Source organism: Ranitomeya imitator, chromosome 1 (assembly GCF_032444005.1).
Source record: "Ranitomeya imitator isolate aRanImi1 chromosome 1, aRanImi1.pri, whole genome shotgun sequence".
Taxonomy (NCBI): domain Eukaryota; kingdom Metazoa; phylum Chordata; class Amphibia; order Anura; family Dendrobatidae; genus Ranitomeya; species Ranitomeya imitator.
In genome coordinates this window covers 693,532,374-693,604,462 of record NC_091282.1, presented here as the reverse complement: position 1 = coordinate 693,604,462, position 72,089 = coordinate 693,532,374, and the positions used below count along the sequence as shown (strand labels likewise).

Below are 72,089 nucleotides of genomic sequence, written 5' to 3'. Positions count from 1 at the left end.
CAGCCACGTAGTATATTGCCCAGCCACATAGTATATTGCCCAACCACGTAGTATATTGCCCAGCCACGTAGTATATTGCCCAACCACGTAGTATATTGCCCAGCGACGTAGTATATTGCCCAGCCACATAGTATATTGCCCAGCCACGTAGTATATTGCCCAGTCACGTAGTATATTGCCCAACCACGTAGTATATTGCCCAGCCACGTAGTATATTGCCCAGCCACGTAGTATATTGCCCAACCACGTAGTATATTGCCCAGTGACGTAGTATATTGCTCAGCCACGTAGTATATTGCCCAGTGACGTAGTATATTGCTCAGCCATGTAGTATATTACCCTGTCACGTAGTATATTGCCCAACCACGTAGTATATTGCCCAGTGATGTAGTATATTGCCCAGCCACGTAGTATATTACCCAGTGACGTAGTATATTGCCCAGCGACGTAGTATATTGCCCAGCCACATAGTATATTGCCCAGCCACGTAGTATATTGCCCAGCCACATAGTATATTGCCCAGCCACGTAGTATATTGCCCAGTGATGTAGTATATTGCCCAGCCACGTAGTATATTGCCCATCCACGTATTATATTGCCCAGCCACGTAGTATATTGCCAGCCACGCAGTATATTGCCCAGCCACGTAGTATATTGCCCAACCGCATAGTATATTGCCCAGTGACGTAGTATATTGCTCAGCCACGTAGTATATTGACCAGTGACGTAGTATATTGCCCAACAACGTAGTATATTGCCCAGCCACGTAGTATATTGCCCAGTCACGTAGTATATTGCCCAGCCACGTAGTATATTGCCCAGTCACGTAGTATATTGCCCAGTCACGTAGTATATTGCCCAACCACGTAGTATATTGCCCAATCACGTAGTATATTGCCCAGCCATGTAGTATATTGCCCACTGACGTAGTATATTGCCTAGTGACGTAGTATACAACACAGAGCCACGTAGTATATTGCACAGTGACGTAGTATACAGCACAGAGCCACGTAGTATATTGGCCAGTCACGTAGTATATTGCCCAGTTACGTAGTATATTGCCCAGTGATGTAGTATACAGCACAGAGCCACGTAGTATATTGCACAGCGAAGTAGTATACAGCACAGAGCCATGTAGTATATTGCCCAGTGACGTAGTATATTGCCCACTGACGTAGTATATTGGCCAGTTACATAGTATATTGCCCAGTTATGTAGTATATTGCCCAGTGACATAGTATGCAGCACAGACCACGTAGTATATTGCACAGCGAAGTAGTATACAACACAGAGCCACGTAGTATATTGGCCAGTCACATAGTATATTGCCCAGCTACGTAGTATATTGCCCAGCCAGGTTTGGCACAGTTTAAAAAATAAAAAATAAACATATACTCACCTTTCCGAGGGCCCCTTGTAGTCCACGGCAGCTTCCGGTCCCAGGGTTGGTATGATCGCAGGACCTGTGATGTCATGGCAGGTCTTTCTAGCGCAGGCGCACAGGGCCTGTGATGACGTCGCGGTCACATGACCGTGACGTCATGGCAAGTCCTTCTCCCATACAATCTTTGCCACCGGAACCTGCAACGGAAAATGGCAGCCGGCGCGAGCGACTACGGAGGGTGAGTATAGCAGGTTTTTTTTTATTATTATTTTTAACATTAAATTTTTTACTATTGATGCCGCATAGGCAGCATCAATAGTAAAAAGTTGGGGACACACAGGGTTAATAGCGGCGGTAACGGAGTGCGTTACCCGCGGCATAACCCTGTGTTAGAGGTGACCGGAGGGGAGTATGCGTTCGACAGGCACTGACTGCGGGGAGTAAGGAACCGCCATTTTTTTCCGGACTGTGCCCGTCGCTGATTGGTCGCGGCAGCCATGACAAGCAGCTGGCGAGACCAATCAGCGAATGAATAACCGTGACAGAAGGACAGAAAGACAGACGGAAGTGACCCGTAGACAATTATATAGTAGATATATACAGCCCTGCTGCTTATACCATGATACTATATGAGGACAGATTGGTCTACTAGTGTTCTGTCCCCATCATTCTTCCTCAGATGGTGTAAAGAGGCCGAGAAACAAGAGCCAAATGACTTCAATATTGTCGATCACACGCATTGAACGGTCTGAACTCAACGCATGTAAATGCAACCAAAATGTTTGAGCGTCATGGTGCAATATGTGAGCATTGGGGGCCTCATTTTAAACTTTTGCCTAGAGCCCCACTTTGTCTAAAATCGGCCCCGGGGAGAATATTAGCCAAGGGAATGAGGATGTCGAGACCATATGGGTCGAAATACATGGAGGGAAAAATAGTAACAAAATTCTTATTGGGGTCTGTTACAATCCCCCAAACAATGGAAAGTCTACTACTAAGGCAGATAGATGAAGCTGCAACCCATAATGAGGTCCTTATTATGGGGGACTTTAACTACCCGGCTATTAACTGGGAAACAGAGACCTGTGAAACCCATAAAGGCAACAGGTTTCTGCTAATAACCAAGAAAAATTATCTTTCACAATTGGTGCAGAATCCAACCAGAGGAGCAGCACTTTTAGACCTAATACTATCTAATAGACCTGACAGAATAACAAATCTGCAGGTGGTCGGGCATCTAGGAAATAGCGACCACAATATTGTGCAGTTTCACCTGTATTTCACTAGGGGGACTTGTCAGGGAGTCACAAAAAACACTGAACTTTAGGAAGGCAAAGTTTGACCAGCTTAGAGATGCCCTTAATCTGGTTGACTGGGACAATGTCCTCAGAAATAAGAATAATAATAATAATCTTTATTTTTATATAGAGCTAACATATTATAAAGCTCTTTTAAGAATCTACTATATAATCGTCTAATTCTGTCTGTTTGTCTGTAATGGAAATCCCGCATTGCTGATCTGTCGCGCCAGCCGCCCGCGACCAATCATCGACAGGCACAGTTCTGTCAGTCACAGTGCCACACACAAATATACGTATTATAGTGTCGATGTACTTATTTTGTCCGATGATTTATTTAAATACAGTTAGATATTCATGTAATGGTTTATATATTTTGATGATCTGTTTAATAATTTCATTCAGTTGTATTAAGTTCTATGAGCAGTAAAATTTAATGATAATGTATATATTTTACCCGGAAAATCCTGTGTATTCATGCATTATTCTTAAATTTTCATAACTAAACTACAGACATATTCTAAAATACCCGATGCGTTAGAATCGGGCCACCATCTAGCACAGATAGTAAATGAGAAATGTTTAAGAACATCCTAAATAGGCAGTGTAAGCGGTTTATACCTTGTGTGAATTAAAGGACATGAATTAGGGTAAACCCAATGTGGCTAAACAAAGAAGCAAGACAGGCAATTAACAGTAAAAAAGAAAGCACTTAAATGATGGCACCGTTGAATCTCTAAAAAACTATAGGGAGAAAAATACTTTATCTAAAAAACTAATTAAAGCTGTCAAAAATGAAACAGAAGCACATTGCTTAGGAAAGTAAAACTAATCCCAAACTGTTCTTCAACTATATCAATAGTAAAAGAATCATAAGTGAAAGTGTAGGCCCCTTAAAAATTGTGGGGAAAGAATGGTTGTAGACGACGAGGAAAAAGCTAATATATTAAACACCTTCTTCTCCACGGTATTCATGGTGGAAAATGAAATGCTCGGTGAAATGCCGAGAGACAAAGAAAATTATTAAGAACATTAACCCCTTCATGACCCAGCCTATTTTGACCTTAAAGGGAACCTGTCACCTGAATTTGGCGGGACTGGTTTTGGGTCATATGGGCGGAGTTTTCAGGTGTTTGATTCACCCTTTCCTTACCCGCTGGCTGCATGCTGGCTGCAATATTGAATTGAAGTTCATTCTCTGTCCTCCATAGTACACGCCTGCACAAGGCAAGATTGCTTTGCGCAGGCGTGTACTATGGAGGACAGGAATGAACTTCAATCCAATATTGCAGCCGGCATGCAGCCAGCGGGTAAGGAAAGGGTGAATCAAACACCCGAAAACTCCGCCCATATGACCCAAAACCAGTCCCGCCAAATTCAGGTGACAGAGTCCCTTTAATGACCTGGCCGTTTTTTGCAATTCTGACCAGTGTCACTTTATGAGTTATTAACTCAGGAACGCTTCAACGGATCCTAGCGGTTCTGAGATTGTTTTTTCGTGACATATTAAGCTTCATGTTAGGTGTAAATTTAGGTCAATAAATTCTGCGTTTATTTGTGATAAAAACGGAAATTTGGCGAAAATTTTGAAAATTTCGCAATTTTCACATTTTGAATTTTTATTCTGTTAAACCAGAGAGTTATGTGACACAAAATAGTTAATAAATAACATTTCCCACACGTCTTCTTTACATCAGCACAATTTTTGAAACAAAATTTTTTTTGTTAGGAAGTTATAAGGGTTAAAATTTGACCAGCGATTTCTCATTTTTACAACGAAATTTACAAAACCAGATTTTTTAGGGACCACCTCACATTTGAAGTCAGTTTGAGGGTTCTATATGGCTGAAAATACCCAAAAGTGACACCATTCTAAAAACTGCACCCCTCAAGGTGCACAAAATCACATTCAAGAAGTTTATTAACCCTTCAGGTGCTTCACAGCAGCAGAAGCAACATGGAAGGAAAAAATGAACATTTAACTTTTTAGTCACAAAAATGATGTTTTAGCAACAATTTTTTTATTTTCCCAATGGTAAAAGGAGAAACTGAACCATGAAAGTTGTTGTCCAATTTGTCCTGAGTACACTGATACCTCATATGTGGGGGTAAACCACTGTTTGAGCGCACGGCAGGGCTTGGAAGGGAAGGAGCGCGATTTGACTTTTTGAATGAAAAATTGGCTCCACTCTTTAGCGGACACCATGTCACGTTTGGAGAGCCCCCGTGTGCCTAAAAATTGGAGCTCCCCCTCAAGTGACCCCATTTTGGAAACTAGACGCCCCAAGGAACTTATCTAGATGCATAGTGAGCGCTTTAACCCCCCAGGTGCTTCACAAATTGATCCATAAAAATTAAAAAGTACTTTTTTTTCATAAAAAAATTATTTTAGCCTCAATTTTTTCATTTTCACATGGGCAACAGGATAAACTGGATCCTAAAATTTGTTGGGCAATTTCTCCTGAGTACAACAATACCTCACATGTGGGGGTAAACCACTGTTTGGGCACATGGTAAGGCTCGGAAGGGAAGGAGCGCCATTTGACTTTTTGAATGAAAAATTATCTCCACGAAAGTTGTTGTCCAATTTGTCCTGAGTACGCTGATACCTCATATGTGGGGGTAAACCACTGTTTGGGCGCACGGCAGGGCTTGGAAGGGAAGGAGCGCCATTTGACTTTTTAATGAAAAATTGGCTCCACTCTTTAGCGGACAACATGTCGCGTTTGGAGAGACCCTGTGTGCCTAAACATTGGAGCTCCCCCACAAGTGACCCCATTTTGGAAACTGGACCCCCAAGGAACTTATCTAGATGCCTAGTGAGCACTTTAAACCCTCAGGTGCTTCACAAATTGATCCGTAAAAATGAAAAAGTACTTTTTTTTCACAAAAACATTCTTTTCGCCTCAATTTTTTCATTTTCACATGGGCAATAGGATAAAATGGATCTTAAAATTTGTTGGGCAATTTCTCCCGAGTACGCCGATACCTCATATGTGGGGGTAAACCACTGTTTGGGCACACGGCAGGGCTCGGAAGAGAAGGCGCGCCATTTGACTTTTTGAATGGAAAATTAGCTCCAATTGTTAGCGGACACCATGTCGCATTTGGAGAGCCCCTGTGTGCCTAAACATTGGAGCTCCCCCACAAGTGACCCCATTTTGGAAACTAGACCCCCCAAGGAACTTATCTAGATGCATATTGAGCACTTTAAACCCCAGTTGCTTCACAGAAGTTTATAACGCAGAGCCATGAAAATAAAAAATAATTTTTCTTTCCTCAAAAATGATTTTTTTGCCTAGAATTTCCTATTTTGCCAAGGGTAATAGGAGAAATTGGACCACAAATGTTGTTGTCCAGTTTGTCCTGAGTATGCAGATACCCCATATGTGGGGGTAAACCACTGTTTGGGCGCACGGCAGGGCTCGGAAAGGAAGGCACGCCATTTGGCTTTTTAAATGGAAAATTAGCTCCAATCATTAGCGGACACCATGTCGCGTTTGGAGAGCCCCTGTGTGCCTAAACATTGGAGATACCCCACAAATGACCCCATTTTGGAAGCTAGACCCCCAAAGGAACTAATCTAGATGTGTGGTGAGCACTTTGAACCCCCAAGTGTTTCACAGAAGTTTATAACGCAGAGCCATGAAAATAAAAGAAAAATTTTCTTTTCTCAAAAATGATTTTTTAGCCCGCAATTTTTATTTTCCCAAGGGTAACAGAAGAAATTTGACCCCAAAAGTTGTTGTCCAGTTTCTCCTGAGTACGCTGATACCCCATATGTGGGGGTATACCACTGTTTGGGCACATGCCGGGGCTCGGAAGTGAAGTAGTGAGGTTTTGAAATGCAGACTTTGATGGAATGCTCTGCGAGCGTCACGTTGCGTTTGCAGAGCCCCTGATGTGGCTAAACAGTAGAAACCCCCCACAATTGACCCCATTTTGGAAACTAGACCCCGAAAAGAACTTATCTAGATATGTGGTGTGCACTTTGAACCCCCAAGTGCTTCACAGATGTTTACAACGCAGAGCCATGAAATAAAAAATCATTTTTCTTTCCTCAAAAATGATGTTTTAGCAAGCAATTTTTTATTTTCACAAGGGTAACAGGAGAAATTAGACCCCAATAATTGCTGCCCAGTTTGTCCTGAGTATGCTGGTACCCCATATGTGGGGGTAAACCACTGTTTGGGAACACGTGAGGGAGCACCAGTTGACTTTTTGAATACAAGATTGGCTGGAATCAATGGTGGCGCCATGTTGCGTTTGGAGACCCCCTGATGTGCCTAAACAGTGGAAACCCCTCAATTCTACCTCCAACACTAACCCCAACACACCCCTAACCCTAATCCCAACTGTAGCCATAACCCTAATCACAGCCCTAACCCCAACACACCCGTAACCCTAATCACACCCCTAACCACAACCCTAATTCCAACCCTAACCCTAAGGCTATGTGCCCACGTTGCGGATTCGTGTGAGATTTTTCAGCACCATTTTTGAAAAATCCGCGGGTAAAAGGCACTGCGTTTTACCTGCAGATTTACCGCGGATTTCCAGTGTTTTTTGTGCGGATTTCACCTGCGGATTCCTATTGAGGAACAGGTGTAAAACGCTGCACAGCACAAAAAATTGACATGCTGCGGAAAATACAACGCAGCGTTTCCACGCGGTATTTTCCGCACCATGGGCACAGCGGATTTGGTTTTCCATAGGTTTACATGGTACTGTAAACCTGATGGAACACTTCTGCGAATCCGCAGCGGCCAATCCACTGCGGATCCGTAGCTAAATCCGCACCGTGTGCACATACCTTTAGAATTAGGCTATGTGCACACGCTGCGGAAAACGCTGCGGATCCGCAGCAGTTTACCATGAGTTTACAGTTCAATGTAAACCTATGGGAAACAAAAATCGCTGTACACATGCTGCAGAAAAACTGCACGGAAACGCAGTGGTTTACATTCTGCAGCATGTCACTTCTTTTTGCGGATTCCGCAGCGGTTTTACAACTGCTCCAATAGAAAATCGCAGTTGTAAAACCGCAGTGAAATGCACAAAAAAAACGCGGTAAATTTGCGATAAATCCGCAGCGGTTTAGCACTGCGGATTTATCAAATCCACTGCGGAAAAATCGGCAGAGGACCAGAATATGTGTGCACATACCGAAACCCTAACATTAAACCCTAACCCTAGTTCTTACCCCAACCTTAGTGGAAAAAAAAAATTCTTTATTTTATTATCGTCCCTACCTATGGGGATGACAAAGGGGGGGGGGGGGTCATTTACTATTTTTTTTATTTTGATCACTGTGATAGGTTTTATCACAGTGATCAAAATGCACATTGAAACGAATCTGCCGGCCGACAGATTCGGCGGGCGCCCTGCGCATGCGCCCGCCATTTTGGAAGATGGCGGCGCCCATGGAGAAGACGGACGGACCGCGGGAGGCTCGGTAAGTATGATGGGGTGGGGGGGAGCACGGGGGGGGTGGATCGGAGCATGGGGGGGTGGATCGGAGCATGGGGGGTGGATCGGAGCACGGGGTGGATCGGAGCATGGGGGGTGGATCGGAGTGCAGGGGGTTGGATTGGAGCACGGGGGTGGGATTGGAGCACGGGGGGAGCGGACAGGAGCACGGGGAGGAGCGGACAGGAGGACGGAGGGGAGCGGAGCTGTGTGCAGGACTGATCGGAGGACTGGGGGGGCGATCGGTGGGGTGGGGTGGGGGCACATCAGTGTTTCCAGCCATGGCCGATGATATTGCAGCATCGGCCATGGCTGGATTGTAATATTTCACCAGTTTTAATAGGTGAAATATTACAAATCGTTCTGATTGGCAGTTTCACTTTCAACAGCCAATCAGAGCGATCGTAGCCCCCCCTGGGCTGTACTACCACTCCCCCTGTCCCTGCAGATCGGGTGTAATTGGAGTTAACCCTTTCACCGGATCTGCAGGGACGCGATCATTCTGTGACACAGCATATGCGTCACAGGTCGGATTGGCACCGACTTTCATGACGCATACGCTGTGTCACAGGTCGGAAAGGGGTTAAGGGTCACCAATCTAACCCAAGAAGAGGTGCAAAAACGGCTAAATAAGATTAAAATAGATAAATCTCCGGGTCCGGATGGCATATACCCACGAGTACTAAGAGAACTAAGTAATGTAATAAACAAATCATTATTTCCTATGTTTAGGGACTTTATAGCGACAGGGTCTGTTCCACAGGACTGGCGCATAGCAAATGTAATACCAATATTCAAAAAGGGCTCTAAAAGTGAACATGGAAATTATAGGCCAGTAAGTCTAACCTCTATTGTTGGTAAAATATTTGAAGTGTTTCTGAGGGACGTTATTCTGGATTATCTCAATGAGAATAACTGTTTAACTCCATATCAGCATGGGTTTATGAGGAATCGCTCCTGTCAAACCAGTCTAATCAGCATTTATGAAGAGGTAAGCTATAGACTGGGCCAAGGTGAGTCATTGGACGTGGTATACCTTGATTTTTCCAAAGCGTTTGATACCTTGCCACACAAGAGGTTGGTACACAAAATTAGACCTGACCTGTAGAAGCGCTTGGATCAGCGCGAAACAGCTGTCGTCGTTCACCTGCTCACCTCCCGTCCACCTGCACTCCCTCGGATCGCAAGGCTGTACTTTTTCATGTTTTGAATAAAGAATTGGACCACAGATGGGTGAGTGCTGCCGCATTTTCTGTTCTGATCTACATGTTTGCATCTATCTTCCATGCGAGCACCCCCTATACTGAAGTCAGTCTGTCACCACTCACTGCTGCTGATCTGCCAGAAGAAGGAAGGCTGTGCAGCTCACTTTTTCCTTTGTTTTTGGACAAAATTAGAATGCTGGGTCTGGGGAAAACGTGTGTATATAGGTAAGTAACTGGCTTAGTGATAGAAAGCAGAGGGTGGTTATAAATGGTATTTTCTCTAACTGGGTCGCTGTGACCAGTGGAGTACCGCAGGGGTCGGTATTGGGACCTGTTCTCTTCAACATATTCATTAATGATCTGGTAGAAGGTTTACACAGTAAAATATCGATATTTGCAGATGATACAAAACTATGTAATGCAGTCAATACAAAAGAAGATAGTACTCAGCTGCAGATGGATCTGGATAAGTAAGAAACTTGGGCCAAAAGGTGGCAGATGCGGTTTAACAATGATAAAGGTTATACACATGGGAAGAAGGAATCAATAACACTATTACACACTGAACGGGAAACCACTGGGTAAATCTGACATGGAGAACTACTTGGAGATCCTAGTTAGTGATAAACTTACCTGGAGCAGCCAGTGCCAGGCAGAGACAGCCAAGGCAAATAGGATCATGGGGTGCATTAAAAGGGGTCTGGATACACATGATGAGAGTATCATACTGCCTCTGTACAAATTCCTGGCTAGACCTCACATGGAGTACTGTGTACAGTTTTGGGCCCCAGTACTCAAGAAGGATATAATGGAACTAGAGCGAGTACAAAGGGGGCAACAAAGTTATTAAACGGGATGGGGGAACTACAATACCCAGAGAGATTAGCAAAATTGGGATTATTTAGTCTAGAAAAAAGACGACTGAGGATCTAATAACCATGTATAAGTATATATATAGACCCTGCTGGCATCACTGCATGGCCTCCTATCCCCCACCTGCATTACACTCAAACTCACTTACTTCTCTGGGCCTTGCTGTGACTTCTCTCTGCTGCCAGCTCCATGCTATGTGCCTCATGTCTGCTGTTTGCTCTGTGCATGCTCTGTCTGTGTGCATAAGGGGGCGACACCGGCAACTCCTGTGTCTTATTGAGTCTGTGTGCACCTTGCTAAGGTGTCCCCGGCCAATTGCCATGAGGCTTCCTGTATTTAAGAGACCCCACCCATTGGCGGAGGCCTGTGCAATTTACTCCCTCAGTCAGTTCTTAGCTGCTGAGGTGCCAGGTCCTGACTTTGTGACTCTTGTGTCCGCCACCCAGGGGGGCGATGTACCCTGGCCTATGTCTGCCACCAAGAGGGGTGTCATACCCTGGCTTGTGTCCATATCTCTGTGCCTTGTCCTGTTCCTGACTTTGTCTTAGCCTAGTCCTGTTCCTGTGTCTGTTTATATCCCTGCCTTGGTTTCCTTTCCCTGCTGTGCGTACTCTGTCTTGCTTTGCTCTGCTTTTGACTCTGCTCTCTGCAACCTTGCTTTGCTCCTTGCTCTGCATTCTGTGACCATGCTCTGCTCTCTGTGGTTTTGCTCTGGGCTCTGCACTCTGTGTCTTGCTCTGCACTCTGACTTTGCTCTGCTCTCAGCTCTGCAGTCTGTGGCTTTGCTCTCAGCTCTGCACTCTGACTTTGTTCTGCTCTCAGCTCAGCACTCTGTGACTTTGCTCTCAGCTCTGCTCTCTGTAACTTTGCTCTGCACTCTGACCTTGCTCTGCACTCTGTGGCTTTGCTCTGCAGCTCCGCTCCTTGCGGTTCTACGTCTCCTGCTCTTGGCTCTGCCTCCTGCGTTTCTGCATTTGGCTCTGCCTCCTGCTCTTGACTCTGCCTCCTGCGTTTCTGCATGTGGCTCCGCCTCCTGCTCTTGGCTCCGCCTCCTGCATTTCTGCACTTGGCTCTGCCTCCTGCTCTTGGCTCCGCCTCCTGCATTTCTGCACTTGGCTCCTCCTCCTGGCTCCGCCTCCTGCGTCTCTGTTCTTGGCTCTAGCTCCTGTGCTTTCGCTCTGCATCCGCTCTTGCGGTCTTTCTCTACCTATTCTTAAGTCCTCCTGTCTGAACAGGTTCTTACCTGTTTTACATACCTGCCTGCAGACCGGTCCCTACCGGTTCTTCCAGTGTACCAGCCTAGTCCGCCTGTCCTGCCAGAGAGCCACCCGTACCAGCCTGCCAACCAGAGAGCCAGCCGTGCTCGCCTGCCAGTGTCTCTGTAGTACCCGTACCTTCCTGCCAGAGAGCCTGCCTGTGTCCCAGCCGTGCCCACCTGTCTGCCAGAGTGCCAGCCGTGCCCGCTTGCCTGTCTATGTTCCATTCCCCGGTGGGATCAGCAGCCACAGCCAGACACCACCCTGGAGTGGTACCTGGTAGCTTCCTGCCGCACAAGTCTGACCTCACCATCAGAGGCTCCAGCAAAGACCAAGGAAGCTACTTAGTTACGCCCCTTCCAGGGTAGTCTGGTCTGTGGTCCAGTTGTGCCACATCCCCGTACTCCCACGCCTAACAGTCTGGGCGCGAGCGTGACAGTATACAGTATAAGGGGACAATACAAATATCTCTCCGAGCATCTGTTTATACCAAAGAAGGTGATGGCCACAAGGGGGCATTCTCTGCATCTGGAGGAGAGAAGGTTTTTCCACCAACATAGAAGAGGGCAGTGAGACTCTGGAATTCCTTGCCTGAGGAGGTGGTGATGGCAAACTCAGTCGAGGGGTTCAAGAGAGGCCTGGATGTCTTCCTGGAGCGCAACAATATTGTATCATACAATTATTAGGATCTTTAGAAGGACGTAGATCTGGGGATTTATTCTGGCAGAATATAGGCTGAACTGGATGGACAAATGACTTTTTTCGGCCTTACTAACCAACTATAAATTTCTTTTGGTGGGTGAGGAACCATTTTGCTTTTCCAGAGCCTTTGTTCTACCAGTAACGTGGAAGCCCCCTATATTTCCGTTAACAGATGATAGACCTGAGTGGGGACTTTTTTTGTGGATGGAGTTGAAGTTTTAATTGGGAACATTTTACATAACGTTTGGGATCACATTTACTTGGTGCTCTATGCTGACCACTTACTTTGGGGTTTCCATCTAAATCTCTGAGTGACGTGACAGATGAGGGATCCTTTCACTATAATGAGGCAGCAGATTTACTCTGGACTCTGTCTGGCCTTTGTTCAGAAGTGCACAAAACTGTGCAATCCTAAAAAGACGGACACCGCCAATCACGGTTCATATGGTGTCCACAGTGACTCCATCTGCCTCATTATAGGGAATCTTCCGCCGGGGGTTCTGTCTGAATCACGTATTTCAGAGATTTACACGGAAACACCTGTACAAGCGCTCAGCGCAGAGCATAAGATAAATGTGCGCCAAACCTTACTGCGATCTTTGGGAGGCAGAATGAAAAAAATCAACAGCATGTGATGAATTGGTTTTATTTTTTACGCCATTCCTCGTGCAGTATAAGTGATTAGGCAACTTTATTCTTCTGGTCAGTGCAATTACAGCGATGCCAGATTTATATCGGGTTTTTATGTTTGGCTGCTGTCACACACTAAAAGACGCTTTTGATTCCGAAAACTAATTTTTGCATCACCATATTTTGAGAGCTATAATATTTTTATATTTTGGCCGACAGAGTCATATTAGATCTTGTTTTTTGCGGGACAAGCTGACGTTTTTATTGTTACCATTTTTGGGCACATGACATTTTTTGATCACTTTCTATTCCAATTTTCGGGGGACAGAATGAAGAAAAACCAGCAATTCAGGAATTGCTTTTGTTTTTTTATTTTTTTTTAATACCGTTCCGCGTGTGGTAAAATTAGTAAGGCAGCTCTATTCTTCAGGTCAGTACGATTACAGCGATACCTCATTTATATCATTTTTTTTTACGTTTTAGCGCTTTTAGACAATAAAAACTATTTTAGAGAAAAAATTATTTTTGCATTGCTTTATTCTGAGAGCTATAACTTTTTTATGTTTTTGGTCATGGATCTGTATGGCAGCTTGTTTTTGGGGGGACAAGATGACGTTTTCAACAGTACCATTTTTATTTACATCTGTCTTTTTTATCGTGTTTTATTGGACTTTTTTGTATGATGATAAAGCATTGCTTTTTGCCTAATTTTTTTATTCATTTTTCTACGGTGTTCACTGAAGGGGTTAACTAGTGTGACAGTTTTATAGAGCGGGTCGTTATGGGCATGGCGATATCAAATATGTGTGCTTTTTATTTTAATTTACACAAATAAATATATTCATTGGGAAAATATTTATTTTTTATTTATTTAGGAATTAAAAAAATATATTTTTACACTTGCTAATATTTTTTTAAACATTTTCACAATGTCCCAGTGTGAGACATCACTATATAGAGTCAGATTGCTGATCTGACACTTTGCACTGCACTGTATCAGATCAGTGATCTGACAGGCAAGTGAAGGCGGCTTCTCAGGTCCTGCTCTTAGCAGAAGTAGGAGAAATCAGTTGCTGCGCTCTTCTGGCTCCTTTGTCACGGTAAACTCATGACAAATTATGGGCGAAATTAACCCCTTTCTGCCATTAGACGTACTATTCCGTCCATGTGGGGTGGGCTTTACTTCCCAAGGACGGAATAGTACGTCATAGGCGATCGGCCACGCTCACGGGTGGAGCGCGGCCGATCGTGGCCGGGTGTCAGCTGCTTATCGCAGCTGACATCCGGCACTATATGCCAGGAGCGGTCACGGACCGCCCCCGGCACATTAACCCCCAGCACACCGCGATTAAACATGATCGCGATGTGCCGGCGGTGCAGGGAAGCATCGCGCAGGGAGCGAACTCCCTGCGGGCTTCCCTGAGACACCCGCAGCAACGCGATGTGATCGCGTTGCTCCGGGGGTCTCTTACCTCCTCCCTGCAGCAAGTCCCGGATCCAAGATGGCCGCGGATCCGGGTCCTGCAGGGAGGGAGGTGCCTTACCAAGTGCCTGCTCAGAGCAGGCACTTGGTAACGCTGCAGCGCTGTTTGACAGATCGGTGATCTGTCAGAGTGCTGTGCAAACTGGCAGATCACCGATCTGTATTGTCCCCCCCCTGGGACAAAGTAAAAAAAAATTTTTACAAATGTGTAAAAAAAAAAAAACCTAAATAATGAAAAAAATATATATATATTATTCCCATAAATACATTTCTTTATCTAAATAAAAAAAAACAAAACAATAAAAGTACACATATTTAGTATCACCGCGTCCGTAACGACCCGACCTATAAAACTGGCCCACTAGTTAACCCCTTCAGTAAACACCGTAAGAAAAAAAAAAAAAACGAGGCAAAAAACAACGCTTTATTATCATACCGCCGAACAAAAAGTGGAATAACGCGATCAAAAAAACAGATATAAATAACCATGGTACCGCTGAAAGCGTCATCTTGTCCCGCAAAAAACGAGCCGCCATACAGCAACATCAGCAAAAAAATAAAAAAGTTATAGTTCTCAGAATAAAGCGATGCAAAAATAATTATTTTTTCTATAAAATAGTTTTTATCGTATAAAAGCGCCAAAACATAAAAAAATGATATAAATGAGGTATCTCTGTAATCATACTGACCCGAAGAATAAAACTGCTTTATCAATTTTACCAAACGCGGAACGGTATAAACGCCTCCCCCAAAAGAAATTCATAAATAGCTGGTTTTTGCTAATTCTGCCTCACAAAAATCGGAATAAAAAGCGATCAAAAAATGTCACGTGCCCGAAAGTGTTACCAATAAAAACGTCAACTCGTCCCGCAAAAACAAGACCTCACATGACTCTGTGGATTCAAATATGGAAAAATTATAACTCTCAAAATGTGGTAACACAAAAAATATTTTTTGCAATAAAAAGCGTCTTTCAGTGAGTGACGGCTGCCAATCATAAAAATCCGCTAAAAAAAACCGCTATAAAAGTAAATCAAACCCCCCTTCATTACCACCTTAGTTAGGGAAAAATAAAAAAAATTTAAAAAATGTATTTATTTCCATTTTCCCATTAGGGTTAGGGTTAGGGCTAGGGCTAGGGCTAGGGTTAGGGTTAGGGCTAGGGTTAGGGCTAGGGTTAGGGCTAGGGTTAGGGCTAGGGTTAGGACTAGGGCTAGGGTTAGGGCTAGGGTTAGGGCTAGGGTTATGGTTAGGGCTAGGGTTAAGGCTACAGTTAGGGTAAAGGCTACAGTTAGGGTTAAGGCTACAGTTAGGGATGGAGCTAAAGTTAGGGTTAGGGTTTGGATTACATTTGCGGTTGGGAATAGGGTTGGGATTAGGGTTAGGGGTGTGTCAGGGTTAGAGGTGTGGTTAGGGTTACTGTTGGGATTAGGGTTAGGGGTGTGTTTGGATTAGGGTTTCAGTTATAATTGGGGGGTTTCCACTGTTTAGACACATTAGGGGCTCTCCAAACGCGACATGGCGTCCGATCTCAATTCCAGCCAATTCTGCGTTGCAAAAGTAAAACAGTGCTCCTTCCCTTCCGAGCTCTCCCGTGTGCCCAAACAGGAGTTTACCCCAACATATGGGGTATCAGCATACTCAGGACAAATTGGACAACAACTTTTGGGGTCCAATTTCTCCTGTTACCATTGGGAAAATACAAAACTGGGGGCTAAAAAATAAGTTTTGTGGGGAAAAAAAAGATTTTTTAATTTTCACGGCTCTGCGTTATAAACTGTAGTGAAACACTTGGGGGCTCAAAGTTCTCACAACACATCTAGATAAGTTCATGGGGGGGTCTAGTTTCCAATATGGGGTCACTTGTGGGGGGTTTCTACTGTTTAGGTACATTAGGGGCTCTGCAAACGCAATGTGACGCCTGCAGACCATTCCATCTAAGTCTGCATTCCAAATGGCGCTCCTTCCCTTCCGAGCCCTCCCATGCGACCAAACGGTGGTTCCTCCCCACATATGGGGCATCAGCGCACTCAGAACAAATTGGACAACAAATTTTAGGGTCCAATTTCTCCTGTTACCCTCGAGAAAATACAAAACTGGGGGCTAAAAAATAATTTTGGGGGGAATTTTTTTTTTCAGGGCTCTGCGTTAGAAACTGTAGTGAAACACTTGGGGGCTCAAAGTTCTCACAACACATCTAGATAAGTTCCTTTGGGGGTCTAGTTTCCAATATGGGGTCACTTGTGGGGGGTTTCTACTGTTTAGGTACATTAGGGGCTCTGCAAACGCAATGTGACGCCTGCAGACCATTCCATCTAAGTCTGTATTTCAAATGGTGCTCCTTCCCTTCCGAACCCTCCCATGCGCCCAAACGGTGGTTCCCCCCCACAAATGGGGTATCAGCGCACTCAGTACAAATTGCACAACAAATTTTGGGGTCCAATTTCTCCTGTTACCCTTGGTAAAATACAAAACTGGGGGCTAAAAAATAATATTTGTGGGAAAAAAATTTTGTTTTATTTTTACGGTTCTGCATTATAAACTTCTGTGAAGCACTTGGTGGGTCAAAGTGCTCACCATACCTCTAGATAAGTTCCTTAGGGGGTCTACTTTCCAAAATGGTGTCACTTGTGGGGGGTTTCAATGTTTAGGCACATCAGTGGCTCTTCAAACGCAACATGGCGTCCCATCTCAATTCCTATCAATTTTGCATTGAAAGGTCAAACGGCGCTCCTTCCCTTCCGAGGTCTCCCATGCGCCCAAACAGTGATTTCCCCTGACATATGGGGTATCAGAGTACTAAGGACAAATTGTGCGACAACTTTTTGGTTCCAATTTCTTCTCTTACCATTGGGAAAATAAAAAATTGGGGGCGAAAAGATAATTTTTGTGAAAAAAAAATATTTTTTATTTTTACGGTTCTGCATTATAAACTTCTGTGAAGCACTTGGTGGGTCAAAGTGCTCACCACACCTCGAGATAAGTTCCTTAGGGGGTCTACTTTCCAAAATGGTGTCACTTATGGGGGGTTTCAATGTTTAGGCACATCAGTGGCTCTCCAAACGCAACATGGCGTCCCATCTCAATTCCAGTCAATTTTGCATTAAAAAGTCAAATGGCGCTCCTTCGCTTCCAAGCTCTGTCATGCGCCCAAACAGTGGTTTACCTCCACTTATGGGGTATCGGCGTACTCAGGACAAATTGTACAACAAGGTTTGGGGTCCATTTTCTCCTGTAACTCTTGGCAAAATAAAACAAATTGGAGCTGAAGTAAATTTTTTGTGAAAAAAAGTTAAATGTTCATTTTTATTTAAACATTCCAAAAATTCCTGTGAAACACCTGAAGGGTTAATAAACTTCTTGAATGTGGGTTTGAGAACCTTGAGGGGTGCAGCTTTTAGAATGGTGTCACACTTGGGTATTTTCTATCATATAGACCCCTCAAAATGACTTCAAATGAGATGTGGTCCCTAAAATAAAATGGTGTTGTAAAAATGAGAAATTGCTGGTCAACTTTTAACCCTTATAACTCCCTAACAAAAAAAATTTTGGTTCCAAAATTGTGCTGATATAAAGTAGACATGTGGGAAATATTACTTATTAAGTATTTTGTGTGACATATCTCTGTGATTTAATTGCATAAAAATTCAAAGTTGGAAAATTGCGAAATTTTCAAAATTTTCGCCATGTTTCCGTTTTTTTCACAAATAAACGCAGGTAATATCAAAGAAATTTTACCACTATCATGAAGTACAATATGTCACGAGAAAACAGTGTCAGAATCACCGGGATCCGTTGAAGCGTTCCAGAGTTATAACCTCATAAAGGGACAGTGGTCAGAATTGTAAAAATTGGCCCGGTCCATAACGTGCAAACCACCCTTGGGGGTAAAGGGGTTAAAGGTGCAAAAAGTTCTGAATTCATTCTTTCTATTTTTGACAAAAACCTGACATTATGATAAAGGTGTGTACACATTTTTCAAAAATAAAAGTAATTGATAGTTTATTCTTATGAATAAACAAAAGAAATCTAAATAAAATCAGTATCTGTTGTGACAGCACTTTGCATTCAAAACATTATCAAAGCATCAGTTCTTCTATGTACTTGTACTTGCATACAGTTTTTGAAGGAACCCAACAGGGAAGATCTGCTGCTGGCAGCTCCCTTTGCCAACCAAGAACTTCTCAGATGTGCTCAATGGAGACAAGTCCGGAGACTCTGCAGACTATGGTAGCAGATTTGGCCACGCAGGCTGCTCACAGTAACACAAGCAACGTGTGGCTCCATGTTGTTGTGTTGTAAAACGGCTGTTGAGACACTTTGGAGAAATGGCCGTACCACGACCAGATATGTAATGAGCCGTTAACGGTCCAGTGTACCATAATCCCAGGAGTAAGATGAGTGATGTTCCCTCATGAAGGCCCCTTCATAGCGTCACCCACATGATCTTGAGGGCTATCATAGCGTCCAAGACAAAAACAAGACTTGTCACTAAAGAGGGCCAATTACATCCTTCATTACCATCTGAGAGCGGTGACATGAGGTCAGTGAACAGTCCGTCACAAGGGAATGTCACTCATCCTGTTCCTTTCTATGTAGCAAAGTTAGCCTAAAGGAGCGACCCCAACAGAGGAACCCCTTCTCCAAATGAAATCACAGCAGCCATTATCTGATTCTGTAGATACATTTTCTGAAACAGTTTCCTACTAATTTCAAGGGCATGCATCTTTTCATGGTATTCAGTAAAATCAATAGGCATGCAGAATTTATTTGATTGGGAACAAAAAAGAAACAAAACTGCCTGACACAACTACGGTAATACATGGGAACTCAGTCCAACCGAGTTTCTTGTATGTAGTGGTTACTGATATCCCTTCGCCTGCTTTGCATCTTATCATTGTGACCTTTAGCAGATGGGAAATGTACCCTTCCTCATACACATGGAATCTTTATTACTTTATTGCAGTTCATATATTTAACCCCTTGGAGCCAACATAGGACCAATATCTAAGTTTCGATTATACATTTTTGACGGCCAAACAAACTGACTCTCCTATAAACATCATCTGTCATTGTTGGTCTGAAACAAACCTGCACAGTGCAGCAGGGTAGCAGGGTAAAATTAGTTATAGTGGTTTAAAGGGAACCTGTCAGCAGGATTGTGCACAGTAACCTACAGGCAGTGTCAGGTCGGTGCCGTTTTACTGATTACAATGATACCTTGGTTGATTAAATCAGTCTTGTGGTTGTTGTTTAATCTTTATTTTCAGTAAATGAGACTCATGATATTTTTTGCTCCAACAGAATGGCAGCGGCAGTGGCGCTTGCACAGTAGCATCTATTGCTTGCTGATACACTGTACTATACACTGTGTACTATATACAGAGCTCCTGTGTAGAATGTCACCAGTGATCACTGTATTATCTGTACACTATACACTATATACTGTACATAGGTACTGTGTATAATGTCACTGGGGATCACTGGATTACCTGTACGCTGACACTATACTGTATACAGAGCTACTGTGTATAATGTCACTGGTGAACACTGTATTAACCGAAACACGGACACTATATACAGAGGTATTGTGTATAATGTCACTGGTGATCACTGTATTATCTGTACACTATACACTATATACAGAGGTCCTGTGTATAATGTCACTGTGATCACTGTATTACATGTACCTGCGGAGCTGGGGTGGAGCCTGGGCGGAGTCGCAAGGGGGCCCGAAAAGTCATTCATTCCCCCTAAGGGAATGAATGAGGCCTAACACAGTGTTTCTGTAAGTGATCTGTTACACGGCAGATGTGGAAAAACTGCTGGATCTGCCGTGAATGGCAAAAATCGCTGATGTGGAAGTAGCCTAAGTCACTGCTGACAGTGCCTGCATTAGTCATACTCACCGATGGGGGAGGCAGCACGAAAAGTGCCTAGGGCAGCATAGTCCTCAGAGTTGGGGAACATTGCCTGAGCAGAAGGAATCAACTGTTTTTCCAGGATACATTCATACGTCCTTCGCAAAGATTAACCATGCCCAATTCCAGCCTTGCTGAAGCATCCCCAGATTATCACCAATCCTCCACCAAATTTCACAGTGGGTGCAAAACACTGTGGTTCGTACGCCTCTCCAGGCCTCCATCTAACCATTAGACGACCAGGTGTTGAGAAAAATCAGACAAACTGAACATTTTGCAGTGGTTTCTTAATTTTTGCCAGAGCTGTATATATAGATAGGTACGCAGGACGCATGTGGAAGTAGGCGGAGCTTAAGGGAAGAAGAGCGGAAGTAGGCTGAAATTAAGGGAGGAAGTACGCAGCCCTACGCACTCTACCCAAATGCAAGTGTGAACCCAGCCTCAGTGAGATTGCATAGAGGTGTCTGAACAACAATTTTCATGTCTTCCACAGATTCTCAATGTGATTTAGGTTTGGACTGTGACTGGGCCGTTCACACACACGAATATGCTTTGATCAAAACCTTCCATTGTAGTTTTGGCGGTATACTTAAGGTCGTTGTCCTGCTGGTAGGTGAACCTACGCCCAGTCTCAAGCATTTTGCAGCCTCAAAGGGTATGATTCCATGTTCAGTATTAGGCAGCGCTTTGGATGCAGCACATGTCCGCTCCGTCCAAAGCGCTGCCGGCTTTTGAACGTAGATGATTCCGCATGTGTTCATTGAACCATGTGGAATCACTACATCCTATACATTGGACGGTGATATTTATCTAGCAGCGACTGAGCGTCTCCACATAATAAATAAACATGCTGCGGTCTGGAAAGACGTGCCACATTTCCGTTTACGCAGGGAAGCCAAAGGCGTCCTGGCACGCATAGTGGAGATGGGATTTCTTCAAATCTCATAAACTAAGCTGTAACATCTGGCTGCTGCGGGTTTGACGCTGTGGATGAACGCAGCGTCAAACCTGCAGCGTTTACTGAACGTGGAAACACACCCCTACAGATTTTTTGTAGCGACCGCATCTCTGCCTGCAGTCTCTCTCTCCCTGCAGAGACACCAGTGAGCTCACCGCCGAGGCTCTCATCCTGCTCCTTCCGGGTCTGCTGCCGTCCGGGTACGTGCACTCCTAGCAAGTCTCCAGGCACTGTGCTTAGGTCACGCGCACACACTTCCTCTTTCTTAAAGGGGCCGCGTGCACTCTTCTAAAGTGTCACCAGCCAATAGATGGAGATTTCTTACTATTTAAACCACCTCCTCCAACATGGAGGTGCCTGTGCAATGTTGTGCGTTTGTTCATAACACGCTTGTCAGATCTCAGGTCCCTGTACTTGCATCTCAGCCTGCTGCACCCGCCAGTGCTTCCTTCAACGGTAGCCGAGTCTGCTGTACCCGCCAGTGCTTCCTTCAATGGCAGCCGAGTCTGCTGCACCCGCCAGTGCTTCCTTCATTGGTAGCAGAGTCTGCTGCACCCACCAGTGCCTCCTTCAATGGCAGCTGAGCCAGCTGCACCCGCCACTGCTTTCTTCAACGGCAGCTGAGCCAGCTGCACCCGCCAGTTTTCACCTCAATGGCAGCTGAGCCAGCTGCACCTACCAGTGCTCATCTCTCCATCAGACTGTCCTGTCTGCACCTGTGGTTCCTGTCATCTTTGCTGCCTGCCTGCAGCTGTTGGACATTCCCCCGGGCCATTCCAGCTATCCGTTCCTAGTGGTCAGTGTTGTGAATTCTGTTGTTGGGCTCCCTCCTGTGGTCATGAATGGTACTTCGGCTGGTTCTGTCCATGGACTTCCTCTGGTGGGTGTTTCTGAGTTTCACAGGTGACGAGGTTAATTCGTTAGCTGCTGCTCTATTTAACTACACTTAGATCTTTGCTCCATGCCACCTGTCAATGTTCCAGTATTGGTCTGTTCACTCCTGGATCGTTCTTGTGACCTGTCTTCCCATCAGAAGCTAAGTTCCAGCTTGTATTTCTTTGGTTTGCTATTTTTCTGTCCAGCTTGCTATTTAATTTGTTGTCTTGCTTGCTGGAAGCTCTGGGACACAGAGGAAGTGCCTCCGCACCGTGAGTCGGTGCGGAGGGTCTTTTTGCGCCCTCTGCGTGGTCTTTTTGTAGGTTTTTGTGCTGACCGCAAAGTAACCTTTCCTATCCTCGGTCTGTTCAGTAAGTCGGGCCTCACTTTGCTAAATCTATTTCATCTCTGTGTTTGTATTTTCATCTTTACTCACAGTCATTATATGTGGGGGGCTGCCTTTTCCTTTGGGGAATTTCTCTGAGGCAAGGTAGGCTTTATTTTTCTATCTTCAGGGCTAGCTAGTTTCTTAGGCTGTGCCAAGTTGCATAGGGAGCGTTAGGCGCAATCCACGGCTATTTCTAGTGTGTTTGATAGGTTTAGGGATTGCGGTCAGCAGAGTTCCCACGTCCCAGAGCTCGTCCTTATTATCAGTAACTATCAGGTCATTCCGTGTGCTCTTAACCACCAGGTCCATTATTGTCCTGACCACCAGGTCATAACAGGTCAGCCACCATCTACCCAAGGTCAGTCCTGGAGTAGCACCTGGATCACCTCCCTTGTCTCTCCATGGACCATGGTGTCATTAGCTGCTGCATGTCTGTGGTCAGATTGGGTGAGGCTCCTAGTCACGCCCCTCCAGGTCTTCCTTGGGCTTTTGCGCAGTGGTTCCACCACACAGGCTGTTCCATTTTCCCCCAGGATTGTCCTGTATTTAGCTCCATCCATCTTTCCATCAACTCAGACCAGCTTCCCTGTTCATGCTGAACAAAAGCCTCCCAACAGCATGATGCTGCCATCACCATGCTTGACAGTGGGTATGGTTTTCAGGGTGATGTGTAATGTTAGTTTTCCAACAAACATAGCATTTATCTCAGAAAGTTCTACTTTAGTCTTATCTGACCAGATCACCTTCTTCCACATGTTATCTGTGTTCCCCTATATGGTTTTCTGAAAATTGCAAATGGGACTTATGACTTGCTTTGAAAAAGGCCCTCTTCTTGTCACTCTGCTGTAAAGGCAAGATGTGTGGAGTATATGACTAACAGTTGTCTTGTGTAAATTCTCCCACATGAGCTGTGAATCTCTGCAGCTCTTTCAGAGTGACCATGGACAACTTGGCTACTTCTCTCATTAGTGCCCTCTTTATTTATAACGCCAGTTTAGGTCGACGGCCATGTCTTGGTAGGTTTGCAGTTGTGACATACTGCTTCCATTTCTGAGATGTTTAAAGCTTTCCTTATTTTTTTTTTTATATATAACCTAACCCTGCTTTACTCTTCACCACAATGTTACCCCTGACCTGTCTGGTGTGTTCCTTTGATATGTGAAATTATATGGAAAAGTTTACAGGGTATGAAAACTATTTCAAGGCTCTGTAAAAGGACCTACCTTCTCGAACATATTGTAAATTTTTTTTTAATAAGTCACCTGCATCTTATGCTAGTCAGCCTGGTCCAGTCCAACATGTGTCTATGGTCTTGGGTCAACGCCTCCTCTCTCAGCAGAATCATTGTCTTCCTACCTTGACAGATGTGGATCACGCGCCCTACATCATCCACAGATCCCTGTGAATCTCATGCTTGGGCAGTTGAAGTGCAGGTACACTTTAATCTACCTTAAGGTCAGAGCTGGCACATTAAAGAATTTTGTTCTACACCTAGTATTAGTGTGGTGGCTTAGTTTATACTATCAAAATCTGGTGACAGATTCCCTTTAACCCCTTTACCCCCAAGGGTCCTTGAGACCTCTATGGTTACTGATCGCCGGTGGCTGTGAGCGCCACCCTGTGGTCGGCGCTCACAGCACACCTCCATTTCTGCTACATAGCAGCGATCAGCAGATCGCTGCTATGTAGCAGAGGCGATCGGGTTGTGCCTGCTTCTAGCCTCCCATGGAGGCTATTGAAGCATGGCAAAAGTAAAAAAAAAAAGTTGAAAAAAATGTTAAAAAAATAAAAAAAAATATAAAAGTTTAAATCACCCCCCTTTCGCCCCAATCAAAATAAATCAATAAAAAAATATAAAATCTACACATATTTGGTATCGCCGCGCTCAGAATCGCCCGATCTATCAACTAAAAAAAAGCATTAACCTGATCGCTAAACAGCGTAGTGGGAAAAAAATTCAAAACGCCAGAATTATGTTTTTTTGGTCGCTGCGACATTGCATTAAAATGCAATAACGGGCGATCAAAAGAACGTATCTGCACCGAAATGCTATCATTAAAAACTTCATCTCGGCACGTAAAAAATAAGCCCTTAACCGACCCCAGATCACGAAAAATGGAGACGCTACGGGTATCGGAAAATGGCGCAATTTTTTTTTTTTTTTTAGCAAAGTTTGGAATTTTTTTTCACCACTTAGATAAAAAATAACCTAGTCATGTTAGGTGTCTATGAACTCGTACTGACCTGGAGAATCATAATCGCAGGTCAGGTTTAGCATTTAGTGAACCTAGCAAAAAAGCCAAACAAAAAACAAGTGTGAGATTGCACTTTTTTTGCAATTTCACCGCACTTGGAATTTTTTTCCCGTTTTCTAGTACACGACATGCTAAAACCAATGATGTCGTTCAAAAGTACAACTCGTCCCGCAAAAAATAAGCCCTCACATGGCCAAATTGACGGAAAAATAAAAAAGTTATGGCTCTGGGAAGGAGGGGAGTGAAAAACGAACACGGAAAAACGAAAAATCCCAAGGTCATGAAGGGGTTAATATCATTTTAGCATGGATGGCCACCAAAATAGTCTAGCAACAGCTTTCTGTGTAGCAGTGACTCTCAGGTGACTACTTAAGACAGAGTCATGAAATTCCTGCAACAGATGCACAAATAATTTAAGTTCAGGAATAATGAATGGGGCCAATGACTGGACCTCACAAATTTCAGCTTCCAATTCTGAGGATACCATAGAAATCACAATTCCCAGAGGAAGAATATAGGATGGAGGTTCTAGAGGAGAAACAGAATCAAGGCTGTGTGACAAAACGTCAGCCCTAACATCCTTAGACTTTGGCCTGAACGTGATGGAAAAATTTAATCTAGAGACATATAAGGACCATCTGGCCTGTCTAGGGGTTAGACGTTTAGCAGATTCAATATAGGCTAAATTTTTATGATCTGTCACCACAATAACAGGATGAATAGCTCCCTCTAAAAAATGTCTCCATTTTTCAAACACTAACTTGACAGCGAGCAGCTTGCGATTCCCCACATCATTTCTTTCAGTAGACGAAAATTTCCTGGAGAAAAATTCACATGGATGCATGTTCAGAGTTTTGGAACCTTGAGACAAAGCAGCCCCTCCTACGCTGAATGGTTTCTGGAGATCAGGTTGAATCAAAACTGGAGTGGACATGAAGCACTCCTTCAATTTATCAAGGGAGTCAACAGCATCTAACAACCAAAACTTAAGATCTGCCCTCTTTGCGTGAGGTCAGTAAGGGATTTCACGATCTGAGAAAAACCCTTAATAAAATTTCTATAGTAATTAACGAACCCTAAGAATCATTGCAATGCTTTCAGATCATGAGGTTGAACCCAATCAATCATAGCCTGCACCTTCCCAGGATCTATTTTATACCCTTCAGCTGACACCCTTCTTGTACAAAAAAGTACATTTTCCCAATTTAGCAAACAAAGAATTTTCCCTGAGTTTCTGTAAAACAAATCAAACATGCTTATAGTGAGAATTCAGATCAGGAACGAAAAAAAATGTCATCCATGTATACCACAATAAACCTTCCAATAATATCAGAAAAAAAATGTAATTCATGGTTAACCCAAAAGGCATGACAAGATTTTTCAAATAAACCCGCCAACTTTAAAAACGCCGTTTTCCACTCATCACTCTCCCAGATACATATCAGATTAAAAGCTCCTCTAAATTAAACCCCGGTAAGCTGATTATATAGGTCGAGAATCATTGGAAATGAGTAAGTATTCTTAACCGTACTTTAGTTTGGTACGGAAGCCACCAACTTTCTTTTTCACAAAAAAGAACCCCACAGCTACATTAGAGGGGGAAGGACGGATATGACCCTTCCGTAAACTTTCATTTACATATTATTTCATAGTGGTCTGTTCAGATCCTGACAAATTGTATAGGTGAGCTTTATATAGTATCTCAGCCTCTTTCTCCGAGGACAGAGCTCTGAAGTCTTTCAGGTATGCCTGCAGACCCTCCACACTAACGGAGCAAATTTGTACAGAGATAAGGCATTTCTTATGACAGTAGGAACCCAATTTAACTCCTGGACCCAATGAAGCGTTCAGTCGCAAAACGGCCATCATCCACATTTCCTCCCCCTGCATGCCTCTTTGAACCTGCACATCCACATGTCACTTGAACACACTGTGAAGGGTGTAATAAAGGACTGAATATTTACTTTCAAACTGGTGAGTGCCACTGCTTTTCTTCTTTTTCATCGATCTTGGATGCATATGAATTTTTCTTCAGCAGAAGCACCATCTATTGTTTGAATTTACGCTGTGATATTTCAGTTATTAAGGGGATCCACATCTATAACAGTGCTTGAAGCTAATACTCTGGTGCGGTTCTGCTGTTTTCCTATGCCTGCATTTGTGAACTTCATTTAACAATATCCTTCAAATACCAATCAATAACAGGATTATAGATGTGCAGCCATGGAAATCCTAACACCAACCCAGCAGGTAAATTAGCCAACACATAGCAGGAGAAGGACTCGGAGTGAAGAGTTCCCACTCTTAGTGTGAATTCTACCGTTACCAGCTGGACAAAGTTCTGGAGTAACGGTGTCCCGTCAATGGTGACAATTTGAATGGGTCTATTCAATCCCTAATCCTAATTTAAGAACCAGTTCAGATTCAATTAAATTGGCGGCACATCCACAGTCAATGAAAGCAAGAGAAGATAGCCACAGGTTCTGAGAACAAAGTTTCACGTTCAGCAATACTTTATCTGAGGAGTAAAAGCATACCTGCAAGTCTGGGTGACCTCCTCAAATATCACCCAGACGTAAACTTTTCCTGATGGCTTGGAGCTTGACGGTGTATCAAGCAGTCCTTCAAATACAACTACAGTAAAGGCAAAGTCCAAGATCACAACACCACCTTCTATCCACAATCCAAGAATGAACTACTTCAAACTCCATTGGTTCCGTCTGTGGCAAGTGAACAAACTTGGGCAGGACGACTGAAACCCCCTGTCGTTCACCCCAAATCTCACGAATTCGGCGATCCATTCACCTGGCCTGGGTCATGGCCTCCCCCAGGGAACAGGGTGGAGTATGCAAAGCCAGAGCGTCCTTTATCCAAAAGGCCACTGTGAAACTGACACCTGTGAGCTGCATCATTCCACAAAACCTCAGAGGACCATTGCCGGAACTCAGAGCTATAGTCCTCTGCGGTGCGGCCCCCCTGTGTCAGGTTCATGATGTTAGCTGCTGCGACCTGGGCCATGTCAGGTTCGTCATAGATCATTCCTAAGGCGTCAAAAAAGGCATCAAAGGAAGAGCGTTCTGGGTCTAATGGAGACAAAGAGAATGCCAAAGTCTGAGTATCCCCTCGTAATAGGGACATGATTATTCCTACCCGCTGGGACTCATACCCTGAAGACCAGAGTCGTAAGGTAAAAAATAGATTGCAGCTCTGCTTAAACTGATACCTATCCCCCAAAATATTGTCAGAAAGTGCCAGTACAGGTTCAGGGAAGACCAACTGCACGTCAGAAGGTACAGAAGTCATTGCTACATTCGATGGTGGAGAGCTTTAGGAAGCATCCATAGTTCTAGAAAACTGACCCCGCGGCTGGGACTGTGAAGATTCTAGTTTTTGGTGTTCCTTTGTCAGATCCTGAGCCATCTGGGTCAGATTTGCCACCTGATCAGAGTGCACAATGGCATTCATTGGTTGGAGAAGCAAAAAGAAAAAAAAGTAATTTGTGGCCAGTCAATATGTGACGCTAGTCACAACCGACGGACAGGCAGTGAGTCAGCGAAGTCAGACGTTCCGGGGTCAATACCAAAAGATCACGTAGTAAACCAAGGGAAAATGCTAAGTCATAAGTCAGGTCTAGTGATGAGCAAGTATGCTCATTACTCGAGTTTCTCCGAGCATGCTCGGGTTGTCTCTGAGTATTTCGGCGTGCTTGGAGATTTAGCTTATGTCGACGCAGCTGCATGATTTGCGGCTGCTAGACAGCTTGAATACATGTAGGGATTGCCTGTTTGTTAGGGAATCCCAACATGTATTCAAGCTGTCTAGCAGCCACAAATCAAGCAGCTGCTTCGACATAAACTAAATCTCTGAGCATGCCGAAATACCCGAAGACCACCCGAGCATGCTCGGAGAAACTCGAGTAACGATCATACTGGCTCATCACTAGTCAGGTCACATGCAAGGGTCAGAATACCAGAGAAATAGCAGATAAGCAAAGGGTAGTCAGGACATGGTCCAAAGGTCAGCAGAAGATCAGAACACTTAGCACAGGGATCAGCCAACCACACACCAGAGAGCACATGCTTTTGTGAGCAGGTTGCAGGATGCAGTAACGGACAGGAGGCAGAGCAAGGGTTAACGTTAATTTTTACTTGAACAGGGGAATACTCCACACAGGGAGAGGAAAGGAGAGGCAAAGGTATGGCAGGTGATATGAGCACAATAGGGGTACTGAGGGAGGTATCGGGGGGCAATAAGTATAGCAACTGTTCATTAAGGGTTAACTTATCAGTCTGACGGCTTCCTAGCTGCAGAGTCCTAGGTTCAAATGGTGGTGCCAATGCAGTTAGCACGTGATGAATCGGGGGTTAATTTTTACTTGAACAGGGGAATACTCCACACAGGGAGAGGAAAGGAGAGGCAAGGGTATGGCAGGTGATGAGCACAATAGGGGTGCTGAGGGAGGTAACGGGGGCAATAAGTATAGCAACTGTTCATTAAGGGTTAACTTATCAGTCTGACAGCTTCCTGACCGCAGAGTTCTAGGTACAAACGGTGGTGCTAACGAAGCTAGCGCGTGATGAATCCGGGATAGTCCTGCAGGCGTTGATGATCCGGTTCCTGGCAGTGATGATGAGTCCTCGACATCTTGCACGGGGTCCTGGATTCGGGTTGCAGAGTGAAGAGCAGTCTCCAACACTGCCGGGGCTTAGCGACGCTCGGCAGAAGTATGCGGGTGAGAGAGGGAACAGTTCTCAGTGAGTCACCCGGTATTTCTTAGGTGGCATGCACGCAGTATTTGCCGGCCCGCAGTGTTGGGTACCTTGAGCAGCGGGAGCCAATGGGCAAAGAGCAGTTCTCCGGTCACAGTCTCTGTAAGTGGCAGCAGGGATACTATAGCGCGGACCTGCGCTGTCATGGTGCTAAAAAGACGGAGCACTATACTTCCCCTGCTGTGTGCTGCATGCTCCCACCAAGTCTGTCTCCCTTTTCACACGCTCTGCCCTTTTTAGCCTAGCTACACTCCCTGCTGTCAAGTGCAAAGGTCGGTCCAGGTTTCTAAGCTTTCCCATAGACAATAAAGGTGACAGTCTCAACAGCTCCGGACCAGGCGCAAGAAAGGTACCCCTTGTCCGGTCCCTCTTTTTACACTTTAACTGGCAGTGATCTGGGCAAGACAGCTCACCTAAATAGCAGGGCAAATGCCAAAAACAGGGAGCACCTGTGGAAATCTTTGCATCTTCCAGTCTCAGATAGGTCAATTGATGTGTCAATCAAAGCACTGACAGCTCAGTATGCCCCAGCAAAGGATAGGATGACAGAGCTGTCCATCACTGAGTCCCAGACACTGAGCAGAGGAATCGTGACAAAAGGGTTCTGCGTGGGCATGACCACGAAAAGCTTTTCATAAGCATTATACAATGTGGAGGTCATAAGAGTGGATTACACTGTGTGGTACGGCTCCTTAGGGGCATCATACTGTGTGTGGGAGCATACCGAGTGGGAAAAGCATTTATAGGGGTATCAAACTATGTCGGGGTCCAGAGAAAGCATTACACTTGGTGGGATGGCTTTGTGGGGGCATCATACCGTGTGTACGAGGTCATTGTAGGGTATCAAAATATGTGGAGGTCCTGTGTCACCATAAGGCCGGGATCACACACAGCGAGATACGGCCGAGTCTCGCTGGATAAAACCAAGCTCTGGCACCGGCACTCCAGAGCGGAGCGTGCGGCCGCATAGCAATGCATGGAGCTGCACGCTCCAATCTGGCGTGCCGGTGCCAGAGCTTGCTTTTAACCAGCGAGACTCGGCCGTATCTCGCTGTAGTGTGACTCCGGCCTTATACTGAGTGGTAGGTCACTTTGAGAGCTTCATACCATGTGTGGGAGGGCTCTGTGAGGGGTATTATACTGTGTGGTGGTCCTGTTGGAGCAATATACTGAGTAGGATGGCTCATACTGTGTGGAGGTCCTTGGGGAGCATCATACTGTGTGTGGAGGCTCTGCCGGAGCATCATACTGTGTGTGGAGGCTCTGCCAGAGCATCATACTGTGTGTGGGGGCTCTGAAAGGGCATCATACTTTGTGGTGTGTGCGGGGGGTCATAATGTGTGGGAGTGCTCTGCGGGGGTATCATACTGTGCGGGGACTCTGCAGGGGGTCATTTTGTGTAGCAGGGCTCTACGCGGGTATCATACTGTGTGGGGGCTCTTCGGACGGATCACACTGTGTGGGGGCTCTGCGGGGAGATCATACTGTTTGGGGGCTCTGTAGGGTAGCACACTGTGTGGGGGCTCTACGGGGTATCATACTGTGTGGGGGCTCTGCGGGATATCATACTGTTTGGGGGCTTTGTGGGGTATCACACTGTGTGGAGGCTCTGCCGAAGCATCATACTGTGTGTGGGGGCTCTGAAAGGGCATCATACTTTGTGGGAGGGGTGTGCAGGGGGATCATGTGTGGGAGGGCTCTGCAGGCATCATACTGTGGGAGTGCTCTGCGGGGGTATCCTACTGTGCAGGGACTCTGCAGGGGGTCATACTGTGTAGCAGGGCTCTACGCGGGTATCATACTGCGTGGGGGCTCTTCGGGCGGATCACACTGTGTGGGGGCTCTGTGGGGAGATCATACTGTGTGGGTGCTCTGCGGGATATCATACTGTTTGGGGGCTCTGTGGGGTATCACACTGTGTGGGGGCTCTGCGGGATATCATAGTGTTTGGGGGCTCTGCGGGGTATCACACTGTGTGGGGGCTCTGCGGGATATCATACTGTTTGGGGGCTCTGTGGGGTATCACACTGTGTGGGGGCTTTACGGGGGTATCAAACTGTGTGGGGGCTCTGCAGGATATCATACTGTTTGGGGGCTCTGCGAGGTATCACACTGTGTGGGGGCTCTACGCGGGTATCATACTGTGTGGGGGCTCTGCGGGATATCATACTGTTTGGGGGCTCTGCGGGGTATCACACTGTGTGGGGGCTCTACGCGGGTATCATACTGTGTGGGGGCTCTGCGGGATATCATACTGTGTGGGGGCTCTGCGGGATATCATACTGTTTGGGGGCTCTGCGGGGTATCACACCGTGTGGGGACCTTCGGGGGGATCATATTTGGGGGCTCTGTGGGGGTATCATACTGTGGGGGGGCATCATACTGTGTGGGAGGGCTCTATGCGACAGCCTACTGTATGAACACTAACTGGCCTCACTGGGAGAGCAACTATACAGGAATGGTGACGTTGCCAGTGTCTGCCCCTCTTTCCTTCCTGATAATTCTGAGGCGTGCTATAACAACATATGGCAGCCGGACCCGCACAGAGGAATGGACCGCCCTCCAGCTACAAGTCCCAGTCCGTCACTACACAGGTAGGTGACCCAGTTGTCTGTAAGTAGACACCCCCGTCCCCACGTGACGCCGCGCCCTGCACACACAGCTAGAGCTCATTCACGGCCACACCCGGCGCAGGAAATCATTCACCAGAGTCACGTGACTTCTGTCAGTCATCACGTGATGCAGGCGCTTTAACTATTCCACAGCTACTGTGTCCCAGTGATGGGCGGATCTTAACGTCACAGGAACTGGCGCTCTGGCGACCGTGACGTCATCGGACTAGTAGGCGCGGGTGAGGCGGAGAGCGCTCAGTGCCGGGTTCTCGTGTGATCTGACTGGTGTGTCCCGGAAGTCTCCGCTCCTAGCTGAGGATGAAGGTGTCCTGTGACTCCGGTGCTCCGGGATCCCTGGGTCGGGCGTGGAAGCAGATGTCGTGGCTGTACTACCAGTACCTGCTGGTCACCGCGCTCTACATGCTGGAGCCGTGGGAGAGGACCATCTTCAGTATCCTTATCAGTATGCAGGAGGGGTGGGGAACTACAGGTGGCAGCACGGCGGCGGGGAGAGTGTGCTCCCGGGCGGACACCGGACGCGTCCTGTCACAGGTCACCCGGGGTCAGCAGGGCCCAGTGCGGCGGACGGCGGGGAGGAAGCGCTGGTGTGTGTGTGTGTATAATAATAATAATAATCTTTATTTTTATATAGCGCTAACATATTCCGCAGCGCTTTACAGTTTTGCACACATTATCATCACTGTCCCCAATGGGGCTCACAATCTAGAATTCCTATCAGTATGTCTTTGGAATGTGGGAGGAAACCGGAGTGCCCGGAGGAAACCCACGCAAACACGGAGAGAACATACAAACTCTTTGCAGATGTTGTCATGGGTGGGATTAGAACCCAGGACCCCAGCGCTGCAAGGCTGCTGTGCTAACCACTGCGCCACCGTGCTGCCCTAATGTATGTATGTGTGTGTGTGTATGTATATTTGTGTGTAATATTTATGTATATGTTTAGTTACTTGTGAGAAAAATGTTGCAAAGAAGCTATAAAGCTAGAAGTGTTAATAGTTTATTTTTTTTTTCAACAAAATACAAAGTGAACCATCAAAATGGAAATCTCAATCACATCAATAGTGCTGCTGCCCTTCTGCCTTCAGTATTTGGTGTGACCGCCTTTTGCTTTCAAATTGATATATCTTCTTCTAGGTACTTGCACACAGATTTTGAAGGACCTCGGCAGGAGGTTCTGCCAAACATCTTGGAGAACTAACCGCAGATCTGTGGCTGTCGCTTGTGCCAATCCTCCTGTCTCCTCATGTGATCCCACATTCTGGATGATAGGAGATCAGGGCTCTTTGGGGTGGGATCATCCCTTGTTCTTTATGCTCAAGACAGTTCTTAATACAGGCAGATACTTATCCATCATGAAATACTGATTGGAGCTTCTGATTGGCACCACATTTATTCTGCAACAGGACAACGACCGCAAACACAGCCAATGTAAAAAATGTGCACAAGTGACATCCACAGATTATCTGCGGTTAGTTCTCCCGAGATGTTTGGAGCAACCTCCCTGCCGAGTTCCTTGGAAACCTGTGTATAAGTACCTAGAAGAACTGATCCTGTAATGAAGGCAAAGAGCGATCACACCAAATTTTGATTTAGATTTCTCATTCACTTTCCATTTTCTTTTTGGAAAGAATTGTTACTTTTTCAGCATTATCTTTTCCTCACTTGCCTGAAATCTATGCTTTCAGGCAGTTGTTTTTCCTACATGGGGTATTTGAAGCCTTTTGATTTCCAGAAGGAATTTGCTTTTAAAGAATTGAAATGTAAGTGTTCACTCTGGGGTACATCTGCACGAGGTGACCACCAGAAGCAGCTGCTTCCTACAGGAGTTGTGTGCCCACCTGTCAGGTCCTCCCTGCACACCAGAGCCAGCTGGACCCTGTGAATTCTTTATCTCCTCTTGGATTCCTTGACTCATTTTTTTTTCCTGGAATCTTTGTTTGTTTTATTGATTGCAACCATAGTCCTAGTATATGTTCCATAGATTAAAATCAGAAGAACAGGAAGGAGATGTAACATTGTAACACAAATAATGTAACCATGTTTCCGGCGGAGAATCAGACCTGAAGAGATTCTCATGGTAAAGAGTAAGACAACTTGCAGGCAACTTGTTCCCCAGTTTTCCCCTAATCATGATCTATCTCTTAATAGGTATCTAAACCTAATGTTTTTATTGCCCTTAGAATTATAAAGAGATTTGTGGGGTCCGGGTCCTGAGATCTTCACTGATTGCTAATCCCCCACGGTTCACCAGAATCTGTACACTGTTCTGTGTGCTCTCTGAGGCAGGAGCTGTGCTTTAGTCTGCAGCCCTACATGTCTCTGAGAGGGGGATAGGCTGAGCGAGTACCCAGACCCCCACCTATCTACTTTGTAATTATAAGTGTAATGAAATCTGAAAAAACATTAAAAGGTTGACTTTTTTAACCAGTAGAAAGCCAGACCATTTAGAGTGCTGTCGTACTGCCTTTTAGCGCCTGTTTACTGGTTCTGTCAGGGCTTACACCTCGACACCCCACCTCACTGCCTGGAATTCGGGCATATTCACTGATGGGGCCATAGACTATAATGGTGCCGACAGCGAATGTGCGATCTATCGTCCATCATTTTCAGTTATATGCGCTCAGTGGAGGTGGACACTGAGATGTGGTGGACTGCATCTGGATGTTCATCTCCAGTAGGCGTACACATCCGCATACTCCTGAATCCCATTTTGCAGGGGGGGTTGGACGTAAGCCCCAATGTGACCAACGATTAAGTGCCAAAAGGCAGTGTGAAGGCATCCTTGCCCACCATTTTCGGGTTTTTTCATATGTGTGGTGTAAAGAGCTGTAAAATTTTTATCATTGATAACTGGGGCCTGCTTTTTGTTTTAACCGTGAGAAAATGTCTGTTTTTCACACTTAAGACCATAAAGGAACAGTAAAAAAAATACATTACAAAACGTGTTCATCTGTACCATAACAACTATTTTTATCTATTAACACTTTTTTCTGATGGGGTTAGGGCTCATAGCAATTTGGATTAGCAGTGGATTTTATGTTTTCCTATCGCCACGACAGCACCCCACGAGAGAGGGGATCTGCCCATCTTCAGGACAGGACCCTACAGGTTAAAAGGGGGGGGGGCTCCCCCTCACCTCCTCAGTTGGGTTCCTGTCCTGAAGTGAGAACCTGCAGGAAGCAAGCTTACCTGGGTCCAAGCTGCCTCTGTGTGGTATCTGAAAGAACGGCAGAGCCTGGGACGCCAGAAGAAGCGTCGGAGGTGCTCTGCACGCAGACCCCTCCTTATCTGGCAGATGGATGTCGTGATTCCAGGGTCCGGGGGAGGCCTCTCTGGGTCGCGCAGGTGGAGTGAATCTCCCTGCATTCACCCAGAAAGCCGGCTGGCATCATCTTCCAATGGCGGCAGTAAAGCGCCTGTGACCCTGAAGTGAAGGTGAGAACTTCCGTGGGAGACAGGGGAGAAGAGGAGGGGTGACCAGGCCTTAGGCGGATGCCAGGGCTGCAGCAAGAACGTTCTCTCTGGGGGATATGGAGGCACCGCCTGTGGAGGTGTCCGAGCAGCGCAGAGAGAGTAGCGGACACTCCAGGGTGAGCAAAACCACTAGCAAGAATGGTGAATGGGGCTGGGAGCCATCTGGGACCCCTACGTTGTGCACCGGAATCGGTACTCCACTAAGATACAGCCTCGGGTGGGGAGTGTGGTATGAATTCCTGGTAAGCTGATTTCCCCCTTCTATGCTCTATTCCCAGGTTAGAGATCAGCAAAGACTAAGCACAAGCAATGTACTTTGTGCACAGTACCCCTGCCTGACAGCTATGCTAAAAGGCTTTGTCAGTCAGGAATATGCCAGGCCCTGGAGGAGGAGGCTTCTGTTCATACATCGGATCTAAAGGCTGTCATTAGGGAAGAAATTAGGAGCTCCCTTAAGTGGAACGCCCATAAACGAGCTAGCATTGGAGTGAGCTCAGAATCTAGTCTGTCAATGGGGGGGCAGCAATTTGAGTCTTCAGAGTCCCCTTCATCATCTTCAGATGAGGAGGGGAGACCTTGCTTCCCCTTTGAAAACATGGACTCATTGGTGAGGTCAGTTAGAGCCACTATGTGGGTCAAGGACAGTAGAGAGCCCAAATCGGCTCAGGATCTCATGTTTGCAGGCTTGTGTCAGAGGACTCGCAAGTCCTTCCCAGTAATTGACACAGTTAATCGCCTCATTAAAAGGGAATGGGACAAGCGGGATAAGGGATTCCTGCCATCCGCCGCAAAACGGAGATACCCTTTTGAGCATAATGTACTGGCGGAATGGGTTAAGATTGCTAAAGTGCTCATCAAAGAGATCTGCACTACCGCTGGAAGACTGGGATCTTCTGAAGGATCCATCTCACAGAAAAGCAGACGTGCTCCTGAAGCAGGTGTGAGAGTCATCAGCTGGAGCTTTTAAGCCAGCAATTGCAAACACCTGTACCGCCAGATCCATGATGGTCTGGCTGGGCCAACTGGAGAATCAGTTACGTTCCAAGGTCCCTAGAGACCAGTTGTTAGACTCCCTCTCACAGGGGTGGCTTACCTTGCGGATGCTTCAGTGGATTCTTTACGGTTGGCTGCTAGATCTGCTGGCCTGACGAACGCTGCCCACCGAGTGATCTGGCTGAATAGCTGGAAGGGGGACGCACATGCTAGAGCAAAATTATGTGCCATTCCATGCCGGGGTGAGTTCTTGTTTGGCCCCATGCTGGATGAAATCCTCACGAAGGCAACTGACAGAAAAAGAGGGTTTCCTAATTTGTCTACCCCTCCTTTCAGAAACACCTTTAACCCCTTCCCGACCTTTGACGCCACGTAGGCGTCATGAAAGTCGGTGCCATTCCGACCCATGACGCCTATGCGGCGTCATGGAAAGATCGCGTCCCTGCAGATCGGGTGAAAGGGTTAACTCCCATTTCACCCATCTGCAGGGACAGGGGGAGTGGTAGTTTAGCCCAGGGGGGGTGGCTTCACCCCCTCGTGGCTACGATCGCTCTGATTGGCTGTTGAAAGTGAAACTGCCAATCAGAGCGATTTGTAATATTTCACCCATTATAACGGGTGAAATATTACAATCCAGCCATGGCCGATGCTGAAATATCATCGGCCATGGCTGGAAATACTAGTGTGCCCCCACCCCACCGATCGCCCCCCCAGCCCTCCGATCTGGCCGGTACACTGCTCCGGCTCCCCTCCGTCCAGTGCTCCGCTCCCCCCCGTGCTCTTGTCCGCTCCCCCCGTGCTCCAATCACCCCCCCGTGCTCCAATCACCCCCCCTGCACTCCGATCCACCCCCCCCCCCCCCCGGTGCTCCGTTCCACCCCCCCGTGCTCCATTCCAGCCCCCCCGTGCTCCGTTCCACGCCCCCCGTGCTCCGTTCCACCCCTCCCGCACTCCGATTCCCCCCCCCCGTGCTCCGATCCCCTCCCCCGTGGTCCCCCCCCCACCCCATCATACTTACCGATCCAGCCGGGGTCCCGTCCGTCTTCTCCCTGGGCGCCGCCATCTTCCAAAATGGCGGGCGCATGCGCAGTGCGCCCGCCGAATCTGCCGGCCAGCAGATTCGTTCCAAAGTGCATTTTGATCACTGAGATATAATCTATCTCAGTGATCAAAATAAAAAAAATAATAAATGACCCCCCCCCCCTTTGTCACCCCCATAGGTAGGGACAATAAAAAAATAAAGAAATTTTTTTTTTCCACTAATGTTAGAATAGGGTTAGGGGTAGGGTTAGGGCTAGGGGTAGGGGTAGGGTTAGGGCTAGGGTTAGGGTTTCGGTATGTGCACACGTATTCTGGTCCTCTGCGGATTTTTCCGCTGCGGATTTGATAAATCCGCAGTGCTAAACCGCTGCGGATTTATGGCGGATTTACCGCGGTTTTTCTGCGCATTTCACTGCGGTTTTACAACTGCGATTTTCTATTTGCGCAGTTGTAAAACCGCTGCGGAATCCGCACAAAGAAGTGACATGCTGCGGAATGTAAACCGCTGCGTTTCCGTGCAGTTTTTCCGCAGCATGGGCACAGCGATTTTTGTTCCCCGTAGGTTTACATTGAACTGTAAACTCATGGGAAACTGCTGCGGATCCGCAGCGTGTACACATACCTTTAGAATTAGGCTATGTGCACACTGTGCGGATTTGGCTGCGGATTCGCAGCAGTGTTCCATCAGGTTTACAGTACCATGTAAACATATGGAAACCAAATCCGCTGTGCCCATGGTGCAGAAAATACCACGCGGAAACGCTGCGTTGTATTTTCCGCAGCATGTCAATTCTTTGTGCGGATTCCGCAGCGTTTTACACCTGTTCCTCAATAGGAATCCGCAGGTGAAATCCGCACAAAAAACACTGGAAATCCGCGGAAAATCCGCAGGTAAAACGCAGTGCCTTTTACCCGCGGATTTTTCAAAAATGGTGCGAAAATATCTCACACGAATCCGCAACGTGGGCACATAGCTTTAGGGTTAGGGTTGGAATTAGGGTTGTGGTTATGGTTAGGGGTGTGTTGGGGTTAGGGTTGTGGTTAGGGGTGTGTTGCGGTTAGGGTTGTGTTTAGGGTTATGGCTACAGTTGGGATTAGGGTTAGGGGTGTGTTGGGGTTAGTGTTGGAGGTAGAATTGAGGGGTTACCACTGTTTAGGCACATCAGGGGTCTCCAAACGCAACATGGTGCCACCATTGATTCCAGCCAATCTCGTATTCAAAAAGTCAAATGGTGCTCCCTCACTTCCGAGCCCTGACGTGTGCCCAAACAGTGGTCTACCCCCACATATGGGGTACCAGCATACTCAGGACAAACTGCGCAACAATTACTGGGGTCCAATTTCTCCTGTTACCCTTGTGAATCAAAAAAAATGCTTGCTAAAACATAATTTTTGAGGAAAGAAAAATGATTTTTTATTTTCACGGCTCTGCATTGTAAACGTCTGTGAAGCACTTGGGGGTTCAAAGTGCTCACCACATATCTAGATAAGTTCCTTGGGGGGTCTAATTTCTAAAATGGGGTCACTTGTGGGGGTTTCTACTGTTTAGGCACACCAGGGGCTCTGCAAACGCAACGTGACACCCGCAGACCATTCCATCAAAGTCTGCATTTCAAAAGTCACTACTTCCCTTCTGAGCCCCGACGTGTGCCCAAACAGTGGTTTACCCCCACTCATGGGGTATCAGCGTACTCAGGAGAAACTGGACAACAACTTTTGGGGTCCAATTTCTCCTGTAACCCTTGGGAAAATAAAAAATTCTGGGCTAAATAATTATTTTTGAGGAAAGAAAACGTATTTATTATTTTCACGGCTCTGCATTATAAACTTCTATGAAGCACTTGGGGGTTCAAAGTGCTCACCACACATCTAGATAAGTTCCTTTCGGGGTCTAGTTTCCAAAATGGGGTCACTTGTGGGGGGTTTCTACTGTTTAGGCACATCAGGGGCTCTGCAAACGCAACGTGACGCCCGCAGAGCATTCCATCAAAGTCTGCATTTCAAAACGTCACTACTTCACTTCCGAGCCCCGGCATGTGCCCAAACAGTGATTTACCCCCACATATGGGGTATCAGCGTACTCAGGAGAAACTGGACAACAACTTTTGGGGTCAAATTTCTCCTGTTACCCTTGGGAAAATAAAAAATTGCAGGCTAAAAGATCATTTTTGAGAAAATAATTTTTTTTTTTTTCATGGCTCTGCGTTATAAACTTCTGTGAAGCACTTGGGGGTTAAAAGTCCTCACCACACATCTAGATTAGTTCCTTAGGGGGTCTAGTTTCCAAAATGGTGTCATTTCTGGGGGATCTCCAATGTTTAGGCACACAGGGGCTCTCCAAACGTGACATGGTGTCCGCTAATGATTGGAGCTAATTTTCCATTTAAAAAGCCAAATGGCGTGCCATCCCTTCCGAGCCCTGCCGTGCGCCCAAACAGTGGTTTACCCCCACATATTGGGTATCTGCGTACTCAGGACAAACAGGACAACAATATTTGGGGTCCAATTTCTCCTATTATCCTTGGCAAAATAGGAAATTCCAGGCTAAAAAATCATTTTTGAGGAAAGAAAAATTATTTTTTATTTTCATGGCTCTGCGTTATAAACTTCTGTGAAGCACCTGGGGGTTTAAAGTGCTCAATATGCATCTAGATAAGTTCCTTGGGGGGTCTAGTTTCCAAAATGGGGTCACTTGTGGGGGAGCTCCAATGTTTAGGCACACAGGGGCTCTCCAAACGCGACATGGTGTCCGCTAACAATTGGAGCTAATTTTCCATTCAAAAAGTCAAATGGCGCGCCTTCCCTTCCGAGCCCTGCCGAGTGCCCAAACAGTGGTTTACCCCCACATGTGAGGTATTGGTGTACTCAGGAGAAATTGCCCAACACATTTTAGGATCCATTTTATCCTGTTGCCCATGTGAAAATGAAAAAATTGAGGCTAAAAGAATTTTTTTGTGAAAAAAAAGTACTTTTTCATTTTTACGGATTAATTTGTGAAGCACCTGGGGGTTCAAAGTGCTCACTATGCATCTAGATAAGTTCCTTGGGGCGTCTAGTTTCCAAAATGGGGTCACTTGTGGGGGAGCTCCAATTTTTAGGCACACGGGGGCTCTCCAAACGTGACATGGTGTCCGCTAAAGAGTGGAGCCAATTTTTGATTCAAAAAGTCAAATGGCGCTCCTTCCCTTCCAAGCCCTGCCGTGCGCCCAAACAGTGGTTTACCCCCACATATGAGGTATCAGCGTACTCAGGACAAATTGGACAACAACTTTCGTGGTTCAGTTTCTCCTTTTACCATTGGGAAAATAAAAAAATTGTTGCTAAAAGATAATTTTTGTGACTAAAAAGTTAAATGTTAATTTTTTCCTTCCATGTTGCTTCTGCTGCTGTGAAGCACCTGAAGGGTTAATAAACTTCTTGAATGTGGTTTTGAGTACCTTGAGGGGTGCAGTTTTTAGAATGGTGTCACTTTTGGGTATTTTCAGCCATATAGACCCCTCAAACTGACTTCAAATGTGAGGTGGTCCCTAAAAAAAATGGTTTTGTAAATTTCGTTGTAAAAATGACAAATCGCTGGTCAAATTTTAACCCTTATAACTTCCTAACAAAAAAAAATATTTTGTTTCCAAAATTGTGCTGATGTAAAGTAAACATGTGGGAAATGTTATTTATTAACTATTTTGTGTCACATATCTCTCTGGTTTAACAGAATAAAAATTCAAAATGTGAAAATTGCGAAATTTTCAAAATTTTCGCCAAATTTCCGTTTTTATCACAAATAAACGCAGAATTTATTGACCTAAATTTACCACTAACATGAAGCCCAATATGTCACGAAAAAACAATCTCAGAACCGCTAGGATCCGTTGAAGCGTTCCTGAGTTATTACCTCATAAAGGGACACTGGTCAGAATTGCAAAAAACGGCAAGGTCTTTAAGGTCAAAATAGGCTGGGTCATGAAGGGGTTAAGAAGAGGTTGTACTTCCGAAGCAAATATGCAGACAGAGACTGGGAAGCGGTGGAACCAAAGTGGAGAGGTGCTTACTTCGGTGGGGCCTCATCGTCCAAGCGTAGGCGCAACTATCGCTAGCCTTAATATCCCAGTGGGCGGTAGATTAAAATATTTTTACAATCAGGGGGTCCATATAAAATCCAGCGCCTGGATCCTTGGTATTGTATCAATTGGAGTTTCGGAGTATTCCTCCAGGACTCCTTCCTGCTAACAACTTTCAAAAATTCACCCGACCGGCAACGGGCCCTGGAAATGGAAATTTTACAGTTAAGGGATAAGAGATTCCTGGTAGAAGTCCCTAGGGGCCAGGAAGGGAAATGGTTTTATTCTCCCTTATTCCTAATTTTCAAACTTGATGGTTCTTTTAGAACCATTATAAATTTGAGAAAGCTAAATAGATTCCTGCAGTGTCATAATTTTTAAAGGGAATCTGTCACCTACTTTTTCGTATACAACCCGTGGCAAAAATTATGGAATCGCCGGCCTTGGAGGATGTTCATTCAGTTGTTTAATTTTGTGGAAAAAAAGCAGATCACAGACATGGCACAAAACTAGTCATTTCAAATGGCAACTTTCTGGCTTTAAAGGGAACCTGTCACCCCGTTTTTTTTCAATATGAGATAAAAATATGGTTCAATAGGGCCTAAGCTCTGCTTTACATCAGTACCTTTCACATCCCCCGATTCCCCACCTTTGCTGAGAAAATACCTTAGTAATCTCTCCGTTTTCGTATGTCCAATCACCCGGTCCGATGGGCGGGGCCTAATTGCTGGTTCTCCCCACCTCCGGCTTTGCTCTACGAATCTTCTTTTCTGCTTTGGCGTAGTTTTCTGCGGCTGCACATTCAAGTGGCGTCTCGTGCGTGCACAGTAGGTTTTGCCCAACAGTCGGCAAAGCATTCAACTCATTGTGCATGCGCCGGCATTTTCGTTGACGTTCTGTGCCCCGGAAGTCTTTCTATGCTTCTGGAGCACAAAGCATAGGGTCAAAAGCCGGCGCATGCGCAATAATTTCATGCTTTGCCCACAGTTGGTCAAAGCATATTGCGCACGCATGAGACGCTAATTCAATGCGCAACCGCAGAAGCTGACCGCAATCTGTGCTATTTACAGATCTAGTTACGTCTGACATGCCAAGGAGCGGGGGGGGGGGGGGAGAGAGACAGCGATTAGGCCCCGCCCACCGGACTGGGGTGATTGACATACGAAAACGGAGAGATTACTATGGTATTTTCGCAGCAAAGGTAGGGAATCGGGGGGGATATGAAAGGTACTGATGTAAAGCTGAGCTCAGGCCCTATTGAACCATATTTTTATCTCCTATCGAAAAAACGGGGTGACAGGTTCCCTTTAAAGCCAGAAAGGGGTTAAAAAAAAAGTAACCATTATTGACTACCGCATTTTTTGTTCTTGATTTCTTTGTGTTTCTTAAAGCCAGAAAGTTGCCATTTGAAATTACTTTAGTTTTGTGCCATGTCTGTGTCTGCTTTTTTTTTGTTTTCCCCTACAAAATTAGACAACTGGATGAACAGCCTCCAAGGCATTCTGTAATGCTGTAGATAAGCCCCTGATGTAATCTGAAAGAGAAGAAAAACAAGTAAGATTATACTCACCTGGGGGTGCGGTCCAGTCCGATGAAAGTCCAGGTCCGGTGCCTCCCATCTTCATGCGATGACATCCTCTTCCGGCTCCTGCACAGGCATACTTTATCTGCCCTGTTGAGGGCAGCGCAAAGTAGCTGTGTGCAGGTGCTGGGCTTCTTGGACCTTTCCCAGCACCTGCGCACTGCAGTACTTGGACCGCGACGCCTATCGAACCGGCCAATGGGTGAGTATAATCTAACTTGTTTTTCTTATCTTTCAGGTTACATCAGGGCTTACCTACAGCATTACAGAATGGAATATCAGTGCAGATGTTTAAAGTCCATGGGTGGTCCGGAAGTAGTTAACCCCTTACCGACCTCCGCCGTATTATTACTGCCGAGGTCGTATCCCCTGCTTTGATGTGGGCTCTGGCGCTGAGCCCATCTCAAAGCCGGGACATGTCAGCTGTTTTGAACAGCTGACATGTGCCCGGAATAGGGGCGGGTGAAATTGTGATTCACCCGCCGCTATTAACTAATTAAATGCTGCTGTCAAATGCTGACAGCGGCATTTAACCGGCGCTTCTGGCCATCGAGCCGGAAATGAGCGCATCGCTGACCCCCGTCACATGATCGGGGGTCAGCGATGTGTCAGCACAGTAACCATGGAGGCTATTGAAGCATGGCAAAAGTGAAAAAAAAAATATATATATATATATATATATATATGTTTAAATCACCCCTCTTTCACCCCATTAAAAAAAAAAAAAAATCAAACCTACACATTTCGTATCGCCGTGTTAAATCGCCCGATCTATCAATAAACAAAAAAAAAGATTAACCTGATCGTTAAACAGCATAGCAATAAAAAAATTAGAAACGCCAGAATTACGTTTTTTGGTCGCCACGGCATTGCATTAAAATGCAAAAATAGGCGATCAAAAGAACATATCTGCACCAAAATGGTATCATTAAAAACGTCAGCTCGGCATGCAAAAAATAAACCCTCACCCGACCCCAGATCACGAAAAATAGAGACGCTACGAATATTGGAAAATTGCGCAATTTTTTAAAGAGAAAATTTTAAAGCAAAGTTTGGAATTTTTTTTACCACTTAGATAAAATGTAACCTAGACATGTTTGGAGTCTATGAACTCGTACTGACCTGGAGAATCATAATGTCAGGTCAGTTTTAACATTTAGTGAACCTAGCAAAAAAGCCAAACAAAAATCAAGTGTGGGATTGCACTTTTTTTTGCAATTTCACCGCACTTGGAATTTTTTTTCCTGTTTTCTAGTACACGACATGCTAAAACCAATGATGTCGGTAAAAAGTGCAACTTGTCCCACAAAAAAACAAGCCCCCACATGGCCATATTGACGGAAAAATAAAAAAGTTATGGCTCTGGGAAGGGGAGCGAAAAAAACGAGAACGGAAAAACTGAAAAGGGCAAGGTTGTGAAGGGGTTAAAGGAATTGTGGATCTAATATTTAGTTTGGTTTTTGTTTTCAGTGGTAAATAGAAATTAATATTTTCCACTATTAGACAATAGAGGAGCAGCTGCACACATTTGACTACAAAAGTAATAGTATTGCTAATTGGTGTTATGATTGCTGCCTAATAAAGGTTGACCTTAGGCTATGTGCACACTTTCAGGATTTTTAGCGTTTTTTCGGCTGTTTTCTGCCGAAAAAACACTTACATAAGCATCCCATCATTTTTAATGCATTCTGCATTTTTTGTGCAAATGCTGCGTTTTTTTTCTGCGGCGGAATCGCATTCCGGAAAAAAAACCAGCATGTTCATTCTTTGTGCAGAATTGCTGCGATTCCGCACACATAAGAATGCATTGATCTACTTACTTCCTGCATGGGGCTATGCCCACCATGCGGAAAGTAAGCGGACCATGTGCGGTTGGTCTCCAGGGTGGAGGAGAGGAGACTCTCCTCCAGGTCCTGGGAACCATATACCTGTAAAAAAAAAAAAGAATTAAAATAAAAATCGTGATATGCTCACCTTCCGGTGGCCCCCGCAGCCTTTCTGCTCCTCGAGATGTTCCTGTTCCCAGTAATGCCTTGCGACAGTGACTTGTGACGTAGCGGTTTCACGTGATGCTATGTCATCTTGGGTCATTGCCGCGAGGTATTACTTGGAACGGGAGCAACGCGAGGGCCGGGAAGCCTGCTGGGGCCGCCGGAAGCTGAGAATATCACGATTTAATTTTTTTTATTTTTAACATTATATCTTTTTTTACTATTGATGCTGCATCAATAGTAAAAAGTTGGTCACACTTGTCAAACACTGTTTGACAAGTGTGACCAACCTGTCAATCAGAATGCTAGGGTTTTCCAAGCGATCTGTAGCATCGCTTGGAAAACCCTAGCATTCTGCAAGCTAATTATACTTGCAAAGCGCTAGTGTTTAGCGGGAAAACGCATGCCAATTCCGCATGCGTATTTCCTGCGGCAGGGATTGCAGAATTTCCGCGGACATTCTGCAATGTGTGCACATATCTCACACTTAACGTGACCAATTAATGTAAAAACAATATTTTTATTTAGCAAAATCACATAAAAGATGTTAATAAACACCAATTACTACATGTAAAGAAGGGTACAAAATCCAAAAACAAGGGACTGTACTGCCATAGGTAATTTTAAAAAAAATCAGGCAGACAAATAGCAAGCATATAAAGTCATTTACCACTAATGAAAAGCCAAAATATGTATTTGAATTAATATGACTATTGTCTCTGAGTATGTATGGTGGTGAGATATAGATTTATATCACTAGATGAGTGGGTTAATACTTGTTCCCCTAACATTCTGACCACCAATATACTATTGGGATATGGCATACATACAATGGCGTACAACTCTTTATCGGACAAGGCTGGTGATTCCCAAAGCTGTCACATTTATTCCTGGTTACAAAATCTGGAAACAGAGGTTAAATGGAGCACAGCACGCAGAGAAACATCAAGCACAGTGGGTTTGAGTTGGTCAGTGGATGATAGGATCAGAAGGGAAAGGAGTGATTGATAAGCGGGGAAGGAAGCAGTGGGGAAGGAAGCAGATTTCTCTAAGTTGCATTTATTTATTTATATAGCACCATTGATTCCATGGTGCTGTACATGAGAAGGGGTTACATACAAGGATTCCTCTAGTCACCTCTACTAGTGATTGTGTAAAGTTTGCAAAAAGTACAGTTCCAATATAAGCTTGAAAATCCCCCATGCTGCCCTATTCGGGAGAAGGCTTTCTCAATCACCCTCTCCTTCTTTTTTTTTTTTTTTTTTTTTTATATAAACATTGAGGCCTATGGAAAACAGATCCGTTAAATAGCCATCCATTTTTCTCCCACTTGAAATGGATCTAGTAAGCAAAAAGCAGATTTGTTTTCAAATGGAAGAAAAACAGATGGCTATTTAACAGATTGGTTTTGAATGACGAATCCAGTTAAAATAACCCTTGTCAATGGATTGCCGACAGATCATTAGTGGACATGTGAACATAGCCTTAGAAAGGAATTTGTTATATTGTTAGTCTAAATAAAGGGGTGTGGCCCAACTGTACAATGTTCTGGTCCCCCTCTCCCCCCCCCCCCCCCCCATAGGAAAACCTTGTCTTCCCAGCTGCATTTTTTTAAAATAGTGAAACAAAGAGTTTACCACCCTCTTCTGATCCATCATGAAGTCTCCACTGGTGCTCCTGGTGTCTGTTAGCTGCAGCACTCTCGGCGAGATGTCAGTGCTGCAGACAGTGACAAAGTGAGCAGGGGTGAGAACTCAGTGCTGGGCTTGGGGAGGGCGAATAAAGGAGGTTGTGTGTTTTCCAAAACGGGAAGGGAACACCCCTCCCAATATGGATTTTGCATTGTTCTGTTATTAACTGCATGAAATAAACTTTGCTTTTACAAAATTCCTTAACCCATTTTCCTTAGATTCCATGTTGGTGTCCATCATCGGAATGGCTTTGTATACGGGATATATCTTTATGCCACAGCACATCCTTGCCATCTTGCACTATTTTGAGATTGTTCAATGACACATAACATCCTTGCACATCAAGGTCTAAAAGGACAGAGCATTAGTCTTGGACATTTCTGGTGTCAGACTGGAACTATAGAAGTTGTCTTCACCATGTCAAGCTGAGAAGATGCCAAAATTGGATGAGCGTGGTCTCTAGTGAAACTGCCATAATCTTTACCCTATTGGCAAGGTCATTGCGGTCTTCTTCTAATGTCCAACCTCTGTTCACCCTACTGGTTTCATCACCCAAGAGCGCTGCTAACCATGCTATTCTGGCAGGGCTGCGGGCAGGATTTGTCTGTGCGACATGTTTTGTGGAAAGTAATAGCTATTTTAATATTGCACTGTAAATGTGTTTTAGATCAACTTGTTTCTTTTCTCTCCTTGTGCGGCTGCATCTCGTCTCACTTGGGTTTATGATGTCACACGAGTTTGGACACATAACTTTGTTAATTATAAAGCAAACACAAATGCAGCACCTCTGTACGCAGGCCACTAAGTTTAATATTTTATCACTTAAAAAAAAAAACTTTCTTAAGCTGTTCAGATTCTGTATGATTTGTGCCTTTAACATAAAATCTCATTATGACAGCTGTGCTTTTATGGTTATTTAAGGGTTAGTCCATCTTTAAAGATGGGAACAATTGGAAAATTCTTGTAAAAGGGAATTTTCCACTTTACTACAGACTATTTGGCTGTTTACCCAAATGCATCTAATTTTCTTTGATGGCTTATTACCTTAGAGTCCGGCCACCTCCTGCTGGACAGTGCTACAGAGCTTGTAAGCACTGACTCCGACTGGATGGTGGCCGTATGCAGCAGGAAGCTGGAAAGTAGTGTGCTCGTGATAAAGTATGAGACAAAAAAAAACAACAAAAAAAAAAACAAAACCTCCATTTTAAAGGACATAAAGATTGGTGAATAATAAATGTAAGAACATTATAGACTTGTCAAGACCAGTCCTTCACACCAGTCACCTAACTGGTGGCATGAAATGTATGAGACCTGTATCAGATGGGATAGAATAAATGAGGTCAAAGAGGACTCCTCATAAGTGACCACTGATTGCTTGGTTTATCAATGCTGCAGTGCTGAGTATTCAGTTTTTTTGTTAAAAAATTCCAGCAATAAGGGCCATTTTAATTAGCGCTTTGAGGGGGTGTCTTTAGGCTGCTCAGCATTATTAACACGTGAGCCATGTACTATGTAAAGACCCCCTTGCACCCAAAATATATCTATATGGCGGATTTAAAAAAACAAAAGCAATGCTTAGGGGGGATCTGCGGGAATAATAAAATAGGAGCATAAACTGCCTACTTTAGACCAGGTGACTGGTCCTATTTCAAGAGGTTTTACGGACTTAAAGGGGATCTGTCACTAGGCTCAACCCTCGGAAGCTGTCCATATGGGCATGTATGACATAGGAAGCTGAATAAAATGATAGTGATATCTGCGATCTGATGTCTTATTCCAGAGAAATTCAAATTTCACTGAACATATAAATGAGCTGTTAAAGGGAAACTGTCGGCAGAAAAATGCTATTATAACCATCACTTCAGCACTGACACACAAGGCTGTTAGACCATGCTGCACCAAGCGTTCTAGAGCCTGGTGACCTGGATGCCATCCTGACTAGGTCAGGTCACCGTGGCAACGATCTGCCCCCTCGCGATGACGTTGCAGGGGTGCAGATCGGAGGGGGAAGAGGGAGTCCCCTCCCCCTGCCTGCCTTCTAAATGCTGCGATCGATATCGATCACAGCATTTAGGGGGTTAAACTGCCAGGAATGGTGCAGGCACCACTCCTAGCAGTGAGAACCGGGTATTGAGCTGTGATGTAAGCTCTTATACGCCGAGCGATTGCCATGATGGATATATACATCATTGGTTGGGAAAGTCCTTCCCTTCCTTGATGTGTATATATACTGCAAGCTTTGGGATATCGATGCAGCTGTTCCCGGTTTTACTCACAGTAATTTGCTCTGCTAAGGAGGACAATGTAGGGAAAGAATGAATGTCTTTTGCAGCCTTTGTTAGACCTAGAGGTAAGTGGAGACATTTTTTTCATTTTGGACTACTTAAACTACCTTATTACTATGTAACACCTATTAACCTCTTAGTGACCGCCAATGTCTTTTTACTGACCTGAGATATGAGACTAGCCTCCCCATACAGGTGACAATCCAGTAGCTGTCGGCTGTCCACTATAGCTGACAACTTGCTGCATCATCCCCAATCAGTGTTGGCACCGTCCATACTTTTAACCCCTTAGATGCTACTGTCAATAGTGACTGCATTATATAAGTGGTTAACAGAGTGTGGGGGCTTCCTCTTTTATCCCCTTCGGCATCTTGAGATCAGCACTGTGGTCCTGATGTTTGCCATGGCAATTCACTGCCAAATAATGGACTTAGTCAGCCGGCTATAGTAACCTGTTCAGAAGTTAGCTACATTTAGGTGGTAAAAATACACTTCATTTCTGTCATGTCACTTTGCATTAACTCCTGAAAAATCACCTGAAGGGTTAATAAATTACCTGACAACAATTTTCAATATATGTCAAGAGGTGCTGTTTTTAAAATGGTACAATTTTCCCTTTCGCCACGACAGCACCCTACTGGAGAGAGGGATCCGCCCCACAGGAACAGGAAACCTACAGAAAGATAAAGGGTGGCGGTCTGCCTCTCCTCAGTTTAGGTTTCCTGTTCCTGCGGGGACGGCAGGATCTCTATGGAAAGAATACCTGGATATGCACACCGCCTGTGCGGTATCTCTGGGAACGGCAGGGGCTGCAGTCCAGAGGCAGCGTCGGGGGAGATCCGTTTGATGGCTTCCTCCTCGTCTGGTAAGGAGCCCCGGATGATGGCCAGGTCCGGGTGAGGCCGCCTGGCTTCACCTCCGAATTAGGGTGGCGGCAGCAAGCGCTGGAGTCCTGGGAGCGTTTCGGAAGTAAGTCCGAAGTAAAAATTCCGGACTGCGCATGCGCCGACCGCCACCAAGGATTGCCCAGAAGTAGTGGTTTAACTTCCAGAGCATCCTGGCTGGAACCAGCGGTGGGGGGGAAGCGCGGCAATGCGTAGTTTTGGAGAAAAACGCATCCTGCAAAGTTGCCCGCAGGATGCGTTTTTTCTCCATAGACTTTCATTAGCGACGGATTGCCACACGTTGCATCCGTCGTGCGACGGATGCGTCATGTTTTTGCAGTCCGTCGGGACAAAAAAAGTTGCATGCAACGTTTTTTTGTCCGTCGGTTCCGCCTTTTCTGACCACGCATGCGTGTCCGGAATTCCGCCCCCTTATCCCCGGACCTTACAATGGGGCAGCGGATGCGTTGAAAAACGGCATCCGCTGCCCCCGTTGTGCTTTTACTTCACAGCATGCGTCGGTACGTTGGCCCGACGCACTGCGACGGGCCCATACCGACGCTAGTGTGAAAGTAGCCTTACAGGTCTGCTCCCGAGCGCGTATCTGGTTCCGCCCCACCTTGGCCAGATAGGCCATCACAGCATTGCCGTGATCGAATTTTTTTCTTATGTTAAATGGTAAAATCATATTGCTGTAATATCAGGCTCTATCTAAGCCTCCCCCTCTTCCGGCATGCTACAGACAGGTAAGACACAGGTCTCCCTGTTATGATGAGCCTTCACCATATTTACGTGAAATACTTTCTGACGCTTTGCATGTTCATCTAGGGTCAACACATAGTTAACATCATTTAGCCGCTTGTGTACAGTGTATGGTCCCTCCCATGCGGCCTGTAATTTATTCTGTAACATAGGGACCAACACCCAAACCTTCTGCCCCTTCTCGTAGGCCCTCAGTCTGGCATTACGGTCATACCAGTCCTAGTTGATTTGAGCCTGGGTCACATTCTCATGGGCCAATATGCTCAGTTTTTGCATTCTTTCTCTGAGCCACAGTACATATTCAACCACCGAGACGCCTGTAGTTTTGGGGTCGCCCTCCCAACAGTCCTTAATCAAATCAAGTGGCCCCTGACCCTCCTCCCATAAACCAGTTCAAAGGGGGAGAATCCTGTAGACGCCTGGGGTACCTCTCTGTGCGCAAACAACAGATGAGGGAGGTACTGCTCCCACTGTCTCCCTTCAGTCTCCACCAGTATTTTAAGCATTTGTTTTAATGTCCCGTTAAAACGCTCGCAGAGTCTGTTGGTTTGGGGATGATAGGCGCTGGCCACAAAATGCTGCACTTGTTTCTTTTCACATATGCTTTCCATCAGATTAGACATGAATTGGGTTCCCTGATCGGTTAACATTTCCCTGGGGAAACCCACACGAGAGAAAACAGTCAGTAAAGCATCCGCCACTTTGTCTGCTCGGATGGAGGACAGTGCCACAGCTTCCGGCTATCGTGTAGCATAGTCCACCACTGTGAGGATGAACTTTTTTGCCAGAGCTGCTAGGTATTGCAAGTGGCCCTATGATATCCATAGCCACTCGCTCGAAAGGCTCATCGATCACTGGCAGTGGTATCAATGGAGCTTTCTGCATGCTCCAAGACTTTCCAACTCTCTGACAAACTACACATGATCGACAGTAATTGGCAATATCTGTCCCCATCTTGGGCCAATAGAAGTTATGTGTCAGGCGAGCTTTGGTCTTTTGTATTCCAAGGTGTCAAGCCAGAGGAATATAATGAGCAATTCTCAATAATTGTTCCCTGAATGGATAAGGAATGATTAGCCGCTTTTCAAAGTCCCAAGGTTCTGTAGAATCAGTGGGGAGAGTCTCTTTACAAGGTCTGCCCTGGTCCCAGCATACTGTCTTTTTGTCAGAAGCAGTAGGGGGTTGGACTACAAGACATCTGAGCTTCTCCAGACTGACATCTGTCCGCAAGGCCTCATGGAAGCTCTGTCAGTCTGCAGGCCCTGGCCTAGTGTGACTGCCAGTCTCTGCTCTGAAGCTGAGTCTTCATTGTCGGTTATCAGGGACCTTGGTGGGTCTGCCATGTGAGGAGGCTCCTGGGCCATAGTATGGGCCTCCTGATCTGGCAGTTCTATTTGAGACTCATTCTCTAATCTCCAGGGTTGAGTCTGAGCCGCAGCCTGACTCCGGGTCACAGCTGCCACATACGTACAGTCCGGTGCATTGGTACATTTTCCCTCCTTGCACAGGATCTCAGGTGGGTGACTTGCTTCCACCTTCTCTGTAGCATTTACTTGCAAGGGAGGAATATAGTGGGACACCATCCTCCCCAAGTCTGTGCCTAGCAACACATTGGTGGGAATAGCCTCTGATACTCCCACTTCTCTCAATCCTTTCCCTGCTCCCCAGTCCAGGTACACACGGGCCATGGGCACGGCAGGGCTGACCCCTCCAATCCTGGTTATAGACAGTCTTTCCTGGTATAATATCCACTGCTGGATGCACCAGAGTCACCTCTTCCCCAGTGTTTCTGAGACCAATGGTGACTTTATTGCTAACAGTAACAGATTGACTGTTCTTATTAGTCCTCACATCAGAGCCGGCCACAAAGAGGACAGAAAGTGGGGGCCCAGACGGCTTTGTGGATGTAGTTGGGCATTTCTCCCTATCAGGGCAAACTGCGCTGACATTTCCCACTTTGTTGCAGGAGACGCACCAGCATGCATCACCTAAAGAATGTCTATTCCCAGGGATCCCGTAGGAGGTGGGCTTGGACAGCACTGGTGATTGGCCAGCAGAGGGAGAAGGGTCCCCGTTTGGTTTACCTCCCTTCCAGCTGAATCCCGATAGCTTCCGCACCTCCGGCATCATTTTAGCCACATAACAAGGAAGTTTTCCAGACGTGGTTTCCTTGGATTTATGTTCTGGGAGGGGGTTAGCTGCTGGATGTTAGCCCTTTCTATTTGAGCCATCTGAAGCTTGAAAGCTCTCTCCCGGCGTTCTGCAGCCTCTCTCTCGGCTCGGTCCCAGCGTTCTGCAGCAGCAGCCTGTCGGTACTGTAGAATAAGCTGCATGCACAGATTGGGATCACTTGTTCCCAGCTGTTGTAAGTCCATTTGTAAAGTAAAGTCCATAGGCTTCTCAGCACTGGCATTACTGGTGTTTCCAGAAGGTAACTCTGATGCAAGAGCTGGCATTGCTGGGTCTCTCCGAGGCAAACTCTCTCCTTGTCCAGATGCTCCAGTACTTTGCTCTATGTCCTGCTCGACCAAGGCGCGTATCAGCAGTTCCTTGGATTTGTCGGCCGTCTCTATTCCTCTCTGCTCACAGAGGTCGGTGAGAGCCCCTTTGCTCAGCTTCTTGTACTGGGCTGCCATATCAATGAACAGCCTTTGCCAAATAAAAGAAAAGAAAAATGGGGAAGGGAAACTGTTTGCAAGTATGTCTAAGTAAGCACAGAATTGAACCTTGCAGAACTGGTGCATTCCTCGCAAGGATGCCAATTCTTTAGTACAGGGAATAATTGCTTAAACCATGCACTAATGCTCTAATAGAAATAAATTCTATCCCACTGATGCCACCAATTTGTCATGTACCCGCTTCTCAGCACGTGACTTGGGGTTGCGTCTGCAGGGGTTAATCTATCTCCTCTCACTCAGTCCAGCATTCAAACTCTGTCCTATGCTGCAATGAGAGCACAATTCACACCTCGACACAGTCCACACCCCCCGCTCATACACGCTGCCACCACTCACCGAACACACAGGCGATGAGTCCCAGAAATATTACTACTACTGCCTGCCAATCAGCAGGGTCAGAGTAAAAAAGAAATTGGATAAAAAGGTAGATTAACTCCACGCTGCTTGAAAGATAGAAGTCCAAATGGATATTCAGATGAAAAAGTGGCTTTATTATGAGAGTCAAAATGAGAAAACAAATCCAGAAAAATCACCTTGTCTGATTTGGTAAGATTTATTTTGCTAATTATGGTGGAAAATAAGTATTTGGTCATTAACAAAAGTTTATCTGAATATTTTGTTATATATCCTTTGTTGGCAATGACATAGGTCAACGTTTTCTGTAAGTCTTCACAAGGTTGGCACACACTGTTGGTGGTATGTTGGCCCATTCCTCCATGCAGATCTCCTCTAGAGCAGTGATGTTTTGGGCCTGTCTCTGGGCAACACAGACCTTCAACTCCCTCCAATGGTTTTCTATGGGGTTGAGATCTGGAGACTGGCTAGGCCACTCCAGGACCTTCATATGCTTCTCACGAAGCCACTCCTTTGTTGCCCTGGCGGTGTGCTTGGGATCATTATCATGCTGAAAGACCCATCCACGTTTCATCTTCAATGCCCTTGCTGATGGAAAGAGGTTTGCAAAATCTCAGGATATATGGCCCATTCATTCTTTCATGTACATGGATCAGTCGTCCTGGTCCCTTTGCAGAGAAACAGCCACAAAGCATGATGTTGCCACCTCCATGCTTCACAGTAGTTATGGTGTTCTTTGGATGCAACTCAGCATTCTGTCTCCTCCAAACACGACGAGTTTTGTTTCTACCAAACAGTTCTACTTTGGTTTCATCAGACCATATTACATTCTCCCAATACTCTTCTGGATAATCCAAATGCTCTCTAGCAAACTTCAGACGGGCCCGGACATGTACTGGCTTAAGCAAGGGGACACGTCGGGCACTACTGGATCTGAGTTCCTGGCGGCGTAGTGTGTTTCTGATGGTAGCCTTTGTTACTGTGGTCCCAGCTCTATGCTGGTCATTCACTAGGTCCCCCCGGTGTGGTTCTGGGATTTTTGCTCATCGTTCTTGTGATCAGTTTGACCCCATGGGATGAGATCTTGCATGGAGCCCCAGATTGAGGGAGATTATCAGTGTTCTTGTATGTCTTCCATTTTCTTATTATTGATTTCATCACACCAAGCTGCATATTCAGTCTTCCCAGCCCGGTGCAGGGCTACAATTTTGTTTCTGGTGTCCTTCGACAGCTCTTTGGTCTTCACCTTAGTGGAGTTTGGAGTGTCAATTACAGGCCTCTCTCATTAAGTGGGAGAACTTGCACAATTGGTGGCTGACTAAATACCTTTTTCACCCACTGTATGTATAATTAATAAATATATATATATATTCTACTATATAATTGTCTACAGGTCACTTCCGTCTGTCTGTCACGGATATTCATTGGTCGCGGCCTCTGTCTGTCATGGAAATTCAAGTCGCTGATTGGTCGCGGCAAAACAGCCACGACCAATCAGCGACGGGCACAGTCCGGAAGAAAATGGCCGCTCCTTACTCCCCGAAGTCAGTGCCCGGTGGCCGCATACTCCCCTCCGGTCACCGCTCACACAGGGTTAATGCCGGCGGTAACGGACCGCATTATGCCGCGGGTAACGCACTCCGTTACCGCTGCTATTAACCCTGTGTGTCCCCAACTTTTACTATTGATGCTGCCTATGCGGCATCAATAGTAAAAAAATGTAATGTTAAAAATAATAAAAAAAAACAAAAAACCTGCTATACTCACCCTCCGTAGTCCGCCGAGCTGCTCGCGCCTGCCGTCATCTTCCGTTCCCAGCGATGCATTGCGAAATTATCCAGAAGACTTAGCGGTCTCGCGAGACTGCTAAGTCTTCTGGGTATTTTCGCAATGCATCCTGGGAACAGAAGATGGCGGCAGCCGCGCGCCCATCGCCACAGCGCCGTTGGATCCCAGGGGGTGAGTATGTAACTTTTTTATTTTAATTTTTTTTTTTTTTAACAGGGATATGTGCCCACACTGCTAAATACTGCGTGGGCTACATGGCTGCTATATACTACGTGGGCAGTACTATATACTACATGGCTGCTATATACTACGTGGGCAGTACTATATACTACATGGCTGCTATATACTACGTGGGCAGTACTATATACTACATGGCTGCTATATACTACGTGGGCAGTACTATATACTACATGGCTGCTATATACTACGTGGGTAGTACTATATACTACATGGCTGCTATATACTACGTGGACAGTACTATATACTACATGGCTGCTATATACTACGTGGACAGTACTGAATACTACATGGCTGCTATATACTACGTGGGCAGTACTATATACTACATGGCTGCTATATACTACGTGGACAGTACTATATACTACATGGCTGCTATATACTACGTGGGCAGTACTATATACTACATGGCTGCTATATACTACATGGGCAGTGTTATATACTATATGGCTGCTGTATACTACGTGGCCTGTGTTAGATACTGCGTGGCCTGCGTTATATACAACGCATCGAGTATTCTACAAAATGTATGTATGTATATAGCAGCCACATACTATATAGCAGGGGTCCCCAACCCCAGTCCTCAAGGCCCACCAACAGGTCATGTTTTCAGGATTTCCTTTGCATTGCACAGGTGATGCAATTATTACCTGGGCAAGACTAAGGAAATCCTGAAAACATGACATGTTGGTGGGCCTTGAGGACTGGAGTTGGGGACCCCTGCTATATAGCACAGGCCATGTACTATTTGTATGCTATATACTACATGGCTCCTATATACTACGTGGCCTGTGCTATATAGTATGTGGCTGCTATATACATACATATTCTAGAATACCCGATGCGTTAGAATCGGGCCACGATCTAGTATATATATATATATATATACTGCTCAAAAAAATAAAGGGAACACTAAAATCCCACATCCTAGATCTCACTGAATGAAATATTCCAATTGTAAATCTTTATTCATTACATAATGGAATGTGTTGAGAACAATAAAACCTAAAAATTATCAACGTAAATCACAACTAATATCCCACGGAGGTCTGGAGTTTGAATGATGCTCAAAATCAAAGTGGAAAATGAAGTTACAGGCTGATCCAACTTCAGTGGAAATACCTCAAGACAAGGAAATGATGCTCAGTAGTGTGTGTGTGTGGCCTCCACGTACCTGTATGACATCCCTACAACGTCTGGGCATGCTCCTGATGAGGCGGCGGATGGTCTCCTGAGGGATCTCCTTCCAGACCTAGACTAAAGCATCCGCCAACTCCTGGACAGTCTGGTGCATGATTCCCATAGTCCTATTACAGGCAGGCTGAAGTCACTTCAAACATCAATAACTCACATATTCCTTTGTGAAAAGATATATCCCAAAGGAAAAACGAAGTGAAGAGAAAAAGATATTATTAAAAATTATTATGTTTATTAACAATAATTAAAAGCTTAACAATCAAGTACACCAAGTGGGGATAAAAAGACAAGGGGAATGTTTACCACCAGACAAAATCTGGGGAGACGAACCTACTCCATACCACCACGGGTTAAATATAATGAGATTTAAACCCTGAGTGTCACATGGGATATAATTAGTGGTGACACCAATATATGTAAACCAGGCAGCACAAAAAAGGCACACGATATTGGTAAATTGGTCCTAGCAGTCGAAAATTAACCGATATACGGCCACTGTAAAGAGTATTCCCCTTATAAACTGACACAGAAAATCTACAAATATATCCAGTAGTGCAAGGAATTTTGCTAACAAGCTGGAAAATAGATTTCCCTATAAGAGAACAGAGGAGGAAAAGTTCCTACTAAAGGGGAAAAAAGGAGACTCATACAGATGGTCAGTGGGTTAATTACCTGCTGTATGGATGAAGGTGCAGAGGTGCCTAACACAGGTGGCAGGAGGCAAGTGCGGATCCCCGGCGCCCGACAAGCGCTGTTACAGTGGCCGTATAGCAGTTAATTTTCGACTGCTAGGAGCAGTGGTCTGTGGTGATGAGCGAATATACTCATTACTCGAGATTTCTCGAACACGCTCGGAGGTCCTCCGAGTATTTTTTAGTGCTCTGAGATTTCATTTTTCTTGCCGCAGCTGAATGATTTACATCTGTTAGCCAGCATAAGTACATGTGGGGATTCCCTAGCAACCAGGCAACCCCCACATGTACTTATGCTGGCTAACAGATGTAAATCATTCAGCTGCGGCAAGAAAAATGAAATCTCAGAGCACTAAAAAATACTCGGAGGACCCCCGAGCATGCTCGAGAATTCTCGAGTAACGAGTATATTCACTCATCACTAGTGGTCTGTTGTCCCCACCTGCAGAACCACTCCTTTATTGAGTGTGTCTTGATAATTGCCAATAATTTCCATCTGTTGTCTATTCCATTTGCACAACAGCATGTGAAATTGATTGTCAAACAGTGTTGCTTCCTAAGTGGACAGTTTGATTTCACAGAAGTTTGATTTACCTGGAGCTATATTCTGTTTTTTAAGTGTTCTCTTTATTTTTTTTAGCAGTGGATAGATAGATAGATACTGTATATGTATGTATGTGTAGTCTGTGTATAATTACATAGTGCCATCCCTTGTTATGTACAATTCCATTCCTTACATGTTGGATTCTTGAATATATATATATAATCTCAAGAATCCAATGGGCGCTCTCCCCAACGCGCGTTTCGGAACGCAGCCTGACAAAAGCAACGTGCTGAAACGCGCGTTGGGGAGGGCGCCCATCCAGGAGACCAGGAATACATCACATTACTTTGTAAGTTACTTGATACAGCTATTGATGTAATTTATTCATTGATCTTTTATAGCGATTCCTGGTCACTCAATATTTGATGTGGACATTCTGACACCTGGTGGTGCAACTCTTGCATTGCTACTGTATTATAACTTTTATCTAGAATATTGTGGTTACAGTGGACATATTGACACTTTATTGTGTATTTTTGCACATTTGCACTTTACTATTTGTATATAAAAAGAAAATTCTTTTTATGTATGTATATCATATACACTATATATAACATTTTTGTTTTTGTAGTTGCACGTCACATATAGTTTGTAATTTTGCACTACACATATATTTTGGTTTGTCACAATTTTTGATATTTTTGTCCATTTGCACTTTGACATATTTCCACATCTATTTTATATATTCTGGTTAAGTGCGCCCCCTTTTTTTTGTAGCATAAAGATGCATTGTTTTTACTATTTTATGTAATTTACTCGGTTCAATATTTTCAACCTGGTATGCTAATAATAAATACATTTAGGCTATGTTCACACATTGCGGTTTTTACCGCGGAACCGCAGTGTTTCTGCAGCTGCGGGTCCGCAGCAGTTTCCATAGCGTTTACAGTAACATGTAAACCCTATGGAAACCGCAAAGCGCTGTGCACATGCTGCGGGAAAAACCGTGCGGGAACGCAGCGGTTTACAACCCGCAGCATGTCACTTCTTTGTGCAGAATCGCAGCGATTCTGCACCCATAGAAATGCATTGATCCGCTTACTTCCCACATGGGGCTGTGCCCACCTTGCGGGAAGTAAGCTGATAATGTGCGGGTGGTACCCGGGGGGAGACTCTCCTCCAGGCCCCGGGAATCATATTTGAGTAAAAAAAAAAAGAATTAAAATAAAAAATAATGATATACTCACCTCTGAAGTCTCAGCGCTGCATGCGGCCGTCCGGTCTCAGGTTTGCTATGCGACCAGGACCTGCGGTGACGTCGCGGTCACATGACCGTGACGTCACGAAGGTCCTGGTCGCACAGCATCTTTGGAACCGGACCGCCGCCTGCAGCGCCGAGGAGATCGGGACGTCAGAGGGTGAGTATATCATGATTTTATTATTTTTAACATTACTATTGATGCTGCATATTGCTGCATCAATAGTAGGGGTAAAATCCCGCAGCGGAACCCGCAACACAAACCGCGATAAATCTGCAGGGATAACCGCAGCGGGTTTGCCCTGCAGATTCATCAAATCCGCTGCGGGAGAACCCGCAAGGACAGGACGCAACGTGTGAACATAGCCTTATACTTTCTGTAATTTGGACTTTTAGTCGTTTTCTTGTTCTTGTTTCTCTCACTCTGTCTATATATATATATTTCTGTATTTTTGACACTATAAAAGCAGCCCAAATACATGTGTTTCACTGCATGGTGGCCCCAAGCTGTCAGTGTCTGCCCCTGTTCAAATAGACAAATATTTATTTACACCGAAAAGCACAAAGTGGCCACACGATGGCAGTATAGCACCACTCATTTATAACAACATGTACCCTAGCTAACACCACTAGACTTGCAACAGGACCTAGCACAGAATAAATCACCCTGCTATATGAACATTGCTAACTGATTTGTGTGATGTCACTGAATAATATGCCCAGGAGCATGTTCTCTCTCAAGGGTGTAAGAAAAAGGCTTGAATGAGGGTCAGACAATCGAGGTGGCTGTCTAGGGCAGCAGTCTCCAACCTTTCTCAGGCTATGTGCCCACGTTGCAGAAATGCTGCGGAAATGTCGGCAGCATTTCCGCAACTCCCTGTTGCGGGTAAAACGCATGCAGAAAGCATTTTTAGCTTACAGAATGATTACGTTTTTACAAGGGATTTGAAGCATCGCTTGGAAAAATGATTGACAGGTTGGTCACACTTGTTAAAGGGCCTCTGTCACCCCCTCCAGCCGTTAGAAACTAAAAGAGCCACCTTGTGCAGCAGTAATGCTGCATTCTAACAAAATGGCTTTTTCAGTTATTGGTGCAGTCAAAGCAGAAATAAAGCGTTTTATAATTTCGCAAAAATACCTTTTCTTCAGTCCTGGAGGCAGGTCTTAACCCCCCTACTGCACACGCCACACTGCCGTCACTCAAGGCTTCTTCGGTGCCGGGCGCCGCCCCCTCCGCTGTTTTCAAATCATCCGGCGCCTGTGCTGTTTTGTTCTGCCTTGGGCAGGTGCAGTGAGCGCTGCCCATCTGTCCTCATATGCAGTCTCGCAGACTGCGCCTGTGCGGCCACCCAGCTTGTGAATCCCAGCCCCGCAGTGTGTTATGATTTATTCATACTACGGGGCTGGGATTCACAGGCAGGGCGGCCGCACAGGTGCAGTCTGCGAGACTGCATATGAGGACAGACGGGCAGCGCTCACTGCACCTGCCCAAGGCAGAACAAAACAGCGCAGGCGCCGGATTTGATTTGAAAACAGCGCTGAGAAGACAGTTGAGTGACGGCAGTGTGGCGTGTGCAGCAGGGGGGTTAAGACCTGCCTTCAGGACTAAAGACAGGTATTTTGGCGAAATTATAAAACGTTTTATTTCTGCTTTGACTGCACCAATAACTAAAAGAGCCACCTTGTCAGAATGCTGCATTACTGCTGCACAAGGTGGCTCTTTTAGTTTCTAACGGCTGGAGGGGGTGACAGAGTCCCTTTAAGCATAGTGCTTGACAAGTGTGACCAACTTTTCCTATTGATGCTGCCAATGCAGCATCAATAGTAAAAGATAGAATGTTAAAAATAATAAAATAAACAATAAATATGGTTATCCTCACCTTCTGACAGCCCCCGATCTCCTCAGCCGTGCTGCCGGTACGTTCCGTTCCCAGGGATGCTTTGCGCGAAGGACCTTTGTGACATCACGGTCGCGTGACTGCGACATCATCTCAGATCTTTTGCGCAATGCATCCCTGGGAATGGAAGCCGCCGCGTGCACCGCTGAGAGATGGGAGGACTCCAGGGGCCATCAGAAGGTAAGTATATCACAATTTTTTTATTTTAATTATTTTTTTTACATGAATATAGATCCCAGGGCCTGGAGGAGTGTCTCCTCTACTCCAGACCCTGGATACCATCCGCACATGAAGCGCTCACTTTACGCATGGTGGACATAGTCACATGCGTAAAGTGAGCGCTTCAATGCAATCCTATGGAGGCGGAATCGCTGAGATTCCGATGAAATTATTAATATACTGCGGATTTTACCGCTATGCGATTCCGCAGTGGGAAAATCCACAGCATGGGCACAGCAACTGCGGAATCCCATAGGATTGCATGGGAATGCGGGTTTTAAGCGTTTTCCGCTGTGGCAAAAACGCAACGGAAACGCATAAGAAAACAGAACGTGGGCACACAGCCTTAGGCTGAGATGACACAAAGGTCCTTTGCGCAAAGCATCCCTGGGAACAGAGCAGGAGCGCTGCTGAGGAGATCAGGGGCCGTCGGAAGGTGAGAATATCACGATTTTTAATTTTTTAAAATTATTTTTAACATTCTATCTTTTACTATTGATGCTGTATAGGCAGCATCAATAGTAAAAAGTTGGTCACACTTGTCAAGCACTATGCTTGACAAGTGTGACCAACCTGTCAGTCACTTTTCCAAGCGATGCTTCAAATCGCTTGTAAAAGCGCAAGCATTCTGCAAGCTAAAAACGCTTGCAAAACACTTGTGTTTCGCGCGAAAACGCATGCGAATTCCGCATGCGTTTTACCCACGGCAGGCAGTTGCAGAAATGCTGCGGAAATTTCCGCAGCATTTCTGCAATGTGGGCACATAGCCTAAAGGTACCTTCACACTGAACGATATCGCTAGCGATCCGTGACGTTGCATCGTCCTGGCTAGCGATATCGTTGAGTTTGACAGGCAGCAGCGATCAGGATCCTGCTGTGCCATCATTGGTCGGTGCAGAAAGTCCAGAACTTTATTTCGTCGCTGGACTCCCTGCAGACATCGCTGAATCGGCGTGTGTGACGCCGATTCAGCGATGTCTTCACTGGTAACCAGGGTAAACATGGGGTTACTAAGCGCAGGGCCGCTTAGTAACCCGATGTTTACCCTGGTTACCAGCGTAAACGTAAAAAACAAACAAACACTACATACTTACCTTCCGCTGTCTGTTCTCCGGCGCTGTGCTTCTCTGCACTGTGAGCGCTGGCCAGCCGGAAAGCAGAGCACAGCGGCCCTGCGCTTAGTAACCCGATGTTTACCCTGGTTACCAGGGGACCGGCATCGGTCTCCAGCGATCAAACAGCGACGCTGCAGCGATCGGGATCGTTGTCTGGATCGCTGCAGGGTCGCTTAATGTGACGGTACCTTAACTGTGAGAGCCACATTCAGCTCTGGGAGATGGCCACGAGTCACATTCAGTCCCCGTTCACCCTAGAGTAGTGACACGGAGAACCTGATATAAAGACAGCCATAGCTTCCCGGCAAAAAGTGCACTGCAACCTTGTGCAAGATTCTTCCATAGTTACAGGCAGGAGGGCCCACTTTACCCCATCTGATATTCTTCATCAAGCATACTCGCCACACATGTCCAGCTTCAAACACCCCTCCAACACCGCAGTGTGCATTCTGTGAGGATTCACATATGTGCAGTCATGTAGACTGATGACCCAAAGCCTGGAAAACCCCTTTACATACAACAGGATAACACAAAAAAAAACTAATATGTTAAGGCAGACCTGGGCAAAGCGCAGCCCACGGGACACATTCGGCCCTCTCCCTCTGGCTGTTCCAGACTAGTCTGCAAACTAGAGACAACCAATGGGCTGAAAACAGTGTCCCATCAGCCGCATGACGCCCTCGTCTGCCTGCCCGCTGTTACCGCTATTCGCAACCGCGCGATGCAGGCAGGGGTGAATACATTGGTGGAGGACGGGACCGCAGGCTCCTTCTTCCACCAATAAGCGTGTGCCCTGATGCTGCTGAGACTCATTGCACAGGAGATAGGAGCAGTGAGCCACGGGAAAGCAAACAAGGTATGTTTTTTTTTCTTTCTTTCATATGTGTGTGGAATGTTCATATGTATTATATTGAAGGCTATGAGGGGCTCATGCCGTATATAGGGAGGCTGTGTGCGGCTCATTCAGTATATATAGAGAGGCTGTGGGGCTCATGCTGTATATAGGGAGGCTGTATGGGGCTCATGCTGTATATAGGGAGGCTGTGTGGGGCTCATGCAGTATGTAGGGAGGTTGTGTGGGGCTCATGCCGTATATAGGGAGGCTGTGTGGGTCTCATGCTGTGTCTAGAGGGAGGCTGTGAGGCTCATGCAGTATATATAGCGAGGCTGTGTGGGGCTCATGCTGTGTATAGAGGGAGGCTGTGTGGTGTTCGTGCCGTATATAGAGAGGCTGTGTGCGGGCTCATGCTGTATATAGGGAGGCTCTGTAGGGCTCATGCCGTATATAGGGAGGCTGTGTGGGGCTCATGCAGTATGTAGGGAGGTTGTGTGGGGCTCATGCTGTATATAGAGAGGCTCTGCAGTGCTCATGCCGTATATAGGGAGGCTGTGTGGGGCTCATGCCGTTTATAGGGAGGCTGTGTGGGGCTCATGCAGTATGTAGGGAGGCTGTGGGGGAGCTCATGCTATGTATAGAGGGAGGCTGTGTGGGGGCTCATGGCTGTGTGGGGCCTCATGCTGTATCTAGGGAGGATTTGTGGAGTCTAATGCTGCACATAAGCAGGTTGTGTTGGGGCTAGTGCTGTATATAGGGACAAAACCTACAAAATTAACTCCCATACAGGGGTCATTCCCCTTTGGCTGATTGAGAGGCATCTGACCGGGATCCAAGAAGTATCGTTTCTCCTTGCGGAGAGTGACATGTTAAGCATGTCGAGGTGAGGAGACTTAAAGCTGCAATGCTCCTCTGGGAAATATGCAAATTGTCTCTTCAGAGAGGAAGAGGACTAGAACTCTAGTGCCACCTATTGGAAGTAGCAATCCTAACAGTCAATGTCATCCCTTTAATGAGCCTTGTCACATGACTTAGGATAAAGGCCAAACCAGAATCTCAATTTGCAGACACTGTGTTTCGGGGTACTGCCCCTCGTCAGTGCAAAGTGGAGATCTGGTTTGGCTGATTGATAGGCGTCTGACCGGGATACAAGAAGTATCGTTTCTCCTTGCGGAGAGTGACATGATAAGCATGTCGAGGTGAGGAGACTTAAAGCCGCAATGCTCCTCTGGGAAATAGAGTTCTAGTCCTCTTCCTCTCTGAAGAGACAATTTGCATATTTCCCAGAGGAGCATTGCGGCTTTAAGTCTCCTCTCCTCGACAATAAGTTGTAATTTGAAAAGAAAAAAGGAAGAAACTAAAATCAGATGATTCAAGGCTTTAAAAAAAAAAAAATTGATAGGTCCCAAGTTGAATCCCTGTACAAATATAAACAAGAACACAAGTAACACACATGCATGTTTTCACAATTTTAAAACATACGTTTTTTTTCACAATTGCGCATCAAAATTTTGGATTTGATTTCTCCAAAACAAAATATAAAGAAACAGTCTTGTGACATATCAAATGAAAGCTGGTACCGTTCTGAGAAAAATTATGCTTCTCCCACCTCTTTATCTTAATTCTAGCCCGAGATATGATAAAAAATGTAAAACCATACCAGGTCAAAATCCGCGCTTTTTTGAAACTTTAGAAATCTGTAAAAAATTAATTGATGAAGAAAAAAATTCAAAACTTTTAATTTCTAATTAACTAAAGGTGTACTTCATAAAAACAAAAAATAAAGAAAATCTAAAGACGTGAGGTAAAAAAAAATTAATATTTGGATCACTTGATATGGAATCACCCACAGAAGAAATAGATAAAATAAATCTTTATTTCAACAAGAATTATAAGAACAAATTAAAAAGAGGAGATATACTGCAGAATGAAAAAGACTGGTGTAGCATAATGATTATACAATTTGTGAAATGCTTAACAAATGAATTGATCCATGTGGCGAACGGGCGTATGTAGACATATATTATCACCAACACTATAGCATAAAAGTATAATATAAGTATAAAGCATAATACTACCAACTAGTGGTCTTTGAAGGTATATGTATCACTGAGAATACATACATGCATATATATTAGCACAAAAAAAAATTAACATCAAACCCATTTTTAGGTGAAGTTCCAAAGCTCATATGAGAATATATATAGCAAGTGCAAAAAATCAGAAATATTATAGGTAAAGTACAAGTGCGTACACAACGTGTAAATATACAAATATATTAAAGAACCTTTTGCGTGGTTTAATCCATATATTAAAGAGAACGTTTTTCTAGTTTAATCCATATGTTAAGGAAAGTGCAGTGCTCACATAAGTATAAAGTGCAAATGCAGGATCCTACATACACAGAAGGTACAAATGCATGTAAGTGGACTTATGACACATTTCCAATGGGGGCACCTCCCCTAACATAAAGAACAAGCACTGCACAAGCATTTCACAGAGCAGATTAGTTATAAGTTACCAGCCTGGACGCTATAACGCACATTTTGTGGATAGCTTCCACAGAACGGTTATGGGGGTAGATCTATATGGGTTGTTAATATACGTCATAATATCCAATCATGGGTTAAAATGTCCATCACATGATCAGTTAAAATCAGTGCGCTCCTGGTGAGTCCCAGTCACCAGTCGCAGCGTCCCGACACGCCCATCCCAGATGCGTCATCACGGATGACGCGGAGGCAGCGCACGGTCATTTGCACGCATTGCCCTGACGATCGTGACACTGAGCCCACGCATAGCGCGCACAGTTTATGTGTCCCAGGAAGCCAAACATCAAGGTCTCCCATAGGGCAGTGCAATAACTGGAGGGACATGTAGTCTTGGTGATTTAGATGCTACATGCACGGAGCACATTTCTTTATCAGAAGGGCATTAAGTTTGATGTTTCATGTGCTTGGGTTTTTTCTTAATAGAATATTATATAGTTTGTGAGTGTGTGGGATGGTGGTAAGAAATAGTAGGTGACACAGGGCAGAATATGCCATAAGCGTGAGAGTGAAAAGTAAAAAAAAATAAATAAAGATGTGAAATGTGACATAATTGCTAATAAATACATGAAGATAAATAAATATGAAAATGGATATAAAAAAAGAATAAATCAATTAAAATTAAATTAAAAAATGATAAAAAATATAAAGAAAAGATTCAACAATGCAAAACAGACCAACATACACAGCACACCTATCCCTATTCAGACACACTATGACAAAAAAGAGATATGAGGAAGTGACGAATTTAAGAACCCCATGCAAAAAGAAGAGGAGTACGACGTGAATAAAGGAGAAAAACAATAGTGAAAACAGTGAATTTTATTAAAGCACACCAATTTAACATTCTATCTGATGCCAGCTTATGGGACCATGATCCCAGCTAAAAGAACACAGATTTGCTCCATTGACCATCACTGAACCATCGATACGTTTGGGCTAGTCAGGATTTGGACCCACCGGTCACTTGGCTCCATGGAGATGTTGAAAGAAACCAGGATTTGACCCTCTGGTCACCTGGCCTTATACCTCAATGGACTATCGGCTTCCTAAGCTTGACAATACCTTATCTTTGTGCATGCCACAGGTGGGGGTAGTTGACACTGGAAGCTCTGAATTCATAGCTGCTCCTATCACAGCGTGTCAGCAGAAGAGTGAGACTCTGTAATGTGCACCATCTCGGGGATTTTGTTGGGACTGTTTTATGTATTATTTACCTGTTTTGTGGTTCTATAAAGCATTGCCACACTGTTTTACTCTCACCCAGTATTGTCTGAGTAGTATTATACCAACATAGAAAGGAGAGTGGACGTTTGGTGGGATGAGCCCTGATCCATGCAGTTTTGGGCTAGCGCAACAGAGCACCCGCTGACCCCCCCTCCCCCGTGTCTCCATAGGGTTCATGCTATATATAAAGTGAGTCTATGTGGGAACTCATACTGTATATAATGCTGTATATAGAGAGGCTGCGTGGGGACTATTGCTGTATATACACTGCTCAAAAAAATAAAGGGAATACTTAAACAACAGAATATAACTCCAAGTAAATCAAACTTCTGTGAAATCAAACTGTCCACTTAGGAAGCAACACTGTTTGACAATCAATTTCACATGCTGTTGTGCAAATGGAATAGACAACAGATGGAAATTATTGGCAATTATCAAGACACACTCAATAATGGAGTGGTTCTGTAGGTGGGGACCACAGACCACATCTCAGTACCAATGCTTTCTGGCTGATGTTTTGGTCACTTTTGAATGTTGGTTGTGCTTTCACACTCGTGGTAGCATGAGATGGACTCTACAACCCATACAAGTGGCTCAGGTAGTGCAGCTCATGCAGGATGGCACATGAATGCGAGCTGTGTCAAGAAGGTTTGCTGTGTCAAGAAGGTTTGCTGTGTCTGTCAGCGTAGTGTCAAGAGGCTGGAGGTGCTACCAGGAGATAGACCAGTACACCAGGAGACGTGGAGGGGGCCGTAGGAGGGCAACAACCCAGCAGCAGGACCCCTACCTCAGCCTTTGTGCAAGGAGGAACAGGAGGAGCACTGCCAGAGCCCTGCAAAATGACCTCCAGCAGGGCACAAATTTGCATGTGTCTGCACAAACAGTTAGAAGCCGACTCCATGAGGATGGTCTGAGTGCCCGACGTCCACAGATGGGGGGTTGTGCTCACAGCCCAGCACCGTGCAGGATGCTTGGCATTTGCCACAGAACACCAGGATTGACAAATTCGCCACTGGTGCCCTGTGCTCTTCACAGATGAAAGCAGGTTCACACTTATCACATGTGACAGACGTGACAGAGTCTGGAGATGCTGTGGAGAGCGATCTACTGCCTGCAACATCCTTCAGCATGACCGGTTTGGCAGTGGGTCAGTAATGGTGCGGGGTGGCATTTCTTTGGAGGGCCGCACAGCCCTCCATTTGCTCACCAGAGGTAGTCTGACTGCCATTAGGTCCCGAGATGAGATCCTCAGACCCCTTGTGAGACCATATGCTGATGCGGTTGTCCCTGGATTCCTCCTAACGCAGCACATAAGTTATGTCCGAATAAATCTGATGGTTCATCACCGGTGAGTGCGCGTCACTTTTTTCCTTTTTCTTGAGATTCTTTATGAACTGTTTTAGAAGCAGCACCCTGGTGGGACCTTTTTTGTAAAAAAGGCAATATACGGCAAAATATTACAGCAAAACAGAGGTATAAGGGTCTAACCAATAACGGCGGTGCGGATGTGTATTTTCTTCCTATTGCATGGACTTATATTTAAAGCACCACTCCAGCGGTGCAATATAAAAAATAATTTTGCTAAGTATTAACCCCTTTACAACCTTAGACATATCCATACGTCCATGTCGCCTGGTACTTACTGACCTTTGACGTATGGATATGTCATGGCGATTTTGCGTGCACAGAGGCTGTGCGTGAACAATCGTTGTCGGGTGTCAGCTGATTCAGACAGCTGAAAGCCAGCACTCTATTCTCCGATCAGCACCCCCACAATGTCACCTGGTCAACAGAGCTAACAAACTTGCTTACACCATGTTTAGAGCATAATGTAGCAATTTTGTCTGTCAGTGAAGTGCTGACGGTTTGTAAAGCACAGCTATGAGACTGCAAAAAGTGAAAGTCCCATAGCAGGTGTGAGGGACAAGGGAGAATCCATTTTGGATTTTAAGTCTCCCTCCACTCCTGAAATGTGCCCCTACCCTTGGGATTCCCCAGGCTCTTTGCTTTCTTTTAATTAAACGAGCTAGGACAAGCTCTTTTGAAGTTGTTAACACAAGGGTGCGAACTGTTGGGCAGCTGTGGATATCTGAACCTCTTTGTGTGACCAAGCACATGGAAAAGCAAGGCTAGGAGGTATTAAATATTGGAAATGACTATAATAACATAATGAAATATGTCTAAGATGAACCAAGCACATATTCCGAATTGGCGTCCCTTTTCCCACGTGCACATATTAGTTAGCCACCTGGATCATGGAGTTATAACGCATAGCTAGCAATAATTACATACGGTAGTCATATTTAGTCTCTATGCGCAGATAAAATCCAGCAGAATCCAGTGGCGGTACAACCACCCCATTCAGAGCTTCGGGCGCCAAGATATGGGCCAGATACGGTTCTAGGCAGAAAATAATATTCTCAGACATGGATGGAGAGAGGCTGCACCACCCAGGGGGTGGGAGCAGATGTGTGAGTTAGCAGCCTAGGAAGTATAAGGCAGCCCCTCATTTTGGTCAGTGTTTTTTCTGATGGCCGGAGGTTACGTTTGCTGATGCAGCCCGGAAAGCCTGTAAACTAAGATTTGGACCTGTGATCCATCAGCGCCTCCCTGTGGTCACATGCTACATAACACGGTAATTGCAACCTATCTATACCCTATCCTTGTACTACACTCCTGACTGTAAATATTTGCTCTTGTTTGTATAGTTGTATTTTCTAGTGTGTCTCTTCGGCGATTAAATATAAAATTAATCTTGGGCTGCTCTTTTATCTCGATCCAGGAATCCCCACGTCCGCATGCTCCATTGATTATATTATATGCTACCCCAGGGTTGGTTCCTGACCCGATCTAAACCAGCTGTCGGATGGGGCTTATTTTAAATGAGGAACTGGTGGCAGAATACAGTATTGTTTTAGTGAGGAACTCTGGCAGTGACAGCCGGGAGGTTTAGATATATATCCCCAGTCTGAACTAGTGATATATATTCCCCCTCATTGGGAGCACCTCACTAACTCGTACCTATAAGGCAAGCCTTTCCGGTGACTATTTGCCCTCGGTGCAGTTCCCTGACTGACCTGAGGCAAGTGGTGGCGCCAGAGAGCTGGGCCCTTCTCTCCCCTCCCCCGAGGTGAGCGAAGTCGACGCCCCCTTCCCCTGTGAGATCCTTACAGCGGGACAAAGTAACAAAGTAAAAAAAGTAATAAAAATCACAAAATAATAAATATATAATATTGTACCCATAAATACATATTTTATGGAGAAGAAAAACAAACAAAAGTACACATATTTGGTGTAGTCGTGTCGGGAATGACTTTACCTATAAAACTGTCCTACTAGTTAACCCCTTTAGTGAACATCGCAAAAAAAGTAATTAAAAACGATGCTTTATCATACCGCAGAACAAAAAGTGGAATAAAACGCGATCAAAAAGATTTAAATAAATATGGTATAGCTGAAAACGTCATCTTGTCCCACAAAAAAACAGGCCATCAGCGTAAAAATAAAAAAGTTATAGATCTCAGAATAAAGTGATGCAAAAATAATTATTTTTGCTATAAAATAGTTTTTATGGTGTAAAAGCGCCAAAACATAAAAAAAAATATATAACTGTGATCGCTGTAATCGTACGGACCTGAAGAATAAAGGGCTCTGTATATGAAGTTTGCAAACTATTGTAGGAAAATCTGTGCTCCAGGAGGCAAATAGCGCTCTGTTCGTCCCTCCCGAGTCTCGTCGTGTGGCTGAGCATTACTGTACAGCCATATATGGGGTATTTCTACATTCAGCAGAAATTTCGGTGCTATGTAAAATCTGAGGCTAAAACTAAATTTTGGTGGTAAAAGAGTAAATATTTTTTCTTCACTGCCCAATGGTTTAAAATTACTGTATGTGACCCACCTGTTTTGTCAATATGATCACTGAAGATGAATTCATTGAGAGGTAAAGTTTGTAAAATGGTGTCTCTTATGGGGGGATCCTGCTGTTCTGGCAGCTCATGGGCTCTGCCAATGTGAAATTACACCCTCAAACCAGTCCAGCAAAATCTGATCTCCAATATGGTGCTTCTTCCCTTCTGAACTTTGCACTGTACCTCAAAAGTAGTTTTTGACCCTATATAGGGTATCGGTGTACTCAGGAGAAACTGCACAACAATTTTGGGTTTCATTTTCTCCTGCAACCCTTGTGAAATAAAAAAAAGGTGGGGCTTAAATAACATTTTTGGGAGAAAAATTTTATTTATTTTCTTTTATTTTCACGGCTGTGATATAAACTTCTGTGAAGCATCTGGGGGTTCAAGGTGCTCACCACACATATAGATACATTCCTTGAGGGGTCTAGTTTCCAAAATAGGGTCACTTGTGGGGGGTTTACACTGTTTAGGCACATCATGTGCTCTCCAATTGCCACATGACAACTGCAGACCATTCCATCAAAATCTGCGTTCCAAAACGTTAATCCTTCCTTTCTGAGCCCTGCCATGCAAACAAACAGTAGTTTTTCATCACATATGGGGTATCTGTGCTCAGGAAAAATTGCACAAAGGATTTTGGGTAACATTTTCTCCTGTTAACTTGTGAAAATAAAAAAATTGGAACTAAAATAACATTTTTGTGGGAAAATCTTGATTTTTTTTATTT

The 72,089-nt window shown here is 45.2% G+C and overlaps 1 protein-coding gene across 1 annotated transcript; it reads left to right on the top strand.

Moving 5' to 3' along the window:
* Nucleotides 1-32,253: 32,253 nt before the first annotated feature.
* SPTSSA (serine palmitoyltransferase small subunit A) lies at nt 32,254-47,824 on the top strand. The gene is made up of 2 exons (XM_069730577.1): nt 32,254-32,530; nt 47,146-47,824. The coding sequence occupies exons 1-2, from the start codon at nt 32,398-32,400 to the stop codon at nt 47,247-47,249; spliced, it is 237 nt and encodes a 78-aa protein (XP_069586678.1). The 5' UTR covers nt 32,254-32,397; the 3' UTR covers nt 47,250-47,824.
* Nucleotides 47,825-72,089: the final 24,265 nt, after the last annotated feature.

What these genes read in the sequence shown, in the direction of transcription:
- SPTSSA (XM_069730577.1), top strand. Translation starts at nt 32,398, where the DNA reads ATGAAGGTGTCCTGTGACTCCGGTGCTCCGGGATCCCTGGGTCGGGCG. An exon ending in GTGGGAGAGGACCATCTTCA is followed by an intron (nt 32,531 to 47,145) that starts GTATCCTTATCA and finishes CATTTTCCTTAG; the next exon opens with ATTCCATGTTGGTGTCCATC.